This window comes from Phocoena phocoena, chromosome 8, assembly GCF_963924675.1.
Source record: "Phocoena phocoena chromosome 8, mPhoPho1.1, whole genome shotgun sequence".
NCBI classification, from domain to species: domain Eukaryota; kingdom Metazoa; phylum Chordata; class Mammalia; order Artiodactyla; family Phocoenidae; genus Phocoena; species Phocoena phocoena.
Genome location: NC_089226.1, coordinates 4,553,906 through 4,624,109, shown reverse-complemented (window position 1 = coordinate 4,624,109; position 70,204 = coordinate 4,553,906). Strand labels below are relative to the sequence as shown.

General features: G+C 51.7%; 2 protein-coding genes across 2 annotated transcripts in view; one reads left to right on the top strand and one right to left on the bottom strand.

The window, feature by feature from the left end:
- Positions 1 to 2,898, bottom strand: part of ADAMTS8 (ADAM metallopeptidase with thrombospondin type 1 motif 8) — an 18,638-nt gene extending 15,740 nt beyond the window's left edge. Inside the window, exon 1 of the mRNA XM_065881590.1 lies at positions 2,179 to 2,898. Within this exon, the coding sequence (XP_065737662.1) occupies positions 2,179 to 2,898 (720 nt within the window). The remainder of the gene's footprint in view (positions 1 to 2,178) is intronic.
- A 15,691-nt stretch (positions 2,899 to 18,589) lies between these two features.
- Positions 18,590 to 41,823, top strand: ADAMTS15 (ADAM metallopeptidase with thrombospondin type 1 motif 15). The gene is made up of 8 exons (XM_065882925.1): positions 18,590 to 19,546; positions 30,414 to 30,546; positions 31,262 to 31,429; positions 31,607 to 31,890; positions 37,205 to 37,382; positions 39,095 to 39,276; positions 39,377 to 39,552; positions 41,049 to 41,823. Exons 1-8 carry the CDS (start codon positions 18,590 to 18,592, stop codon positions 41,821 to 41,823), a joined length of 2,853 nt encoding a protein of 950 aa, XP_065738997.1.
- The last annotated feature ends 28,381 nt before the right edge of the window (positions 41,824 to 70,204 follow it).

Here is a 70,204-nt window from a genome sequence, read left to right as displayed (position 1 = left end):
AGTGACGTGATGAGACCGAGGCGGAGGCGGCGGGGCTGGCCCCAAGGAGAGAGGGAGCCCCCCGCCCGCCCAGGGAGAGGACCTCAGTCTTCAAGGTGCCCGATGCCTATTGCGACGCGCTCTCCGGGCCCGAGGGAGCCGGCTGCTGCAGAGGTGCCAGTCTGTGAGTGGTCCAGAAACCTGTGTGTGTGCAGGGGGAACAGAGGGGGCAAGCGTGCTCTGCGTCACCCAGCCAGGGGTCATACGAGGGTGGAAGTGCTCCTGGGTGGCTCTGCAAAGAGCAAGTCAACTTGTCTGGTGCAGCAGACCTGGGCAGAACCCAGCCCAGCCCCCGGCTTCCGTGGCTTGGGAGCCCTGGCGGCAGCAATCACGTCTGCTTTCAGATGGCTCTGACCTCCTGGAGCTGCTGCTGGAGGCAAACACACAGCATCTGAAGTGTCTGGGCGCTGAGCTCAGAGTGAGATGGTAGGAAAACGTCAGGGAGGACATTGTGGCTCTGAAGACAGAAAGGCAGATTTCTCTTTCTGCTGCTGCTCCGTGTTCTTGTTGGCTTTTCTACCTCCTGGTTCTCAGGCAGCCGTCAGAAAGGAGTCGTGCGTGGGAGGGGCTGAGCCCCTCAGCTCCGGGTTTGCGGTGAATGTGCTTTCTGATGGAGCCCCTGGTCGCTGGAGTAGCCATCCTCACCCGAGACGGGAGAAGCCCACCGCCCTGCCGCCCTCTGGAGGACTTGCTTGCGGAAAGGAGTCAGGGAAGGCGGCTGGTGCCTCCCCCTGCTCTCATGGAAGGCAGGGAAGCAGATACTCAGTCAGTGCAGACCCACAGTCCCGGGGGCAGACCGCACTGACGGCTCCAAGCCGCCTCCCCGAGCTCAGCGCACACGGAGCCCGCGGGGCCTTAACAGCCCAGCAGCAGCCAGGGGAGCGGCCAGCTCTTCCCACCCTTCCATCTAGAATGCATTTCCCAGTGACTGCAGAGTGAGAAAGCTGGGGCGAGAAGCCGGAGGGCCGGCTGCACCGCGTCTAGACTGTGCTGCATAGGGAATGCCGAAGCACTAGGTGCCCGCAACAGCTGGGCACAGGCTGAGCCTAGGATAGGGTCCCAGCCAAGACTGCCATCACCGAAAAGGCAGCAACTGAGCTGCAGCAGTGGCCAAGGTGCCTTTTTCAGGAAACTGTGACCGCTGGGCAGGTCAGTTCTTCTCCACCGCGCACGTCTCTGGTTCTGCGCTCCCCCAGGGAGGAGAAAGCGCAGCCTCTCCTGGAACCCTTCCACTTCACGAGGTGTTGGGGTGTAGGGTGACACATACACCTCCTGCTGATTCTGCACCATCCTGGAATCTAGTGGGAAATGGCCTGGCTACAGGAGCTGTCCCCTGGAATCAGCTTTCCTGTCCCAGCTCCGTAGAGAGCTGTGTCTGGGCAGAGAGCAGCTCGGGCGGACCAAGGATAGTTCTGGCTCCACCAGGAACATTCACCAGAGGAGTTCAGATCCCCACCCCCTTCTCCTTCCCTTTTCCACTGAAGCTTCGGTTTCCCGGGCTGAGCCCCCAGGCAGAAATTCTGTTCCCCTCCCTTGTTGTGCTGATGCCGGCACTGCCAAGTTCTGCCAGGGCTGAGCGCCAGGTTGGCAAGGTGTCCGTGCCCCTGATCAGAACCAGCTGGGCACACAGAAGTTGGGCAGCCCCTTTCCAGGTTCAACTCCCTGCAAACAATGTCTTTTACTTATGGCAGCCTCAGTTCTGTAGGCAAAGGGAATCTTTCCATCCCAGCTGCCTCTCCCTGGGAGCCTCCCAGGTCTGGAGACAGCAGAGGGCGGAGAGGTGGGGGTGGGGTGGAGGTTCTCCCCAGATGTTCACTTATCATGTCTGTTGGGAGGGGCAGGTGTCTGGGGCGGCGGGGGGGGGGGCTTTAAAACCCACTTTCAGTTCAGGATGTGAGGGAGGGGGGTGAGCAGGGAGGAGGAAGCCCAGGACCCGCCCTCTAAGTTGGAAGGGACGCATGGGAGGAGCTGGAGGTAGCCCAGGTGTCAGGGGTCAGGAAAGGAGTTACTGGGCTTTCTCAGAAAGGAAAGAACCTTGTCTGGGGTGAGGAACGGGAAGGGTTTTCTCAGCGGGACGGAAAGGGAAGAATTTGGAGACTCTGGGAGGTGACCGGCGTCTCCGGGCACAGCGAGTCCTACCTGCAGGTCGGCTCCGTAGAAAGCAGCCATGGACGCATCGGCCACCAGCAGCGTTTCCACGAAGCGAGCCTCAGACACAAACCGCTTGGTCCTACTTGTGGCCCCCAGGGTCGGCGGCGGCTCGCTGGCGCCTTCTGCCTCCTCGTCTTTGCCCTGCTCGTCGTCCTCCTGCCTCCGACCCTCTCCCTTCTCCGCCTCCCACTCGGGCGCTCCCGGCAAGGGCTGGGCTTGGGCGGCGGCTGCGCGCCCGGGCCCCCAGCGCTGCAGGCGGTGCGGCTGGTGCAAGGAGCCCCCCGCGCCCTGAGGCTGGATGGTGAACTCCTCGCCGTCCAGCAGGAAGGAGCCGCTCAGCCCGCGGCACAGGCTGACGGCCGCCAGCGACTCGGGCTCCCCGTTCACCGTGCCCGAGAAGAAGCAGCTGCGCAGCTCCTGCTCGCCCCCGGCCGCCCCGCCGGAGCCCCCGAGGCGCTCGACCTTGAACTCGGGCGCCAGGAAGCTGGCGTCGGGCGCCAGGCGCAGCTCGAAGTCGCGGCCGAAGGCGGACAGGTGGAGCGCGAGCTCGCCCGCGCCGCCCGGCAACCGCGTGGGCACCACCAGCGCCGAGGCCGGCCCCCCGCCTCCAGGCCTGGCCGGGGCGCCGCGGGCGAGCGGCGGCGGCGGCGGCGGCGGCAGCAGCAGCAGCAGCAGGAGCGGCGGCCACCGGGGGGCGGCGCGGGGCATGGGGGCTGCGGCTGCGGCGCGGGCGATGGAGGAAGCGGGCCCGGCGCGGGCAGGTGCTGGCGGCCCGGCCGCTGTCCCCGCGGGCAGGAGCTCGGGCGGCTGGCCGGCCGCGTGGCCCGTGGGCGCCTGGCGGCGGCGGTTCCCGGGCGGCCCCTCCGGCTGGCGGCGCTGCCGCTGCTCCCGCGCCCTCCCGCCCAGCCGATCGCGAGCAACTGGCGCCCCGGCCGCGTGCGCGTCCTCCGCCCCTGCCTTCTCCCCACCCCGGGAAGCACCGAGTGGGCTGCCGAGCCCTTCGTATTTATACTTCCTTCCCGGCTTTGACATAAGAGGTTTATTTTTGATCTCTCACTATTCCCGTTTCCCCTCCCCTGGGATCAGAGAGAGAAACTGAAAAGAGGGAGCGAGAGAGGAGAGAAAAAAAATTTGGATGAAATGTAAAACCAATCAGGAGTCAGCGGGGCTCGCTCCCCCGCCCCCCCCGCCCCCCCCGCCCCCCTTTAAGTGTCAACTCCAACTTTTTCCCCTGCGCTTACGCGCTCCCACATTAACTCCTCCAGTGCTGGACAGGCCCCTCAACCAGCGGCCTTGGGGAGACCCCAGTCGCTCCCTCCTCTGAGGCCAAGTGCCCGGGACATATACCCCAGGAGACCCTCACACCGGTCCCAGCGACAGTGTCACTTCGGGGATCCGACTATGCAGAAGAGAGATCTCCAGAGAAGGTTCCAGAGCTTTTCACTGTAAAGCAAAAGAGGGAGGCGAGAAAGGTCATATTAAAGTCACTCTGCACTTGGTGTTTTCACCCCAAGCTGTGGATCGGGGCAAGCAATACCACCTGGTTAAGGCAGCCAAGGACTTTGTGACTGCCTGGTCTGGGGCTGGGGGCAGAACCCAGCACGGGGGTAAATTACGCCAGGGGAGGTGGCAGAAGGTGGAATCACGCCGGGGCAGGTAAGCACTTGGCGAGGAGGGCACCTGAGCTCCAGGGGCTTCGTGTCTGGCCCTGAAAACTCAACTGGAACAGTGCTCAGCTGCCGGGGGACCTCAAGAAAAGTGGCACCCCAACCCCCATCGCACTGCCCATGGCTGTGGGTACCAGAGTGTATGAGAGTTGATTCATTCTGTCCCACAACGTCACCTCCCTGGGATGAGAGGGGCTGAAACCTGGAGAGGGGCATGGTACGGTCCTCTCTCAAGACCACAAAAAGCAGCACTGGCTGGCACCCCAGTCCTAATGGCACAGGTCTGGGCTGGGCCAAGTGTTCTGTTCTCTAAGGAGTTGTTCTCTGAGTTGTCAGTGTGGGAGATTCCTGGGGCTTAGGGCCTTGGCCGGCTCACCTACCCCAGCTGCCCAGTTCTCCGCCTGGGTTGCGGTGCCGACACAGTCGGGGTCACCCCTTCTTCATTGTAGCCCATTCCGCTCCCTCACCATCTATGCAGGATCAGCATGAATGTGAGACTCTCAGGGCTTCTTACCCCCAAACAGGAGCCCCTCACAGACACAAAAGTTCCTTAGCGACTACAGAATCCCAGGGCAAGTCCTGGCAAATTCCCTCCAAGTGTCCCCTCTCTCTGCTTTCTCAGAAACACAGAAGGCTTTGAGTTAGATGAAAGGAAGGATGAGCTTTCTATCCTATCATGCTCCCGAGAATTCTTTCCTGGATAATTTACGAGACAGGAATAACTGGAGTGTTGGGGAAACACTTGTGGAGGCAGGGGGATGGAAAGAATGGCCTCTTCAATCCTTTTCCAAAAATGAGCAAAACACTTCATCCCAGGACAATGGTATAACAGCCCTGGGGGAGTCTGACCGGGGCAGGCAATGAGTAATCCCATTTGCCTCAGGCCTTTTGTAACACTGTGATCATCCGTCTTTGCTTCCTAGAGCCTAAAGTCCCCTATTCACCGTCCCTCCAACCCCGGCCGCCCAGTAGAACTCCTGATTATCAATAGTAATTGGGTCCTTACGTTTTCTTTCTTTGTCCTTCGCTGGGGAGGCAACGGTCGTGCTCGGTCCCCTTCCTCCCATGTGTACATTAATGGCTGCAGGTGGGAGATTTAACCAAACCAGGGAAAGTCTTGGACATCCTTGGGCCCCCTGCTTTCAGCTGGGAGGGCTCTGGGAGTTGTTTTTAGATAGAATGAAATGCCTCCAAAGACAGCTCTTTGGAAGTTCCTTTGGAGAGAGGTCGGGTCGGGGACTTTGGGCTGAGCGTGCGTGCCTGGCCCCCCTCCGCCCTTCTGGATCCACCCTTCCCGGGAGCTGTACGTACCTTGCTGGTAACTTCAGGGTGGTGCCTGCCACCTGCACGGCATCCTCAAGGTGTCAGGCTTACCTTAGCTATGCTTCCATCTAGTGCCCTTGCCGCTGGGACTGAGAGGGGGTCCCTGGCTTGTGGTGAAAGCCCTCAGAAGAATGGCAGGTGGAAACAGTACAAAACAAAATGCAACAACGGGCCAGTGAAAATCCCAGGGGGGATCTGCCAGTTGCGGATTTCCTACGTTACCACGTTCCTTCCCAAAATGCATGATTACACCAGGGGCTGGCAAACCACGGCCCGTGGGCTAAATCCTGCGTGCTGCCTGCTTTTGTATAGGACACAAACTAAGGATGCTTGCCACTCCCATTTTTGAAATGATTGAAAAAAATGAAAACGAACAGTAAAATTTCACGATGCTTGAAAATGTCCACACACTTCAGTGTCCATAAATAACGTTTTTCTGGAAAGCAGCTGCAGTCATTCATCTACACATTGGCTGTTCTTGTACTATAAGGGCAGGCTTAAGCGCCCCTAAAATATATGTACTATCTGGCCCTCTACAGAAACAGTTTGTTGACCTCTGAATTACAGTAGAGCGACCTTAATTTGGAGCCCTCAAATTTGGAATGTGGGATTATTTAGACTCGGTGTCTGTGATTCATGTGGAATAAGAATTTTAACATAATTTCTTGCTCTGAATATGAAGGGGAAATTATATAAAAAACGAAAATCAAAATATCTGTCTTTAATTCTGTATCTAGCAATTATTTAATTAGTCCTTAAATAATTAAAGGATGTTTATGGTACCTTATATACAGGTTTATTATGAATTTCAAGTTCTTCATGAACTCATACTATTAGTAACTGGTTATCTCTTAGCTTATCACTAGAGATTTATAGAGTATATATTATAAATTTATAATGTATCCTAAGCTCTGCTATCTCTAGAATCTCCTTCCAATCGGAAGATCCATTTGTGGCCCTCTGATCCATTTCCACTCAAATTTTGCAGAGAAAAAACAAATTCAGAGGTTAAAGGACTTACCCAAAGACACATAATTAGTGTTAAAATTTTTCCTAAAATGCTACGGTACCACTGCATGAAGATTAAAAAAATGTATTGCTTTCAAATTTCATTTGCAATTCATACCTTTCTGTTAAAAGCCAGGCAATGTTCTAAAGACTCATTTAAATTTAATTTCCATTAAATCCTCGGTAATAGCATCTATCTTTTGACTGCTTGCTGTGGGCCAGGCACTGTGCTGAACAGCTCACATGATTTCACTTTACCATCAAGACAGTCCTCTGAAAAAGGCATCTTACAGATAAAGAAATAGGTTTAGAGAGGTTAGATAACTTGCTTAGGGTCACTCAGTTAGTAAGTGGTGGAAGCAGCGTTCTTAACTAAGACCGCATTCATAAACTACTAATTAAATATAATATTTTTCTAGTGACGATGCCCTACACTGAATTAGTGTTTCTTTGTTTAGAACCAAAGATTCCACCATGGTATTACAGAGCTGGAAGAGCCTCTAGGATTTCGATTTCAAAGAAGAGAATAAACAGCTTTTCTCAAAAGCCTGTGATGGCATTTAAATATAAACAGAGTTCCTTTATTCTAAACAAAATAATACCGTTGTCTGCGTCAATTCATGTTCATTTTCTATAACTTTGGTTAATTGCTGTGACCCACACATTGCCTATAACAGAGGGAGGATTTCCTGGTCCTTCTCTGTCTCACTAGTGAGCTCAGACCCCCAGCAGTTCGGGTTTGGTTTTTGACATCACTTTTGTGCTGATGTGCCTTTGTATTCCCTTTGGTATGCAGGGTTTTGTGAGCGCCACTTGTACGTACACAAGCATTCCTCTGTGTTTTTGTTTGCTTAATCCTTTCTTAGTCCTAAATATTCTATCTTTTGGAACCTTTGGAACTTCACCCAGTATATGGAAGATCTTTAATTCTTGTTCTTGAGGCCACTTTAAGTTCAATGTCCTAACTCCTGTGCAGCGCTAGCGAGTCTCTGATTACTTTTCCTACCTTCATCTGGCTGTTCTAGTGTTTACAGACAGTCTCGGTGGGCACATTCCCAATCCTGTTATTTACATCACCGAGAACCAGATCTCGCGCAAACTTTAGTCCGATATTGACGTCGACTGGCTTGCTGACCGGACGTTGATTGATTTTAGGATAACGAGCAGAAGCAAACAAACTTCTTTTGTATATTCAGTGACTGCCAAGTATCGGGCTCATTGTGGGGCACCCCAAATATAAGGTCGCCCCAGATCCATGTGGGCTGCATCTGCGATGACAATCTGTGGTTACTACCGTAACTGGCCAGTCACTTGCGCATTTTGAGTCTTACGTGCGGTGACGATGGCCGCAAAGATGAATGACAAGAGGCTTGGGTCATGTTTGCTCTACCACAAAATGGCCAGCAGGTGGCACTGTTCAACATGACATTTAGCCACCGCAGAGCAACTTTTTCCAAAGTTAGAGATTTCTATCACATCATGCAAGTCTGAGGAGGCAGTCCTTCACAACTGTGCACATAAATCTAAGTGTTCATTCTATTTCTCACACCCAGTGCCCAGAGAAGGTTGAAGGAGGTGTCGTGTGGTTGTCCTGCTTGTTATAACCTGTGCTTCTCCCCTTCCCACCATCTTTCCTTCACCTCGATTTCCGGTCTTCATCAGACCAGTGTGTCTCAACTCAAATTACCTGGCGGTCTTGCAGAGCTGACCAAGCCGCGGTGTCTCCGGGGCCCGGGACCACCTTAATCGTGAGGATGGTTTGGCTTTCGTGCATCCTTTAATCGTTAATGAAAACAATCCATTTCCTCTATATCTTCATTATTGATTCTAACCACCAGATGGGAGTCTTGTCCCATTTACTTTTAATAGCCGATGCAAGAGGGTCTGAAGCCTCTCTAAACAATGGGTCTAATTAACCACTTCTGATTATACACACACAGGCACACACATACATATAAATATGTTTTATTGTAGTAACGTGCGACGCTGCATTCATTTCTCCTTGTAACAGATGGAAGAAAAGAGGGTTGAAGGAAAGGAGCTGGGATTTCAGAATGGAGGGTGACTTCTCAGGGCAGATGAAGTGCTTACTCAAGGTCATCAAGGGACTTGATATAAAAACGATCCACTTTTTCTAAACATGTTGCCAGTGAGTTAGGATGGGAAGTGCTCAGAAGAGTGCTTGGCCCACGGTAAGCATATGTAAACGGCCACTGTTTTCCATCACATCCTCATCACGGTCATCATCGTTATCTACCCGCCCTGGCCTGGTAGACTAGTCGTAAAGTCTCTGGAGTTTATCTTGGCCTCATTCCCCTCACCCTCAGCTTCTCTCTTCTTTAGAGTTGTCCAGGGTGCTTCCCTGACCTGCTCTCATCGACAGAAAGGAATCCTAGTCATGTACACTTGGGTTTGATAGCAAGTACCCCTAGGAGTGTTTGAATTTTAAGAGACCGGAGGAAGGGGAACCAAAAGAAATAAACAACTAATGGTGGAATTTCAGACACCATGGCTGTAGCATGAGCGAGAAATCTGGGGGCCAGGGACACACACCAGGGCTCCTAAGTGATAGACGGGAGCACCCGAAAGAGTGTTAAAAGAGGATTTAAAAAAAACTTTTTATTCTATATTGGAGTCTAGTTGACTAACAATGTTGTGTTAGTTTCAGGTGTACAGCAAAGTGATTTAATTATACACACACGTGTCTATTCTTTTTCAAATTGAAAGAGGATTTTTGAACTGGACGGGGGATGATGTTACGGGGACGTGAGGGCCCCATCCATTCTATTTTCCAGGTGTTCTTGGGCAGTGGAGGAAATGAACATTCTCTTGATTCTGGATAAAAAATCTAGATATTTTTCTCTTAGACATCTGGGCCTAGTGCAGACTGTCCACCCATCTCACTTCCTGAGGTGACAGGACTTCTTTCTTTTTTTCAGGACATTCTTCCCTGCAGTCCTCTCTGTCTGCATCAAGCTCACTGGATTTGAGAATTTAAAGAGGACGGTAGACATTAGATGAGGCTGGCAGGGGTCATTTCTCCATCCTCCCGTTTTACAGATGGGGAGGTTGAGACCTGCAAGGCCGTCCTTCTCCCCAAGTCACACAGCTCGTCGACAGACAGGAGATTCAGGGCCTGAATGTGCGTTCTCAGCCTGTCATTCTCTCTGTGTCCCATCTAACGCCACCTTCTCCTGCAGAGCAGGACCTGAGCCCAGAGGGTTCCTCTGACACAACCCAAGTCCCAGTGCTGCCTGGAGACGGGCCTGGTGGCAGAGCCCCAGTCCGTGGGTATAGCGAGGCGTGCTGGTGTATTTCAGCATCCTTCGTCATCCAGCACGTTATCTTCGCTCAGAACTCTTCCCTGGTATGTTTGCTTTTTCTCCAGTAAAAGAACCTTCCATTAAGGAAGAATTCAAAGTATTTAGACTTTAGCCCTATTTAGTGACTTACAGAGGAGTGTTTCACCCAGAGTGATACTATCGGAGAATGTGGAGGTATCTTCCAAATGCCTCAAAAGGTGATGGGGAAACAGGAGAGGCCTGAGGACTTAGGAAGAGAGTGGCATTTGAGCAGCCACTTGGCTGGGGAGGAAGGGGAAGAGGATACAGATGGAGGGGCTGGTGCCCTTGCATGCAAAAGCTTTTTAATTAGCATCGAAGCTTCGAAATATCGAAGGCTTTTTTGCCTCTTCTTGTCGTGTGTGTGTGTGTGTGCGTGTGTGTGTGTGTGCGTGTGTGCGCGCACACACACCACACACACACATGGACATTAAAGGAGATTTTGCACTTGGGAAGGAACGGAGTTCAGTGCGTCTTTCAGGTCTGGAGCGGCGGGAGTGGCGGGCAGTGAAGCAGTCACTGGGGCAGGTGCGAGGGGTGTATTTGTTACCTGCGCACTTGAGTGCGGAAGCAGGGAAGTGACGTGACTGCATCCATCTTTTAGAAGGATGACTCCAGCAATTATGTAGAATGAGGATTGCATTAAGGGAGAGATTGGAGTAACAGGGACCTGTTATGACACGCTTTCCATAAGCGGTGTGCGCCTGAGGGAAGGAAGGGGCAGTGGAGACGCACAGGAACGCACTGGAGTCTTTGAGTTCGTCTGGTGATGGTGCAGGGGGCCGAGGGGAGGGAGGAGGTGGGGCTCACGCACGGCGTGATGAGGTGGACAGAGGTGCCGTTGTCCCAGTTGCGGAAAACGCGCAGGATGCTTTGGGAATGTGCGTGGGAGGGAGTGATACCTTTGGTTTCAGACCTGTTGAGCGCCCTCTGGGACGGCCGGTGGGGATGGATACACATCCACGAGGCTCAGGCAGGGCTGGGGCCGGGCGTGTGGATGTGGAGCTGGCTGCCAAGATGGGTAGTTGAGGCTATGAGTGTGCTCTGGTCTGCAAATGTGTGAGCAGTTAAGGAGCCTCTTTGTTTCCTCCTAAGTTTCTACTCATCTTCCCAGCACCTCCCCATTCCTTCACTCTCCTCTCTTTTCGCACCTCCCAGGGTGCAGGTGAGGCCAGCCTGTCCGATCCCTGTTCTGGGGTCTTTCCCAAAGAGTCAGCACCCTTGGTTCTCCTTGATGAGATGCGGTGATTTTCACCCACCTGGGCTCTGTGATCTGCAGGTGTCTTCCAGTTGGTCTGTTGGCTGATTCGGATGTGAGGCATCCCAGCCCTGGTGAAGGAGGAGATTCCTAGCTGGCCTGGAGAGAGCAGGGGAGAAGTCTTTACTTGGGAGTGACTCGATGTCTGGAGTCTCACCAACCACAGCTGGAAAGTACTGGAGGGGTTTCTGGGCTGACCCTGCCAGGTTGGCTGAGAAGTGACATTACTGGATCCCGTCACCTCTTGACTCTTGACAGTGACCAGGGAGACCGCACAGAGGTGCTGGGAGGAGGATACGAGTGCGGGCAGAGCGCGAGAGCCTTGACGAAGGGGACGGCATCCTGCCTCGCTACAGAGCTTTGGGGTGCCCCGGCTGGGAGCAAGCGGGGATCTGCCGGGCATCTGGGCTCTGCTCTGGGACCCCCGCTCAGGTGGGAGGGGGCCCAGGCCAGGAGACCCAGAGCGGCTGTCCTTTTCCCGATGGACTGGTCAGGGGCTCGTTCTATTTTCTACTTTAGTTTTTTTTAAGTAAATAATTTTATTTATTTATTTGGCTGCGTTGGGTGTTCGTTGCGGTGCACGGGCTTCTCATTGCAGTGGCTTCTCTAGTTGTGGGAGCACGGGCTCTAGGCTCTTGGGCTTCAGTAGTTGTGGCTCGCGGGCTCTAGAGCGCGGGCTCAGTGATTGTGGCACACCGGCTTAGTTGCTCCGCGGCATGTGGGATCTTCCCGGACCAGGGCTCGAGCCCGTGTCCCCTGCATTGGCAGGTGGATTCTTAACAAATGTGCCACCAGGGAAGTCCCGTTCTTTAGTTAAATACCAGAGTTTTCTGCCATTTAATTTCTTTCTTTCTTTCTTCTTTTTTTGGCCAGGCCACGCAGCATGTGGGATCTTAGTTCCCCGACCAGAGATCGAACCCATGCCCCCTGCAGTGGAAGCGCGGAGTCCTAACCACTGGACCACCAGGGAATTCCCGGTCCGCCCTTTCATTTCTGATGTCCTGTAAGCATGTTCGTGAATGCTGGGTCATGGAGGCTCAGGTGGGAATTGTCTCTGCTGCTCTGGCTCCTGCTCTGACCTTGGCCGTCCATGGCACCTGTCCCCTTTGCCCCCTCGCTTCTCTGCTTCCAGGGTGAAGCCGAGAGGCCTAAGTGCATGGACCCCATTAGGGACATACCGGGGGGGGGAGGGGAGGCAGTTCACAAAGCATTTCTAAATGAGATGCCAGAGAAAAAACTCAAGGACAGTAGCTTCCTAAGTGGACACCCTCTAGTCCTGGGAGGTTCGGTAAGAACCCTTCCAGCCTGTTGGGCTCAGGGAACAGAGTGATGGGTGAGAGCAGTGTGGGAACACGAATCAGATGTGGCACAGGTGGTTTATTTCTCGTTGTTTTTGAGACCCACGCCCCCAGAACTGGGCTGTGACCCTGCCTGGGAAGGTCTCTGTGCCACCCTCTCGCCCTCCTACCCTCTTAAAGCACCTCACTTGGTGGCCATTCTCTGAGATGCTACTGTCAGAACTTTGCTTTGGAAAAGGCTTTGATCCTTTTAAGGTGTAAATACACGTGAATGGGAAACATTTTAAAGCTGTTATCAGTTGCTTGCACCTTAGTGCAAATGAAGCCGGAGGCAGCAGCAGATTTTGAGAAAGCGGAGTGAGGATGCAGGAACTGGAGAGAGGACAGAAAGCCTGGCGGGGTGGGGTGTGGGGGGGGGTGGGGGTGGGGGTGGGGGGGGTGGTGGACGGGGAAGCAGAGGGTGGAGGGGGCAGGGTGGGGTGCAGACGGGAAGAGCTGGCCCCCGGGGTTTCCACGGGCCACATCCCCCTCCCCCCCATTTTCCCCACAGGGGCTCGCCTCAGGTTTTCTTGGCAAACTCCTGAAGTGAGAACTGTATCATACTTTCTTTTCTTTTTTTTTTTCTTTGTTGCGGTACGCGGGCCACTCACTGCTGTGGCCTCTCCCGTTGCGGAGCACAGGCTCCGGACGCGCAGGCTCAGCGGCCATGGCTCACGGGCCCAGTCGCTCCGCGGCATGTGGGATCCTCCCGGACGGGGGCACAGAACCCGTGTCCCCTGCATCGGCAGGCGGACTCTCAACCACTGCGCCACCAGGGAAGCCCTGTATCATACTTTCTAATTACAAGAGTCCCAAATGATGCTCTTCACTCTGTGGGCTCCATGGGTCCTTACTAATGGCAGTAAGAATAGTCCTCCTCTTTCGTAGGTAGTTAGGGAACTCAAAGCTGCAGGAGCCGGAGCCATTTAGCTGGAACCCCCAAACAACCCACCGCCAGAGCTGGGGCTGGGCGTCGGCTTGCAGATCAGCCGTTTGGGGCAGTGAGCTACCCTCAGTCACGTAAGGGCTGCCTTTTTTCTGCCCAAGTCCTGCTGTGGCCTATCTGACGTTCAAGTATTTTAACAACAGGTGTGAGAGGAGATTTTTCCTCTTGTTTGGGCGCAGGCAGGACCTGCTAAGCCTCCAGGAGCAGAGGGATGGGCTTCTGAGGGTCTACAAATCTCCCAAAGTTACCAGCAAAGTTTTGAGTGTGTGTCTGCGCCTGGGTGTTTCCAGGGATCAGGTTTCTCAGTGTTTAGGACATCCTCTGTGGTCCCGAAGAGGCTCAGGATCGCTACATCGGAGCAAACGGTGACCTATGCTGAGTTCCATTGGGCTGGGTTCCCTTAGTGACCTAGCTTAGAAGGAAGGAAGTGAAAATGAATAGAACAGAAAATAATGCTCTTTGAATCCAAATTAAATAATACTCCTCTGCTATGTTAGGGTGTTCCCTGTGACTTTTTGTAAAAACTCCAAACACAGTAGCTCAGTCACGTTAGGGCCATCAAGTTGTTTTTCTTACCCATAGCGGAGATGTTACTCACTCCCGTCCCACCACTCCCCCTCCCCCAGTGTTTTGTGAGGATAAAGTGAGATAATATATATCAATATGAACTCCTTTGCAGAACACATGCTATTCTGTACACGTCAAGTATTTTTATGAAGAAGGAGAATGGGTTGATGGAGAAGAACATGGTGCTTGGGAGCAATGGTGAAATTATCTTGGGGCCTTTTCTGACATCCTGACGTTGAGAGGTGGTGCTTCCTCCTGACGGTGCAGGGGGCCTGGGGCTCTGGTCCAAAAGCCCAGTCTTGAAGCTACTATTGTGTATGCTGACGATGGTGGGAAAACATATACTGGAGGAGCAGAGCAGCGAGAAGCTTGCTTGGCAGAAAGAACGCGCTGCTTTCTAAATCCCCAGGCAGGACTGAGGATTCAGCCTCATTTCATCTCCATTCTAGGTATTGCTCCTGCACCAGTTCGAAGGCTAGTGATATCCTGAACAGCCAAGAGCTCCACAGTAATTTACATTGGCGTGTGTGTGTGCGTGTGTGTGTGTAAATCTATGAAATAAGTTACTAAATTGGGGATCCTGAGATATGAGTGTGGCGGCTGTTAATTAAGACTGTTGAAGCGGGGGCTCAGGGTGCAAGAAGGAGGAAGCCTGGGACTATTATCCGGTGAGTGTCCCCAGGCCAAGTCGGGACCCTTTGTTCTAACCTCCTAGCGTCCAAGAGAAGAGGTACAGGACTTAAGTACCAGAGGGACGTCTATTAAATACTGAGCCCCAGAGGAAAAACAGAGTGGGAAAAAATAGAGTTAAATATTTCCTGTGAGCAGAGAAGAATGGACCCAGGCCCAGGGCTATAATTCAAGGGGCCTTAGGTGAATCTCCAGCTGCCTCAGCTGTCTCCACACCTGGGGGAAGACCCAGAGCTCCAGCACTGGTGGGAGCCCGTGGGTGATGCCTTTAACACTTCCTGAGCCTTCCAGAAAGCTTCCCTAATGCCTCTGTGCGTGTTATCTGCTTTGCCCGTCTCTATAGCACAGGTTCCATGAAAAGCAGATTAAACACACCTGGGACTTTCAGGGATCTTTGCCAGAGAATGGTAGAGACACACAGCACACACACAAAAATGGTACGTTCTTAAATCTATTTTCTGATCTAAATGCTAACGTGGTAAACCAATGATTTAATAACACCTGATCTGAGGAGTTGAGAGACATCCCTCCCCACTGAAATCTTGCCTCGACCGTAGGGCTTCTTCCTCCTTTCTCCCCCACTCGCTTTTCTCCTTAGTTCGTATCTCCTGTTTGGGGAGATAGGCCAGGATGCTCGATTTTACAGGAGGCAGAAGTCATCCTCGGTCCTGATGTTGGTGAGTAAGCACATCTGAAAGAAGTGAGTTCTACGTCTCCTGGCGGAACCCTGCGGCTGTATTCTCTGACCTCAGTACATCGCCCTTTGGGGCTGATCTGCGTGGAAACTTCAGCACCCACCTGGGTCAGCCAAGCCACCCACAGCTGCTCTGGGGACTGTCACGGAGACTCATGTGAAAGAAAAGGAAGCCCCGGTTTTGCTGAGTTTCCGGTCCAGTGTGGCTGTAGCCCAGTCCCAGGAAAAGGGTTTAACATTTAATTAGCGAAAGGCAAGGAAGTTCAAATTGAATGTTCATTTGCTAGAAATGGAATACACCTATGCTGAAGGGCCTAAGAAGAAAGGCATAATCAAAGCTGTGAGAGTTAAATGAAGTGGTTTCCTATAGGAGGTGAGAGTTATAGAGACAAGCAGAAGAAGGCAAACTAATTACTTTAGCTAAAGCCAGGTTTTCATGGAAAGCGTAAAGAGAAATGAGTTTATAAGATGAGCAAAGCAGCTCGCTGGCAAGGAACTTTCTCTCTCTGGACCTCAGCGGCCTCAACCATGACACGAGGGTCCTGGGATGGGTGACTAGGGTGCTGGGCTGAGGTTCCGTCCCAGAGGTGTAGGGAATTAATAATTATGGGAGCAGTTGTTAGGTGCTCCCAATTCTCCTAGGAGATAGCCTTACCCCCATTTTGGAGCTGACGTTCCTTGTCCGCTGCGAGTGGCCGAGCTGAGATTAGAATCGGGTGAATCCATTCATTCACTCAGTATTTATGGAGAGCTCCCTATTGGCCAAACGCTGGGCCAGGCCCTGGGGAGGTAACAGTGAAAGAGGCGGAGGAGGTCCCACTCTCATTCTATAGTTGGGGCGGTTCAATAAAGAAGTAAAGACCCAAGTGAACAAAATAGGCTTAGATAGAGGTAAATGCTGTGGAGAAGAAGAAAATACGGACTCATAATCATGACTTGGGGCTTGTTAGGTTGGGTGGCCTAGGAAGGCCTCTCTGAGGGGGTGGCACTTGGGCTGAGGTCAGAAGGCCAGGAAGAGGTCAGCCTAGTAGGTGAAGGGCAGGAAGGCCAAGCTGAGGTATTCAGATCTGACAGCAGGGCCGGGCCCCGATCTTTCTTTGGGGGAAGAGCTGTTTTTTATCTCCGAGAGATCTTAACATCCTGGAGGACAGGGAGAAGTAAGAGGGTGGCACTTGCAGTGTCCTAGTATGGAAGCAGGGCCACCAAAGTGACATTGGGAGGCCCAGCACAGCTGGGAGAAGGTGGTCCCACTAGCTTTCCTCCTTTCCAACTAGAAATACCAGAAACTTCAGAAGGTGATGACGCAATCATCTTGGAAGGTCAAGCAAAGCTTGGTAGTTCCCAAGCAGGGAGAGACCAGCGTTAAATAAGAACGCATATAAAACTCCTGGCGCAGTGCTTGGCGGTAAGGGCTCAGTTCATGGTCGTGCCTCTGAGGACGTCCACGTGGCCTGTTTCTGTGCTCAGGGGTGAGAGCAGCTGGGGTGAGACTGGGGAAGGGGAAGCGAGGCCCACAGGTGGGGAGAGGCTTCTTCTCTTGGGCCTGCCATCGTGAGTGACATGCCATGGCCCCCTACCAAACCCCATGGATCACAGTGAAAGTAACCTTGTAACTCACCATTAAAACTGCTGGGTGTAGGAGAACAATCACTTGCCCTCAACAAGTGACTTACAACTGCCCTCGGTTGTCTGAGTTCCTCTTTACTTATAGGCCCTCTTTAAACACTCAAGCACAGAAGGCCTTTGGAAGCGTGGTGAACTCTCCCTTGCTCCGTCTCCTCCACACGCACACCCTCTCTCCCTCATTTGCGGAGCATAAACACCATCTCCTGCTCACTCACAGAATGCATCTCAGCCCCGTGCATCTCGGTTGAAGAGGGGCCCCAGGAGACTCGCGGGGCATCCGAGCACTCTTCCTGTTCCGAGGCCCCAGGGGGCTCTTGCAGATGGGATCCTTTATGGGGAGGAGATAATGGGCAGAAAGCGCTCTCCGCCATGGACCAGTCCCAGCTTTCTCTTCCTTTCAACAACAGGGTTGTTTACTCGCCAGCAGCCACTTTCCTGAGAAAATTCCAAACTACTTCTGAACACCCCCTTCTCATGCTTCACTGCGTCACATAGTCTCCTGCCCCCTCCTCTTGCAAACTCAACCCAGAGCCCTCTGGTTCTGGGAAGATGTTCTCGGTATCAGGAGAGACTAGGAAAGGCTTCCTTCCTCTACTTGACCTCCTCCCTGGTCAGAAGAAAAGACGTGGATTTTACGGCGAGCTAGGGAGGACCTCGGGGCCCAGAGCCTGACACCGGGCCCCTCGGACCCCCCGCACAGTAAGCGGGAGCTCTCGGACAGACGGACATCCCGCCCACACACCCTCAGCGTGCACTCCAGGGTCCTGTGTCTACTTGGTCAAGGATCAGATGAGAGGAAGTCAGGGAGGAAATACTTTTTCTTGATGATTTTCCCACCGTCCGCCACGGGAAAAGCACCTCTTACGCTGCCTCCCGCCCCTGCGCCGGGGGCTGTCCTGGAGGGTTGGTGGCTTCCGAGGCTCAAGAGCACAGATAACTCTGCACAAATAATTAGGAAGTGATGGGGCTTGTTATTAAACATAATTTATAAGTTCACATAATTAAAATGTTAGGAATGACTGTGTAAGAGCCGACTGGCAAAATTCTTGAAAATTAACCCTCAGTATCATCCCAGCCAGCACACCACCGCCCCCATGGCAGACTGTGGACCTGGGTGGCCCCGGCTTCCAGAAGGTCCCTCCATGTGCCCGCGAATGTGCACATTTACAGGGGACAATTCTTGGTTCTGGGACTTTTAGGGGACACTAGGATGAGGAAACAGCAGGGATGCTGCAACGGTAGGGATGAGGGGGTCAGTGGCAGGTCTTCATGTCCAACTCCTGACCCCGACTGCCTTGAGATAAAGGCTAAGACCCAGAGAGCGGCCGGATGGTGGGTCCGGACTGATGTGTCGGCCATGGGACCTAGCGTGAGGGCAGGACACGAATCCAGACTCCGGCGCTGGTTTCTCTGGCCAGCCCACGCCTCCTGCCTCAGATCAACGCCACTCCCTCCCCGCCAAGTGGCTCTCCGCTCGGGAGGCGGGACCGAGTTCTTCGGTGGCCCCAGGAGGCTGCAAGCTTTGGGAGGGAGGGGAGGGAGGGAGGGCGCTGACTGGGCAGTCCAAAGAGGAGGGGGCCTTTAATAGGCTCGCCCAGCGCCTGGTTTGCGGCGCTGCGAGCGGAGCGGCTGCGGTTCGGAGGAGCGGCCGACACCTCCCTCTAGTTCTCGGCTGCAAATCTTCGTCCTTGCACTTGACAGCGATTGTACTTAAGCTCCCAGGGCGCGCTTTGCTTGGAAAGGCACAGGTAGGAGGCGCGAACTGCCCGGTGCACGCTCGCTGCTCTGCGAGGAGTCTCCCTCCCCGGGGCTCTCCTTTCTGGGAGCTGCGGGCGGTCCCAGGCGTCGGTGGTTCCGGTGTACGGGCTGCGAGGAGACAGTGCCGGCGGCCGGGGAGCCGGCCGAGCCCTTCCCAGAGCGCTGCTGTGCGCTGCCCGGCGCCATGCTTCTGCTGGGCATCTTAACGCTGGCTCTCGCCGGGGCACCCGCTGGAGGCTCAGAGCCAGAGCGAGAGGTGGTGGTCCCCATCCAACTGGACCCGGACATCAACGGCCGCCACTACTACTGGCGGGGTCCCGAGGACTCTGGGGATCAGGGACTCATTTTTCAGATCACAGCATTTCAGGAGGACTTTTACCTACACCTGACGCCGGATGCTCAGTTCCTGGCGCCCGCCTTCGCCACTGAGCATCTGGGCGTCCCCCTCCAGGGACTCATCGGGAGCTCTCCGGACTTGCGACGTTGCTTCTACTCTGGGGACGTGAATGCCGAGCCAGACTCGTTCGCCGCCCTGAGCCTGTGCGGGGGGCTACGCGGAGCCTTTGGCTACCGAGGCGCCGAGTACGTCATTAGCCCACTGCCCAACGCCAGGGCGCCGGCGGCGCAGCGCCACAGCCAGGGCGCACACCTCCTGCAGCGCCGGGGCACCCCCGGCGGGCCTCCCGCAGGTCCCAAGTCTCGCTGCGGGGTAGCCTCAGGCTGGAACCCCTCCATCCTGCAGGCCCTGGACCCTTACAAGCCTCAGCGGATCGGCTTAGGGGAGGGTCGCAGCCCGCGCAGGTCCGGGCGCGCCAAGCGCTTCGTGTCTATCCCGCGGTACGTGGAGACGCTGGTGGTGGCGGACGAGTCGATGGTCAAGTTCCACGGCGCGGACTTGGAGCATTATCTGCTGACGCTGCTGGCCACGGCGGCGCGACTCTACCGCCATCCCAGCATCCTCAACCCCATCAACATCGTCGTGGTCAAGGTGCTGCTTCTCGGAGACCGCGACACGGGGCCCAAGGTCACGGGCAACGCGGCCTTGACGCTGCGCAACTTCTGCGCGTGGCAGAAGAAGTTGAACAAAGTGAGTGACAAGCACCCTGAGTACTGGGACACCGCCATCCTCTTCACCCGGCAGGTGAGTTGATTTGTCACCCCTTTGGACCCAGATAGCCTCCATTTTTTGGGGGGGGGGAGGTCACTGCCCTTAACTCTCTAAATGCCCTCTGTGGCGCGCAGTCACCTCCATCCCCCACCCCCGAGTTGAAATCTCGTTGATCTCTTCCGACTGCCACTCGGGATCTTCCGGGGAGAGCCGGCTCCTAGGCTCGGTGGAGCCCTGGCTCTTGTGCATAGGGATGCACGTGGGCGGTCAGAGGAACGCCTGCTCGTTCGGAAGGTGTAGGCCCGGCGCGGCCAATGAGCGCCTCCTGGATCCAGCGCCGAGGGGCCGGAACCCAGGAAGTTGCCGCCCCGGAGCCGCCGTTTGTCTCCAAGGCAGATAGGAGGCGCTCTGAGGATGGTGTTGGCGAGGTCCGCCCCTACTGTAAGGAGGCGTCTAAGTCCTTTCGGACGTATCCTTACGAGGCTTCCTTTTTTCTGCTTGTGGACCTGGAAGTTGAGCGCCTGGTGCTTTTCTCGTGGGTAACATGCCGTTATCCTCTCTCTGTCCTGGGCCTGGGAAAGCTGGATTGGGATAGAGGGGCTCGTTTGGGATTTTTCGTGGGTTGCAGTGAAAGGATGGAGACCCAGTCAAGTACAGGCAGCATTTCCGCCTTCCTTGCTGCTTCTCTTACATCTGTCTGTGCTGGGCCTGTCTCCTCTTTGAGGAGCTTCTGGTCCATTCGGAGCAGGCAAACCGTTCGAGGCTTGGAGTTTCAAGCGGAGCTTCACTTAGAGCTGAGTTGAGAACGTCTCTTTCACTTTTCCCGTATCCCTGTCGGTGGAGTGTGACCCTGTGTCCTGATGTAGGCTCTGGGCAGAGCAGGCGGGGCTGCTCGTGACCCAGACTCACTGACACTTCCTATGATGGGGCTTGGCTACAAGGCTCCATCTCCTGGCTCCGGCAGTGCGGAAGTGGAGTGAGCTCGGGGCAGAGCATCTGGAGATCCCAGCTGCAGGGTTGGAAAGATACTGAGTCTTGGGATTAGACAGACAGATCAAAAAAGCAAATCAGAAAAGCAGCTCTGCCTTTTGCTATGGATCTATTGAAAATTTAGATTCATAGATGTTGCAGGGACTGAGTGCTGTGTTTTTGAATTCTTGAAATTTCTCAGGTACAGGAGACTGGGAGCAAAGCAAGCATCCACGTGACCTGCTGCTCCCTCTGATGTGGGGGGCTGCGGTTTGAATCTGTGCCGGGCTCTTGTTTTGTTGACATCATAACCGCAGGCTTCTGGGGGTGGCAAGGAATCCTTGGGTACCTATGGGGCCCTGACTCTCCACCGTATCCAGATGGACTGGCGCACACAGGGCTGGAACAGGAGCTGAAGACTTCCCCACTAACCCATTTGGCAGAGCTGGTCCCTTCCTGGAGCTAAGCTTCCTCCTTTCCCAGCCTTCTCCTCCCACCACCTGGTTCCTCTAGGGAGGCCTTTGGCCCGATTCCGTTTCCTTGTGCTCATTCTTCCAACTGAGGTCTGTGGAGCTGTCACTGCCCAGCCCCTACAAGCACTGCCTGAGTCACGGGGAAGCTGCAAAGGAGGTGGCTTCAACCTCTGCACACAGCCCAACTCAGCAGTCAGATGGCTGGGGAAAAAGCAAAGGCCAAGAACAGGATCTCTTAATGGGCAAAGCAGCTGTTGCCCCATCTGCTACCTGGGATGCCCCTGTGGAGGCCATTCACTGGTCTAAAGTAACAGACCTCCGTCTCTACTGCCTGGTGGTGAGGCTGACTTTTGGAACCAGCCGTAGGAAGAGCACTCCTGCTGGGAATACGGGCCATGCCGTCAGAAGGACCCGCCTTTTGAAGAAGAGGCAATCAAACAGCGTGACAGCTTCTGTTTGTCAGTGGTGTGTGCTAGACCTCCCCTAGGGGGCTATGTTGACCACGCATAACGGGTACAAGATGTATGACCACTTGGGTCGGAATGTGCATGGGATGTGCATGGTGTGACTCTTAGAAGCTGTCTTTCCCTTAGGCGTGGAGAGGGCAAAGCCAGAGAGTGGGGAGGCTGTGTCGGCAGGCCCATCATGCAGGTATGCGCTTCACGCTTCAGAGCAAACGTCTCTCCTCCTCCTGGCCGGTACAGACTTCAGGGCCTGCTGCATTCCCAGAGTCTCAGGAACGGCTCATTCCTGAGCTCCCCGGGGAAGGTACAGTATGAGATGAGAACACCAGCGCGCAGCTGCTCTTTCTAGACGGAGGCCGACGTGGTCTCCAGGAACTTGGGGCCTCCTCTCTGCTCCAACGCAAGAGGGACTTTTGTCTTACTTTGTAAGGGTGGGGAGTAATCCTTTAAATCAGATGTGTGAGCTTCTCTGCTTAAACCCTATTTATTGGAAGAGTGGTGTAATCCACGCTTTTTCAAACGAAACTTTGAGAAGAATATATATAATTTGGATAAGACGTTTTTTAGAAAGGTGCTTATTTTGTAAATTACCGTTTGTCTCTAAAGGACCTTGAACTGACGGACACCGGTTTTTTTTTGTTGTTGTTTTTAACATTTATTTATTTATTTGGCTGCACCGGGTCTTAGTTGCAGCGCGTGGAATCTTCGTTGCTGTGTCCGGGATCTTTAGTTGCGGCATGTGGACTCTTAGTTGTGGCATGCAGGATCTAGTTCCCTGACCAGGGATCGAACCCGGGCCGCCTGCATTGGGAGTCTTAACCACTGGACCTCCTGGGAAGTCCCTTTAGAGTCACCTATTTCTTGGTTGCCCCAGAGAAATTGGAAAAATGGCGATTGCCTCTTTCTGATTGCACTCTGGTTGTGTTTCTCACGGGGAGGAAGCAGTTAGGAAGGGGTCGGGCTTGGCCGGACAGTACTTCCTCCCGTGAGGAAGAGGTGAGGGCAGCTCCAGGGAGCTCCCGGTGCCGGGGTGCCCAGCAGAGAGCAGGAGGAGGTCAGGCCCGGCAGGCGTGGAGTTCCCCTCTGACGTCTCAGAGCTGCAGCGGTGGAAACAAGCCCGGGCCAGGCTGTGGGGAGCCTGCTGTCCCCTTGGCAGGCGGATGGAGGGCTGTGGGGTATTGAGATCAAAACACTGGGAAGATGAGACCCAGGGAGGATCCTTTACTGCCCACAAAGGAGAAACAGTGGATCCTACAGCAAGGATTTTGACAATTTGAGGAGTTTCCTTAAAGATTCGGAATAAGTCCATTCCCGTAGCAAGAGTGCACGTTAGATTCGGCGAAGCGATCAGCCTCCAGCTCATAACAGCAGGGTGAGGTCACAGAGGACTGGAACCAGGATGTGTGGAGAATGAGAGCCAGCCGTTCCATGTGCACATTTGTTTCTGAGAGGAGGAGTTTCTGTGACTTCTGCTGTGCTGGGCAGTGGTCCAGTGGGACCGCACTTCTCCGGGTCTTCTCTCTCTTTAGGTCTAGCGCCTCTGCTGTTTGGGCAACTTCGTGGTCCACTGGCTTCCATTCATTTATCCATACATTCTCGTAACACTTACTGAGCATCTATTATTTCTGGTACTATCCTGGGCTGTGGAGCTACAGATACTCCTAAGATGTGGCCTCTGGCCTCCAGGAATTCACTGTGTGTCAGGGACCCCGACAAGGAAACAACCCATTACAATGCTGTGTAAGTGCCCTGGCGAAGGCTCGGACCCTGTCTTCTGGAAGCCCAGAGGGGGGTCATTTTCTTTAACACTGCAGTCTGGAAGCTGAGAACAAGGGACAAACAGACGCTGGACCGAAGGAAAGGCAAGGAGGAAGGAGGTGGTGGTGATGGGACAGGAAGCTTGTTTTCTATCTTGCAGGAGGCCCTTCCTCAGGCCACCTTCTGGTTTGCTATTTGTGACATTTCCTCCATGGGACTGGCTGTTTTTTAGGATTCATAGTTTGTGGGTTTTATTCCTTCATTTACTGGTTTTTCCTGCCGCACTGAGTACCGTGGTTGCTGCTCCCTCGTCCCCTTCTCTCCCCGATTTCTTCCGTGCTGTCTTCTTCCTCTTGTGGGGTCATCAAGGCAGGCTCCCTGTCCTCGTTCTCTTCTCCTCCTCTCCTCACTCATGCTCTCACCTTTCCTCCTCTCACGTCCCAAGGCTGGCGCTCGTCTTCCCATTCTGGCCTTGGGTTTTGTGGGGATGTATATGTATTCTACACTGTGCAGAAAGGATCCACATTGTGGACCCTCATTTGAAACAGAGGCCAGTTCTTTCCATGATCAACTAGTTGCAGCATGGCAGTGAAATTTAGTGTTCTGACAAAAGAAATGCTAATAATAAAATAATAATATGGATTTTACACACATCTCCCAACACAATAAAAAGAATCATAATTTTGTCAGGATCTTTTAATTTTTTAAAAAAATATTTACATATTTTGTGGCATTGGGTCTTAGTTGTGGCAGGCGGCCTCCTTAGTTGCAGCTTGTGGGCTCCTTAGTTGTGGCATGTGAACTCTTAGTTGCAGCATACATGTGGGATCTAGTTCCCTGACCAGGGATCAAACCTGGGCCCCCTGCATTGGGAGCATGGAATCTTAACCACTGTGCCACCAGGGAAGTCACCAGGATCTTTTAATTTTTTTTGATTTACCATGTTGTGTTAGTTTCAGGTGTACAGCAAAGTGATTCATATATATATATATATATTCTTGTTCAGATTATTTTCCTTTATAGGTTATTACAAAATATTGAGTATCATTCCCTATGCTATATAGTAGGACCTTGTTGTTTATTTTATATACGTACATATGTGTTATATGTTTATATATATATATAAAACATATGTAAGTGTATATATGTTAGTTCCAAACACCTCATTTATCCCTCCCCCAACCCCTTCCCCCTCTGGTAACTGTAAGTTTGTTTTCTATGTCTGTGAGTCTATTTCTCTTTTTCTAAATAAGTTCATTTGTATCATTCTGTTACATTCCACATGTAAGTGATATCATATGATATTTGTCTTTCTCTGTCTGGTTTACTTCACTTAGTATGACAATCTCTAGATCCATTCATGTTGCTGCAAATGGTATGATTTCATTTTTTTTATGGCTGAGTAATATTCCATTGTATAAATATACCACATCTTCTTTATCCATTCATCTGTCGATGGACATTTAAGTTGCTTCCAGGTCTTGGCTATTGTAAATCGTGCTGCTATGAACATTGGGGTGCATGTATCTTTTCGAATTAGAGTTTTTGTCTTTTGTGAGAAGCGTTTTTGAAGTCAGGTCTCGGAGGAAGATGTTAGCAGAGAGAGAGAGACAGCTGTAGATCTGTCATTTAATAGTTTGTAAATCTTTGTCATTAATTGGAAACTCAACCCAACTCCTTCTGGGAGCGGGGAGGAGAGATGATTCTCCCTGGACTGTAGGGTGATAGCTCTTCTGCCCCGTTTCTTACTTACAGCAAATAAGCAAGCCGGGAGTGATGGGGGAGGGTGGGGAGGAAGTTTGGAGGGAGGAATGTGCCCTGGAATCTTTTCTTTCTTTTTTTAAACTCTGGTTAGTCAGGAGGGCCAGCGAGGTCGGTCCCTCGGTAGGTCCTGCCCTTCAACGTCTCTGTAGATGTTGGCCTCACGCGGGGCCCTCACGCTCACCTTGCTGTGACACCGTGCCCGGGTCGCAGGGCGCAATGGAAAGAGCACAGGCGCGGAGTCAGGCAGAGCTGAGTTGGGATCCTGGCACTTCCACTTTTAGCAATGACAGTGAGCGAATCAGCTGTTTGAACTGCTCTCCCCTCATCTGAAACACAAATGAAGATGACCAGGGTACCTGACTGGCAGAGCTGTTGAGGGGACGAGCTGCCGAGGGTTCCAGAATTGGTGCCGAGTTATGGCAGCTGATACCATCGCTGCATTAGTGTTGCTCAGTATGTTTGCTGCTGTCCAGTCATTACCGATGGGTCCCTGGCCAGAGCTTAGGTTTGAGACGGCCCTGCTTCAAAGCGTTCTGCCGCATCCCCCTGCAGGTGTGCCCAACCCTTCCTATTTGTGTGGAAACTCTGGGCTCCACAGTTGCCATTCCCACTGATCTTCCGGGCAGGACCTCTCTACACCTTTGTAGCCCCTCCGATGGGCCCACGCACGTCGCCGTTGTTCAGTGTGTTCGCAGGAGGGAGGTGCTGATGCAGTGAAAGGACCACAGCGCTCTGAGTGCTCAGGTAGTTTCACCTCCCTTCCTGGGGACTGTTCATCCAGCTTTTGAGGCTGCAGGGCCGGGAGAGGGAGCCTCGGGTTCTTGGGCATTTCATCTTCGCTCTCCACCATCAGGCCTTGCCCAGGAGGAGCCGGCAGATGGTGCACGGCAGGGCTGGGGTCAGTGTGTCTGTGCAGGTGTGGGGCTGGGACCTGGCGCAGAGCCCGTTCCCAGAGCACTCGTGGCCTTTGATCCTGGATCCTGCCTTCCCCTCTCCCCGGGCCTCTCCGGCCTCTGCCCACCTGTGACCCACCAGCGCTCTGGGGGCAGAGGGTCCGGAATGGATGACTTTGCCCTCTTGAGACCCCCCAGCCCCTTCGTTCTTTGGGACCGCGTGCCCTGGAAGTAGCATGTAAGGGTGAGGAGGGCCCAGCTCTGCTGCTGCACTGCCTGGGTTCAGCCCTCCCTCGGCCCCTCCCTCCCAGTCTAACCTGGGCTTGCCGTTTGACCCTGGGCTGGTTACGCATCTTCTCCGGGTCTCATCTGTAGGACGCGGCCTGGTAATGGCATCTCCTTCATAAAGCTGCTGTGAGGATTCTGTAAGTGAGCAGGTAAAGCGCTCAGAATATCATCTGTGCATGAAGGCCAGCTACTGTTGGACGTGGTACGCACCCTTCCTTGAAGTGACAGCTTCTGGAGAAAGTTGTTTGGTCTTCCCGCGGTGAGGTTGCTCTGCTTCCTCGGTGATGTAATTCGTGTTTGGTTTCGTCCATCTCTTGCTGGGATACCACTTTGTATATCTTGAGGTGTTTATATCCCAGTGGAATCTGCTGATAGAAGCTGCCTGGGTGAGCTAACCTCTTCTTCCAGGCGTCCTGAGTCACACTGCCCAGGCACTGAACTGCTAGATTTTTTTTCTTCTAACAAAGCCGTGCCCTCCCATCCTCGGAGATTACAAACAGAAGTGGATTCTGAGTTGGATGAAGAAATCCAGTGACGCCTGAGAGATTCAGCTGGGTGACAAGCTGTGGGGTAGTGTTAATACAAGTGCAGGGTGGTTTCACCAGTGATTAGGATACCCTAACTCGTGTGGTGCCATCCAGACCAAAGGCCACTGCTGGCCTGGTGTCAAGAGGCATGGATGCGGACCCCATTCTTTACGTCATAGCGGCATGGCCTTGGGGGAGTGATCTTAGCTCACAGAGCCTCAGTTTCCTCACCTGCAGAATGAGAGGGCGGCTCTGAAGTTCTGTGAATAGAATTCTTGGAAGCTGTGACGTGGCCGTGAACGTGAGTGCTGGCTCGCACACGTAGGAGTTCGGTGTGAGCAGGAAGTTGGCTCCATCAGAACAGGTATCTTCTGCCACATTAAAAAGATGAATGTGCTTGATTTTTGTGGGTCTCCCTCTCTTCCTACCGTTGAAAACACGAGCATCTCAGCAGATGGCGGGGGAAGTGAGAGGAGGTGGAAGGAAGGCCGTAAGGAAGGCAGCTGAGAGGTGTTATCCTTATTTATTGATTTGTTTCCAAAATGTGGCTCTAGTCCTAAACTATTTTTATAAAAAGAGACAATTAGAAAAGAATAATCCCGGAGGATTAAGCTGTCGGCCAAGATGATTCTTGGGTCATTTGGAAAGTCAGTTGCAGCTACAAGAAATGGCAAATGACCAGAAATAGTGAGGGGCTAGGCTGGGCGGTGCCTATGCCCTCCAGGTGGAAGGAACCAGAACCGTTTCAGTTTCTGGAGACCAGTGCCTGAGCTGAAGAGGTTAAGGCAGCTTGAGTGCATCTGAGTTCGTTCCAGAAGGGTGGAGACACACAGGGCCACAAGCGAGGCACCATGGGACCCTGCACAGCCACCTGTGGGAGTTCAAAGCGTGGAGGCCCAGGGAGGCTCCATCTGGGTCCTGACTCAGGGCAAAGGGCCAGGCAGAGGGCCGGGCAGCACCTCTGACCCCATGCAGCTGGTCTTCCCACAGCGATGGGCTGGGTACCGTGGAACAGCTGCCGTCAGCTGCGTCCGACCCTCAGGAAGTTTGCCGGTTCTTGCCTTGTTCTTGTTTGATCCAGGGAAACTGGGATTTCTTGATGGAAAGAACAGGTTGCTCCTGGCCAGGAAGGGCCTGCAGCTGCATGTCTGCTTCAGAGAGAATCCACACTCGCTGAGAGGAAGGCGGCTTTTGGCTTTAAGGACCTCCTGACCACAGAGGCAGGCGGCCCCGCGGCCGCCGGACTCCGGCCTGAGCTCTCACTCTGCTCTAGCCTTTTCCGCCGAGCAGGGCAGGGGATGGGCCTCTGAATCTCCATGTGAGTGACTTCACGTTTCTGTGACTCAATTTTATCAACTACACAGCGTGGGTCAGCAGACCAGATCAGCTTTAGGGTTCTTTCCATTCTACAGGCAGAGCGTTCTGGGCGCTCCTTTTATAACCCAGAGGCCAGGGGGTGGGGGTGGGGGTGGGCTGAGCACCCTGGGATCGGGAAGGAGCAGAGGCTTCAGGTGCTGGGACCATCTGGGTTTTAGTTGGGAGCTGGCCCTTCCCCAGAGGAGGAGAACGAGGGGACAGGAGTGACTTGCCCGAAGGGACACACCTGCGGCGTGATGGGCCAGGACCAGACTCTGGGCTTCCTGGTGCTTGTTGCTGTGCCCTCTCGTACACAAGGCCAGTGCTGGGTGCACATGGTGGCCTGGGGACAGTGTGACACGCTCATCCTGCAGGCTCTCCCTACGGGCTGTGACCGCCAGGCTAGAACTTTCAGGGGCGACCACGTCTGTGGGCTCCTGTGCTCTCGTGCCTATCTCCCTCTGGCCCTGCACGAGCCTTCCTGCCTCCCTCCGTCCTCCGCTCCCAGGCCGCTGCACCAGCCCAGCCTGCTCCTGGGCGGCCACGCTCCCTCAACCACCGGTCAGGTGAGCCTCCCCCACGCCAGCCCCCATGCGTCCTGACAGCAGGTGTTTTCTGGGTTTCAGGACTCTGGCGGAGGGAGAACTTTCTGGGGAGTGAGCCTTTGGAGAGGGAAGGGGACTTGGAAGAGACCGGAATTCGAGGTGCCCCCGGGGGCTCCCAGAAGGGACAGAAGAGCCGTGAGCAAGTGCGGGACAGCCTTTTACCCGCCAGTGACCCGGGTGCCCTCGGGTTCAGTCTGATCACCCTGGAAGCTCTCTGGCCAGAATCCCTGTGAACTCGTGAGGAGGTGTGACTGTCACCTGACCGTGAGAAGCCAAGTCTGACTGCTCAGGTGGTAAACAGCTGAGCGCTTGGGATTAAATTTTGCTGATTTTCTGTATTGTGACCACGTTTCCTCCTATGCTCCCTGGTCCCCCTTACACGCCCTGGCTGCCCACCTTTTCCCCACGTCAGCACACATGCACACACACACACGCGCGCACGCGCACACATACACCCTAGGGAGATACACAGCTGAGGACAGCTCTCTGTGCCTGTTGTGTGAGCCCCTGGGCTCCCGGGGGAAACACCTGCAGTGCGTGGACTCAGGAGACGCTGAGTAAACAGCTGCGATGAAGCGGACAGAGGGTGACTGTCCAGTCCTCAGACCCTGACCGGGACTCGAGCTTCTCTAAGCTTCAGGGGAGTCTGAAGAGGTGTCTGTGGAGGGTGATGGTGCCGTCATTACTCTAGCGCTGTGTGTGTCAGGTGCAGGCCCAGTGTCAGCATTTACTCAGTCGCCACCGTGATTAGCTGTGATATGAGTCGCGGTCTGCACCGTTGACAAATGGGTGTAATAATACCTCTGCCTCCTCAGACTGCGGTGGGGATCACACGAGATGCTGCACGTCAGCTTCGTGTAAACTGTCAGATGCCGACCACGTTAAAGGCAGGGATGTGGTGTAGAAAGTACCAGTGTCACCCAGTTAAAGTGTCTTCTCAGGAGGAGCAGAATGTGTACAGGTGTCTCATCCTATCTCTCCGGGCTCCGAAGGCGCCTGGATGCGTTGCTGGCCCATGATGCTCCTGAGTCATGCGAGCTGTGCCCCCAGGAGACCCTTCCACATCCGTGAAGAGTATTCTATCCGGGCTGCCAGAGGCTCTGGCCCCGCTGCAGGCTCTTTCAGTACAGAAAGAGGGACCTTCCTGCTTAGGTCACGACTCATGTAATTGTCTTCTTTGGAGCGGCCGTGGAGCCCGTGGTCCCCCAAGCCTCTGTGGCCAGTGGAGCTGGGTCTGCATCCGGGCTTGTCCCTGCCTCTCTCTGCCTACTCCCAGCCCGCGGAAGCCGGGCTTTGGGCAGGGCGGGCCCTTGGCCAGTGACTCGTTGGCTGAGAATCTGAGCTTAATTCATGGTGGTCCAAAGGCAGTCCCTCATCAAGGATGAGGCTCCCAGAGCCAACCCTGGCTGGGGTGGTGCCAACCTTCCACCCCCTTCTGCCCAGTTAGCCACAACCGGAACCTCACCCAGCTGGGGAGTCGCCGTTTTCGGGGCTGGAAGGCTGTGTCTGTAGAAAGCAACGGTCCTTTCAGTGTAATCCTGTACCTCCTAATTTCCTCCCAGGTCCTCCCTGGGTAGGATCTGGGACGCATCTTCTCAGCAAGCCACCGAGCTTCCCTCCTGAGGCTTTTTCCCTGCGTGCATTCCATGAATGACAGCCCTGGAACCCCTCCTGGGCAAAGGGCCTGGCTGGGAAGTGCCGGGCCTGCACCCCGGAGCGGGGTGAGTGCCCCTCCTTCCCATCTGGTCCTTCTGGTACGTCTCTAACTTCTGGCCGGCTTCTGCTTCTCCCCTACCTGGGCAGGACCTGTGCGGGGCCACCACCTGTGACACGCTGGGCATGGCTGACGTGGGCACCATGTGCGACCCCAAGAGAAGCTGTTCCGTGATCGAGGACGACGGGCTTCCCTCGGCCTTCACCACAGCCCACGAGCTGGGTGAGGCTGGGGGCTCTTGGGGGAGGGAGGAGAGTGCCCTTCTGGGTCTGCACTGGGTGTTCTGGGCAGGGGTGGGCGTCTATCTGTGCTCCCTTGGGCTCCTTCCTTAGGGTCAGAGTCGCCCTTGGTGATGGCTCACTTTCCCGACCGCCCCAGCCCTGGTGGCCGGTGGCACTGTGTCGGTCAGCGGTCAGAGTGTCTCATCAACTAGGGCCCTACCCTGCTGTCCTCACTGAGCCCACAGCCGATGGGCAGGGCAGGACCCGTGAAATCGTGCTCTCTCTCTCTCTGTAGTTTTAATATAACAGCAATAAAACCCCAACGTGATTTTTTCAAAAAAATAGTTATTTATTTATTTGGTTGCACGGGGCCTTCGTTGTGGCAGATGGCTTCCTCAGTCGCGGCTTGTGGGCTCCTTAGTTGTAGCACGCAGGCTCCTTAGGTGCGGCATGCACGTGGGATCTTAGTTCCCTGACCAGCGATTGAACCTGCACCCCCTGCATTGGGACCATGGAGTCTTATCCACTGCGCCACCAGGGAAGTCCCCAGGAACGTGATCTTGAGGACACTTGCGAAGCGATCTACCGTTAGGCAGAAATGACCCGCCTGAAAGCCGTAGACTCAGGTCCTCTAGCTCCCGCCCCCCACCCGCCCCTCAGGCTGCTCCACGCTCACCCGCGTGCCGCCCTCTGAGGCCTCTTGCCTCCCCCCGCAGGCCACGTGTTCAACATGCCCCACGACAACGTGAAGGTGTGCGAGGAGGTGTTCGGGAAGCTCCGGGGCAACCAGATGATGTCCCCGACGCTCATCCAGATCGACCGGGCCAACCCCTGGTCGGCCTGCAGCGCTGCCATCGTCACTGACTTCCTGGACAGCGGGCACGGTAAGCGGGGCCCCGGGGAGGCGGGCTCGGCCCCGTCCCGTCTGTGCCGCGTGACCCACGGCGTCTGACAGGGCCCGTTCCGTTCCCCTGGCTTCATCCCCGCTCCCGTCGAGACCCTGCGCTGGCCACGGCCACTTTTCTGGCTCGCCCCTGATGAGCGCCCTCGGCCCCCTGCAGGCGACTGTCTTCTGGACGAGCCCAGCAAGCCCGTGCCCCTGCCTGAGGACCTGCCGGGTGCCAGCTACCCACTGAGCCAGCAGTGTGAGCTGGCCTTCGGCGTGGGCTCCAAGCCCTGCCCCTACATGCAGCGCTGCAGCAAGCTGTGGTGCACCGGCAAGGCCAAGGGCCAGACGCTGTGCCAGACCCGCCACTTCCCCTGGGCCGACGGCACCAGCTGCGGGGACGGCAGCTTCTGCCTCAAGGGGGCCTGTGTGGAGAGACGCAGCCTCGGCAAGCACAGGGTGAGTGGGCTGGGGGGCGGGGGGTGGACTCCGGGGACCTGCCCTGGGGACCAGCCCCGGCACACATTGCTGTGTGGCCGTAACACAGCTGCTCTGTGCCTTGATTGCCCTGGCTGTGGTCCTGGCCCCTTCTTGACTCCGAAACCGGAGAGAAAAGATGAGGCCGGTCAGAGAAACTGGTGAGGCCGTAGGCAGGTGGGGTGCTTTCCCAGGGGCAGCGGGCCCGGCCCTGAGCTGCAACCCGGGAGGAGCTCTGGAGCCCAACACCTGGAGCTCGGACTGGCCTACTGCCCGCTCCTTCCTTTCCGCCCTCAGCGGGTGTTTCATGGCCAGGGAGCTGTGGGCTCAAGGTGAGCCGGGCTCAGAGCCCTATTTGTTACATCCCGAACCAAGCTTCAGTTTCTGTTGTGATTGGTCGTTTTTGAAGTTGAAACATAAATGAACAAAAGTTATTTTTTCTCAATAAACAGGAATAGCAACCAAACCGGAACAAATTCAGAATCCAAATACTCTCGAATATAATAAAAACTTTATTTTCTCCAGATCTTGGGTTGGGATAGCAAAGGGATTTGCGCTTTTCCACCAAAAGGAATAAGAAAGAGGCCCATCTTCTCCCTTGATCCTGGCGGGAGTTGTCCAGCCCGCTCCTGCCCCTGCCTTGGCCACGGGAGGGCTTGCTTTGGGGTTTTATGTACTCAGAGGCCATGGATCAATAATAAAAAAGCATTCACCAAGCACTTTATCCATTGCCCGGAGATGGGCACGGTACAGAATTATGTAGAATCTTCCGTGTTCTGGGAATATATGTTTAATTAAAGCTTCATTCATTCATTAGGCAACAACCTGCTCTATTCAGGGACCTGGGTAAAGTACTGTGGTGGTCAGAAAAACGAATGAAACATGGGCCATGTCAGAGAGGGCTCACAGTCTAGTGGGGAAGCTAGAAATGTAACTGTGATCCAAGACGCGGAGGGGTGTGTGCTGTGTGTTGAGACAGAGTGCGAGAACGTGTCGTGGAGAGCAGGGATGAGAGATTAATGATGATTAGAAGGGCCTGAAAAAGCCTTGGTGAGGAGGTGGGATTTGAAGAGAGCCTCTAGGGATGAGGAGGGTCTCAACAGGCAGAGCTGGAGCAGAGTCTGTGTGGTGGGCTGAGCTGGAGGCTAGCGTGGATGGGCACTCCATTGGGGGCATCTTTGGGGGGGTGGTTCGCTACTGGAGCAGAGTCTGGGTGGTGGGCTGAGCTGGAGGCTAGCGTGGATGGGCACTCCATTGGGGCCATCTCTGGGGGGGTGGTTCGCTACTAACATGTCGTTGCCTTGACCACCAGCCTGATGCATTGAGGCTGGAAGGTCCTGAGGACAGGCCGGTCACTGCCAGTTCCTCCTCTTGGGAAGATGAGTCAGAGGATAAAGAGGTTGGTTAGGGGGATACTGGATACAGGAAATGTGATGGGGGAAGCTCTCTGGACCTCTCAATCCATCAGGAGCCAAACCCACTCTATCCTCAACCTTCTTTCTGAGCGAACTGTCCCTCCTCCACCCTGGCCCTTTAGGGAGGACCCTGCCTTCATTAGCTAAAGTCAAAGCACAAAACTTGTCCTGTGAGTCACCCCAGAGATCTCATTTCAGGGGTCCCACTCTGTCCACTGAAGCCTGATTTTCCCAGCTCACTCCCTCCAGTTTTGGGACTCCGGCCATTCTTCAATCCCATTTGACCTACAGTCCCTCGACCTGACATCTTTGCATCGTCCCTCAGGCTTCTCAGGCCCTCGCCAGCCTCTTACTGAGTGAGACACCGTGGTCCATTGTTGGAACCACTCCTTCACGTACACTCCTCTACCCCCGTCCCCATTCCTCGTACTCACTGGGCTAAGCCACCACCCTGGTGGCATCCGACTCCCTCACCTTCTCAGTGGTGCCAGCGTAGGTGAACATGGCCGGAGAAGCACACGCAGTCCTGCTCGCTGGCCTCAGCTTGAATCAATGACCTGGACACTGCGGTGGGCCTGCCCAGGGGTCACATCACGTTTTATCTCCTGAGTTCTCACTCTCCCAACCACCTAAGCTGTTACTTCACATCTTCACTTTTCTCTTCTATGACCAGCTCTTTCTTCCTCATTTTTCACTTTTGCCTGTGACCTTTCTTCCTCTTTCCCTAAGAAAAACGAAGCATTTAAGTTATCAGACGTGAACTCCCACCAGCTCCCAGCACCGCATCCACCGTCGGACCTGCTTCTGCGCCCGTGGTGCTGCCTTTCCTCCTGCACAGTGGACGAGCTGCCCACACGCTCACCTGCGGCCAGGCTTTGTGCTTTGCACTCCGATGCTCTCCTCTGCCGTCTCGTCAAGGAAAGCACCCTGTCAATCTCCTCTCTTTCCTGCAGCATCAGATTGTCCCCTGTGTTGAGTCAGATCGTCCCTATCAGGATGCATGCTTGCTGTAGTTTCTTCCACCTCAAACTAAACTTCTCACGATCCTTCCTCTTCTCATGTATCACAGTCTCTCTCCTTGACTCCCTTTTTTTTTTTGCGGTACGCGGGCCTCTCACTGTTGCGGCCTCTCCCGTTGCGGAGCACAGGCTGCGGACGCGCAGGCTCAGCGGCCGTGGCTCACGGGCACAGCCGCTCTGCGGCATGTGGGATCTTCCCGGACCGGGGCACAAACCCGTCTCCCCTGCATCGGCAGGCGGGCTCTCAACCACTGCGCCACCAGGGAAGCCCCTACTTGACTCCCTTTTACAGCAAAGTTCCTTGAAAGAGTTGTATGAACCGGCTCTCGCCAACGCCTGTCTTGCCACTTTTCTCTGGAGCGCATTCCAAACAGGCTTTCAGTCCTCCTGTTTCTCTGAAATAACTCTTCTTAAGGTCACCAACGACCTGCACGTTGCTGCTCGGTGATTCCTGCCTGACCTGCGAGTAGCATTTGACCCGGCTATGGCTCTCTGCCCTGAGGACACAGACTCACCTGCCTTGGTTTCCCTCCTCCCCGCCAGCTGCCCCTTCCTCACACTCCTGTTTTCCAGTGTTGGGGTGGGTGCTGCAGAGCTCGGTCCTCGCCCCTGTCAAGATCCACGCCACCTTCCTAGGTGGAGCATCTAGATCGCTGGCCGTAGACACCCTTTACGTCTACATGTTGAAGACTCCCAAGTTTGCTGCCCAGACCTCTCTCCTGGACACTGCCTGTCTCCCTGGATCTCCATCGCCCCATCTGGATAACCGATGACCGTCCTAAATACGACATCTGTAAAATGCAGGCCCTCGTCACCACCCGACACCTGCTCTGGCGTCTTCCATGCGCTCAGGCCAACGCCTCTTTGCCCCGGACTCGCGTCCAGCAATCCCTGTGGACTGTCTTCAGAATCGATGCAGAGCCTAACCATTCCTCACCACCTCCTCTGCTGTCACCCCCTCCACGCCACCGCCCCCTGCCCCGTGGATTATCACCCCTGCTTCCTCACCGGTCCGCCTGCTTCTGACCTTACTCCTTACAGACAGTTCCCTCCAGAGCAGACAGAGCGATCCTTTGAAATGCAAGCCAGGTCCTCTCGCGCAGACCCAGCGAGGAGCCCCGTCTCTGTCTTCAGCTCTTCCTGCTGCCTCCTCAGGGTCTTTGCGCTGGATCGCTCTTTCCCTAGTATCGACATGCTTCACTCCCACACTTCCTTCAGGCCTCTGTGCAAATGTCACCTCAGCGGTGAGGCCTCCATGCCCCCTGTAACACAGGGCAGCCCCCTCTCCAGGGCCCTCCCCATCTCCCGCTCCAAACACCTGCTTTAACCCCATCTGACACTATGTGCGCAGGCTTATTTTTATGGTCTGTCTTCCCCGCTGGGATGCAGTTGCTTCAAAGGCAGGGGTTTGCTGTACATGGTGCCAGGCTTGTGGTAGGAATTCAACAAATGTTTGGCAAATGAGTGACTGAATGGCACATGGCAGGAGTGTTTCTTGTAGGAATGGGTAGGAAGAAGTGATGCCAGGTAAAAAAAAAGCATAGCATCGTCTCAGAAGCCAAAGGAGCAAAGTTAAATATTGAAGGTTGGGGACCACGGGCCTGGGCACGGACTCTTTCATTCTTTAGGGGGGGTCACTGCTGACCTTTGAGAGGGGACACTGCTGACCTTCGAGAGGGGTCACTGCTGACCTTTGAGAGAGCAGTTCCCGTGGTGCAATGGGGACAGAGCCCGTACTGCAAGGCACGGAGGAGGGAGCAGGTAGAAAGAGCAGGTGTGGCTGATTCTCTGAGGAAGGGAAGGCATGAATGAGGTGGGCTATGGTTCGTGGAGAAAGCAGGGTTAAGGGAAAGTGTCCTTCCTCAGGACGAAACTCTGAGTATCTACCTAAGTTAAGGTATCTGCCTTACCTGCAGCCAGTTCCTGACGGGCTCCGTGCAGGTTCGCGGCTTTGGGTGACCTGTGACAGCCTCTCCACCAGCCTCGTACACCTGGGCCCTGTTGCCCAACTCGTGTGTATTCAGGGCTGAGAACTGGCTTTACTGTCATCCTAAGAAAAACATAATGAAGACTGTAAATTTTCTCTCCCTTCTCCACCCTCTTGAAATTAAAACAACACTGCATAATTCACCCCAAAGCCAAACAGTTTCAGGATTGCTCAATAGCCTCCTGTCTTTATCTCCTCTCAGCACAAACATTACATCTGCTTGTAGTGAAACTTTCTCAAGTTTAACCCCGGATTGAGGTGAAGACCAGTCTGGTTTGGTGAAAAGTCTGAATTATGGAAACCTTCCAAATAAAAATATTCAGATATCTATGGCGACACGGTTTACTGGCCATCCTTTAGACTCAGAGACTTTTGTAAGGTCACTAACGACACAGAAAGAGAAACCCTGAGCTCCCTCGCCGTGGTAAGCACGGAGCTAGGACATTTCACACACGCTGCATCATTTAAATCTTCCGTCTGACCTCACACCCGAGGTCGATGTGCTGGCCCCATTTTTGCACACGAAGCACCTGAAACTTAAGGAAGTTCCTCTGCCTGCTCAAGGCCACCCATGTGGCGAGGGCAGAGGCCCGGGTGGAGCTTGCCTGCCTGACTCCGCAGCCAGGAGCCCTGTCCTGCGCGCGGCCTCCTGTGTAAGTGGGGGCAGTGGGCATTCGCTAATCGACGGGCTGAAGTGTCGTGTGCGCCCCAGGCGCAGGATCATTTGCTGCTCATTTTCTCCCTCGTGGCACGAAGTGGGTTTCGTGCCGGTGGCATGGCACGGTGGAGGCTGTCCCCGAGGGGCTCCTGTGCGGGCTCAGCGTGTGGGTGCCGTGCCCCGACCCCGCAGGGACGTAACAGACCCTTCCTCGCAGGTGGACGGCTCCTGGTCCAAGTGGGAGCCATACGGGCCCTGCTCGCGCACCTGCGGCGGGGGCGTGCAGCTGGCGCGGAGGCAGTGCAGCAGCCCCGCCCCCGCCAACGGCGGCAAGTACTGCGAGGGAGTGAGGGTGAAATACCGCTCCTGCAGCCTGGAGTCCTGCCCCAGCTCAGGTGAGCGGGGGCGGCCGCGGCCGGGCTGGGGAGGTGGGCGGGAGGCCACAGAGCTCCTGCAGTCGAGATTCTTACTCCCAGGGCACAGTCCGGACGTGCAGCTGTGCAGAAACCTTGGGATCATTTCTTGGCCTAGCCACCTTTGCCAGGGCTGTCTTCCTCTGATGCTGAGGCTGGGAGTCTAGATGGCCCAAGGGGACAGGATACTAGAACCCTCTTAGTTAAGCACAGACAAGCCCATCTTCATAAGCAGAAGTTTTTTTTTTTTTTAAATAGGTTAGCTTTTTAAATTTTTTTTATTTTTTATTTTTTTAAATAGGTTAGCTTTTAATTTGTTTTCTGAGAATAATCCTTTGCAATAACAATAGCAGAATGGAAATAATATGGTTTAGAAAGAAAGGAATTGTTACATATCCCTTGTTTGACTTTCCTGTAGACCACGATCAGCTGTCTGTAATTTGCTGGGATAAAAGTAAATTACATCTTTTCCACATTCTCAGTTTCTTGCTATTTTTAATGAGATTGGGATAGGTACAGCCCAGTTTCAAACTCAGACACCATTCTTACTTGTATACAAGCAGGAATTCTTTCTTTCCTTCTTTCCTTCCTTCCTACCTCCCTTCCTCCCTCCCTCCCTTCTTCTTTTTCTCTTTCTGGCTGCATTGGGTCTTCATTGCTGCGTGCGGGCTTTCTTTAGTTGCATTGAGTGGGGGCTGCTCTTTCTTCCAGCGTGCGGGCTTCTCACTGCAGTGGCTTCTCTTGTTGCAGACTCTAGGCCCGCGGGCTTCAGTAGTTGTGGCGCACAGGCTCAGCAGTTGTGGCTCGCAGGCTCTAGAGCGCAGGCTCAGTAGTTGTGGTACACGGGCTTGGTTGCTCCGTGGCATGTGGGATCTTCCCGGACCAGGGCTCGAACCTGTTTCCCCTGCATCAGCAGGCGGACTCTCAACCACTGCGCCACCAGGGAAGCCCCCCAAGCAGGAATTCTTTATCCAAGCCTCATGAACTTGGGTGGGAGGAAAATAACATCTCTATATTTACTAACCTTTTAATCTAAAATTTAGTATTTCCTTCGGTTAGAAATTTAGTAGTTTTTACTAACCTTTCCACCCCAAATTTAGTATTTCTCTTAATTAGGCAACAAACTACAATGCTAGTCACAGTACCTGTGGCTCTGCCACTAGAAATCATGGGTATTTTCATGTGTTGCATGTTTTCAGTTGTTGCAGATTCCTTAAAATGGCATTTGTGCTCATCACTAGCTCACAGTTACAGTGGGTTTTAGACTCATTGTTGGATCTTGTTATTTAACGGGTTAACAAGGAAGCACATAAATCACAAATATGTTTCAAAATATATTGATAGTTGCATATAAATATAATTGGTGTTCTTTGTAATCTATGTATTTTATGCATTTAAGAACGTTCTGAACGCAGTTTCAGTAGACTGCTGGGGGGTTCTATTTAGGACTCCTGTTCGAGGGAACTTAAGGCCAGACCACTGGGGGAGGCGCCACACTGCCCGCGGGATGTGTTACCATCTGTCTCCCGCATCCTTTGGTCCCCGCCTGCCTTGGTCCTCTGAGGTGGGGTGGTTTCAGTGATGAGGACGCCCCGGCTGAGGGTGAGGTGGAGCACCCCTGGGGGGCTTCTCTCCTCTGCCCTCTCCCCAGCTGGCCCTCCCTTTAGCTTCCTGCATGTGTTCCCCCTCCCCAGCCTCTGGCAAGAGTTTCCGGGAGGAGCAGTGCGAGGCCTTCAACGGCTACAACCGTAGCACGAACCGGCTCAGCCTGGCCGTGGCCTGGGTGCCCAAGTACTCGGGCATCTCCCCACGGGACAAGTGCAAACTCATCTGCCGAGCCAACGGCACTGGTTACTTCTACGCGCTGGCGCCGAAGGTGGGTGAGCCTGGGCAGGAGAGCGGGCAGGGGCAGCGTCCTGGGAAGCGTCAGGCTGAGCTGCCCCCACTCCTCTTCTCCCCACCCTGGGCCACTGCAGGTGGTGGACGGCACACTGTGTACCCCTGACTCCACCTCGGTCTGCGTCCAAGGCAAGTGCATCAAGGCTGGCTGCGACGGGAACCTGGGCTCCAAGAAGAAGTTCGACAAATGTGGGGTGTGCGGGGGAGACAATAAGAGCTGTAAGAAGGTGTCAGGACTCTTCACCAAGCCCATGTGAGTTCTGAGCCCTGGGGGGCGGAGGGAGGGAAGGAGTTGCCCCCAGGCGTCGGAAGCTTGGGTGAGATGGAGTAAATGTCAAATCCTGGTCGGCACCCTTGCTTCAGAGGCCACTCATGCTCGGCTACAAGTATGCCATTCATTCGTTCATTCATTCCTCCAACAAAGACAAAGGCTTGACTAGGATGTCACTTAGCTGGAGATGATACTCAGGCATTTGGCAGAGTCGTTAGGGTCTGTCTAGAACTCTAGAGTGAGACTGACCTGTGTTCAAGTCCCAGTTCCCCATTTTCTGGATGAAGCTGGGCAAGTGACGCAATCTCAAGAATTCTAGATTTCCCCACGTGTAAAGTGAGTACGATGCTAATATATTTCATGTCCCGCTATTGTGAGGATTAGGGAGTTAATTCAAGTGACATGCTTAGCATAGTACCTGCTGCGTAATAAATGCTCACTAAACGTTCACAATGATGATAACAAAGCATACCTGGGGACAGATGTGACAGCCTCCCCTTTTTCTGAGCCCGAGGCCCTGGCCTTGGGGACAGGATTAAGCCGAGAATGGCACTAAACTGCAGGGAGACGGAGGAGCGAACGGCTGGGACTGAGGGAGCCCCCTCGTGGGAGATGGGTGCCCAGATCAGCCGAAGAAATGTCTCTGCTGAGCCTGGGCTCCTGCCTTTCCAAGGTCCAGCACGTTCCCTTTATTTTCAGGGGGATGTGCTCCTTGCAAAGTCCGGACCCAAGCTCTGGAAGAAGCAGGGGCAAGCAGAGTCCCTAATGTCTCAGTCGAGGGGTGTGCTTGGCTCTGAGGACTTGGGGGTCCAGGTGCTGGTGGCAGGAAGGCCTCGATGGCTGTCCAGGAGCCTCGCCCACCCCCTGGACACAGTGCCCTCTGCCGAGCCCTGGGTGCAACCTCTCGGGCACTCGGGTGCTGCAGGCGGATGGTGTTGCAGGCTGTCCCTCAGGGGCCCGCAGGGGAGACCGGGCTGGGAATTAAAGGTAGATCCCCGGACTCTCTTCGCAGGCTAAATGGCAGGTGTCCCTTTCATAGACTAGTGGAGTGGGAAGGAGCTGAGACATCATCCTTTTAACCTGCTCATTGCGTAGATGAGGCCCCTGGAGCCCAGAGAGGCTGATTTGCTTGAAGCCACCAGGGAGCTGGTGCCCGAGCCAAGGCTTGGTATAGGTCCCTGACCCCAGGGTGTGCACCTCCCTGCATCAGCCCCAGCCCCGGCCCCTCCCGTCCTCCTCCCCCTTCCTCTCCGCTCCCTCTGGAGGCAGTAGGTGCAGCCACCGTATCCGGGGGCGGCCGATGTGCCCACAGCCTCCCCACCTCTCGGTCTGTGTGACCCATGGGCTGGGCCAGGCCCGGTACTCTGCCACCTGCGTGACCTGCCCGGGGTTTGGGAAGGGGAACCCGTCTCAGCGTTGGAGGGCAGCGAGGTCCTGCTGCAGGCATCGGTCTAACGCTTACTCTTATGCCGCCGCAGGCACGGCTACAATTTCGTGGTCGCCATCCCGGCGGGCGCCTCCAGCATCGACATCCGCCAGCGCGGCTACAAAGGGCTGATCGGAGATGACAACTACCTGGCCCTGAAGAACAGCCAAGGCAAGTACCTGCTCAACGGGCACTTCGTGGTGTCGGCCGTGGAGCGGGACCTGGTGGTGAAGGGCAGCCTGCTGCGCTACAGTGGCACGGGGACCGCAGTGGAGAGCCTGCAGGCCTCGCGGCCCATCCTGGAGCCCCTGACCGTGGAGGTGCTCTCCGTGGGGAAGATGACGCCGCCCCGGGTCCGCTACTCCTTCTACCTGCCCAAGGAGCCCCGGGAGGACCGGGCCTCGCCGCCCACGGACCCCCGGGCCCCCTCCGTGCTCCACAACAGTGTCCTCAGCCTCTCCAATCAGGTGGAGCAGCCGGACGCCCGGGCCCCCGCGCGCTGGGTGGCGGGCAGCTGGGGGCCGTGCTCGGCCAGCTGCGGGGGCGGCCTGCAGCGGCGGCCCGTGGACTGTCGCGGGCCCCCCGGGCAGCGCGGGGCATCCGCCTGCGACGCTGCCCACCGGCCGGCGGACACGCGCGCCTGTGGGGAGCCCTGCCCGGCCTGGGAGCTGGGCGCCTGGTCCCCCTGCTCCAAGAGCTGCGGCCGGGGCTTCAAGAGGCGTCCGCTCAAGTGCGTGGGCCACGGAGGGCGGCTGCTGGCCCGGGACCGGTGCAACCTGCGCCGGAAGCCCCAGGAGCTGGACTTCTGCGTCCTGAGGCCGTGCTGAGCGGAGCGCTCCGCCGCTTAACTCTGCAGCCCCTCGCGCTGCTGCCTCCGGGGCGGCCACGGGCAGAGGGCACTGGGCGGGGCCCAAGCCGCGAGGCCACCCACATCCAGGGACAAGGACCTGGGCCGGGAAGCTAAGTCACAGTCTACCTCACGCCCGGCTCCTCCAGCCTCGGGGTGAGGCTGCGAGGTGCTTGGAGCTGGGCAGGAGGCACGGGGCCCAGTCTCCCAGGGACCCGGAGGATGGGCGCCTCCCAGCGGAACTTCAGGGACCTTGGCCCCCGTCAGGGAGGCCGCAGGCTGCTGGAAGAGCCAAGGCCCGGCAGCTTGGCGACTTCAGGGGGCCCCAGGGCTCTGAGCCGTCTCTGAACAAGGCAGGATTTTATGGTGCTTTCAGCCACTTTCTTTTCTGACTGATGTGGACTGAACAGTGAAAACCGGCTGGGGGTGGGCAGAGCTGAGGGGCAGGGGGCAGGTATAGCTGGAGCCTGGGCCGCTCCATTTGGGGTGAGGTGTGTGGGGGACAGTCCCAAGTTCCTCATCTTCTTTCCACTCTCGGCCATCCCTTAAAGGGCCACCTCCTCTCCCTGTGTCGTAGTCTTCAGACTAGTGGGAGGGCTTCTGCGTAGGTGTCCTCTGGGTCTTTGCAGGTGGAGGTAGGCGGTCAGTAAGGAGACTGTTGTCTTCTTCAAGAGGGATCCGACCATCAAAAAAAAAAAAAAAGATGCTGGGGTGATGGATTCTGTGCCCGAAGCAGGGAGTTTGAGGAGAGACCTAGAGGGTTCTGCTGTCACTGGGGCTGGGTCTGAGCTTTGCAGGAATGTCTCCCTAGGATGGGGAGGAGGGGGCCCCAGTTCTGATGGCTTCTTCCTCCAGGGAGCCAGATAGAAGTCAGGCTGTTACCTTAACCCAGCATTGTCACAGTCCTGATCCCACTAGGGGGACGTGGGACGTGCCCAGAAGGGCCAGGGGCTGAACAAACAAGTAGGCACCGTCCAGACAGCTACATGCGGTCTTGCCTGGGGCCTGTCACGTTGCATCACAGGCTGTAGTTTCTGCAGTTGGATAACGGGGTTCACTGTTTGCTACCTCAGGCTCTGCTCTCTGGGAACCCACCCTTGTCCCTCCCCGGGGCAGTGGGGACCCTGGTGCTTCCAGCAGCCCTGCTGTCCTCCCCTGTAGACTGAGCTGCCCAGACACAGAGATGAGCTTGGGTGCATGCTTCCTGCTCCCCTCAGCCCGCCACCCCCCGGGCCTCCGAATGCGATGACAGGGTCTCTCTCTTCAGGTGCCATGGAGACAGGTTTCAGGAGATACCAGGAATCACTTAGCTGACCCAGGGGCCCTTGGCAGCCACCAGTAGGAACTGCTGGAGACTTGTCTATCTCGGAGACACGGTAGCAGAGTGGAAACCAGATGTTTCCTACAGCTCCAAGGGGGACGATGTTTTGGAGTTAGGGATTCTTTGGCCAAGCAGGGTATTTCTTGAGGGTGCAGCTGCCCCAGCACGAAGACGGGAGATTCTGTTTCTGAGAGTAGGTAGTGAGTCCTGGACCTCGGTGAGGTGACAGCACAGCATTGCCTCCCCTGGGAAAGGCAGTCAGCCCTTTGATTTGGCTTCCCCTGATAGAATCCACAAACCAGCCGACCAGCCAGGTGAGCCTGGGATGGTGTTCCAATCCCAGTCTGACCCTGGCTGAGCCCTGAACACGTTCCCGCAGGGGACGAAGGGCAGGAGGAGGTCGGAGGCTGGGCTGCAGCCACCCTTGAAGAAGGGAGCGAGGAGGAACCCCCCTCCCTGCCCGAGCGAACACTGGGGCTGCAGGGCAGAGGTGGACCCCCGCTAGCTGACGTCAGCACCGCACCCTGTGCTTGGTGCAGCCCTCCTCGTCGAGGAGAGGGTGGCGCGGGGGCGTGCGGAAGGGGCGGGGACCGGGTGGGTGGGAAGGGAGGTGCCGTCACTGGGGGCGCCTGGCCCCCAGGAGAGCGGCTTGATGGATCATTTCCAGGAGGGACAACTAACCTTGCTCCTGACGTAAGCTGGGTCTCGGCGCTCTTTCCTGTCGTGATGTTTTCCTTTTACCTTTTTTTTTTCCTTTTTAAAAGAAGTACAAGCAAGACAACTTGGGAGGTGTGTCTTGTCTGGGACCATTTCACTAATCCAACCATACTCTCCAAGGCTGAGCAGAGACAAGCCTCGAGGCACAGTTTTCTGGTGATGGAGACAAAGTTAAGGTGGTCTCTCATGTCTGTGGAAGAAGAGGAACATTCTGCGGCTGCAGCAACCTCTTCCGAGGGGTGTGGACCAGTAAGGGTGTGGGCTCAGGAGCCCCTGCCTCCTCTGCTCGTTGTGTGCACTGATTGCAGGATCTCAACCTCGTGGGCCTCGCCATGCTGGAGCGGGGGCAGGTGAGCCGAGGACGGGAGGAGGGGCCCGAGTGCCCCCAGCCTGGGCACTGGCTCCCGAAGGCACTAGACACTGTCGTTTACCGAGACCCCCTTGTGTTTGGTTCTTTTTCATTCCGTGTGTGTACTGCAGAAGGATGGAAGGACCTGGGTTCTGGCTGGGCTCTGTATACTGTGTATACGTGGGAGCTGGCCGCTGCGGGGACAACGGCCTACTCCCAATAAAGTTGTATTTAAGACCCGTGTCCTGCCTCTGTGACTTCATCTCATCCACACACACCTTCCCCAGATCTACTGAGCACCCACCATCAGCCAGCCTGTGGGTCCCTGTGTCGCACAGCGCCCAGGCTGGCAAAGACACAGATGGTGACAGGTGTGGTGAGTGTGAAGAGGGGTCGGACTGGGGCCGAGAAGGAGCACTTGGGTCTGGGGGTGTGGGGAGAGGGGCCGGGGGGCACACCCTGCTGAGTGGCGGAGGGGATCCAGAGGAGCGGGTGTGCAGGTGGCCTGAGGGGCGGCCTCTGGGGCTGGACCGAGGTCAGGGGGCCCAGCATGCTCCCGGGCACCTGCCTTAGGAGGGATCCCAAGTTTTCAGAGGGAAGTTTCATTCTGTTTGGAGAATATTCCCTTCTTCCTTTTTTTGTTTTGGTCGGACCACGTTAGCAGACCACGTTAGCAGACGTGTGGGCATGGCAGGGGCGTGACACATTTTAAAGAACATCCAACTAAGAGTCCAGAAACTTGCCTTGGTCTCAGATCTGAGATTGTCTCTGGAATCCCATTTCCTAATCTGCAAAGTGAGGAAGGTAGATTTCCTGTTCCCTTAGGGCGTTTCCAACATTCACAGTCTGGGTTTCCAGGGACAGTTACGGTTTACACTTTGGTGGATGATTATTTGGTTTCAATTTGGGATTCAGAGATGAGTGACGGGTCTAAAGCGGGGGCTGGGACAAAGCTTTGGCACTTGACAGAAAGTCGTCGTGGAAGGAGTGGGGAGCCAGAAGGGGTTGCATGACTCTCCGAGCTAGTTGGAGGCCTGGACGGGATGTGGAGGGGCTGAGGGTTGATGTCTAAGCTGGCAGTCAGCAACGGTAAGATCTCTGTAAAATTACCCAAAACCTTGTCCCGTTTCTGGGGTTGTTATTTTTGGTATCCCTTCTGTTTTCCATTGTGGCAATCGCCAGCAAAAGCTTTGTGAGAAAAAGTTCCCATGGCTTGGTTTGGGGGTAAAGGAAAAACCGTTTCTCTGCCTACAACACTTTTGACACCAAATGCATGTGTTTTTTTTTTTTTTTTTTTTTTTTTCCTCTCGCCAACCAATTTTGCAACTCTCCGGGCACCAACTGGGTGTCGTATAGTTTAATTAGTTTCTGGAATTAGCATCAGTCTTCACAGGTTAAGAGCTCAGTCCCACAAGAGTGCCTGCACTTCAGACACAACACAAGTAATGCGTCCCCAGGATCCGCACACTTCTGACCTACTTGGCTACAAAGTTGAGGGTTCCCACAGTTCCCTCTCAGGCTTGATAATTTGCTGGAACGGCTCACAGAACTCAGGGAAACATTCGCTGGTGTTTACTCGTTTATCATAAGGGACATGATCAAGGACACAGATGAAGAGTCAGACGAGGAGGTACGTAGGGCGAGGTCCAGGAGGGTCCCGACGCAGGAACTTCTGTCCCTGTGGACTTGGTGTGTGTCACCCTCAGCATGTGGATGTGTTGACCAATCCAGAAGCTTCCCAACCACATAGTGTAGGGATTTTTATGGAGGTTGCCTCACATTGGAAACTGCAAGGGATTGAAAAGGAGCTCTGTACCAGGAACCAGCATCAAATGTCAAAACAAAAAGATACTCCTAGCACCTCTATCACTAAGGAAATTACACGTGCTTTAGGAGTTGTGTGTCAGGAACCAGGGGGAAAGACCGATACATATTTCTTATCGTGTTGCAGCAAATAACAGAGGAAGGGGAGAAGGCTGGGTCCCACCCCGCAGTGGGTCTGGGGGCTCAGGAGCACCCCAGGCAAGGTAATAGGGGCAGCGACTTACACTGAAACGTCGAAAGCAGACAAACCTGCCTGTGTTTTCAAGCTTTCTGGAGAAGGAAGGAGCAGTTTCCTAACCTCACTGGCCTTTAAAGAGAGGCAGGAACAATTTGCTTTGTAATTCCTCCTCGGGAGAGGAATGTCTTCTTGCCCCAGTAGAGAAAAAGCCTCTATGATTGCATAAAGGTCTCGACTCCCTGGGCCATGCTCCCTGTGCCCGGCGAGCCCTGGCTCTTCCCCAGCAGGCTGCGCTGGCACAGCCCACGGCCGCGTGTGTAACCCCACAGTCTTTCCATGGCCCTTGGCTTGTGCCCAGCCCTACCGGGTGAGTCAGGCCTGAAGCTGGCAGTCCTAGCAGCAAGTCCTAGAAGAGGCCAAAGTCTCCTTCAAGCTCCCCAGATGCCACCCTCACTTGCCAGCCCACGTGGCCCGGAGGGGATTGCGGTGGCATCCTCACTGCCCAAGTGGGAGGAGACCCCTTACCGCCTCCGTCGTAGGGCCCTGGAAGGGGAGGCTCCTCCCTGCCTGCATCACGGGGGCTCCGGCGGGAGGAGACCCCAAGCTGCGTGGGAAGCTCATCTCCCCTTCACCTCCCACCTGGCAGCACCGCTCAGCCCCTGCGTGCAGCTGGGAGGGCCTCGCATTGTTTTCTTCTGCGCTTAGTGGTCAGTAATGTAAATCACATTCCAAGCACTGGCCGGGATGTTGTTTAGGGAGATAACAGTCCCTGGCTTCCAGAGGCATTCCAAGGACGAAGCAGAGCTATTGGTTTCCCAAGGAGAGTGATCTTGGCAGAAAGGGCAAGACAGAGGGAGAGGATGAGAGAAGGGAACCTCCTCCTGAAAAGTGGGATTTGGGAAAATGGTGAAAGTATTGTGACGGCAAGTGCTTGGAGGTTGACGAGGTTTCAGCTGCATCCCTGAGCTGTCCCAAACAGTCCCCTTCTACCCACACCTATCCCCTGTCCCCACCAGGGCCACAGTCCTAGGCAGTATATGCAGGGGTTTAGGCCACCGCTCCCTGGAACTTCAGACCCCACGGGACTGGGATTCTAGACTCATCAGAGAGGACCTGTCACCACCACAGCTCATCAAGCAGAGACTCCTGATGTGGTGCTGCTGGTGGGGAGCATTCTGAGGAAAGAGTCTTTGGGAGGCCTAAGGACACGTATCTGGGGGATGCCATGACCCCGTCAAGGACCCTCCTGGGCCTGGGTCTGCAGAGCGTGGGGATCTGGCCCAGGCAGCAGGTACACACACACGGAGAGCAGGGAGTGATTCCCAGACGGAGGCTTCCCCGGGAACGTGCGTCAGACCAGGAGGAGGGGTGATGGAGCTTGTCTTCTCTGGAACTATGAGGACCCTGCTCCGTGCAGGCAGCATTTAACCTACAAACACGGTCCCACTTGGTCTTCACAGCCACCCTCTGTGGGTTGATCAATCCAGCCTTCTAGATGCTGAAACTGGTCTTTCAGAATATGAGGTGACTTGTACAGTTACCCTGGCAAGTGGTGGAGCCAGGATTCAAGCCCAAGTTTGCTTCCTTCCAGAACTAGGCTCTTCCCTACTCCACTGTGCTTTAGGAGGCCTTGTCAGCCTCTTGGTACGGCAGGGAGACAATGACCTTTCTTCAGTGACCAGTGTCCCGTTCTTCTGCCCTCAAAGATTCTTGGGATGACTGAGAGCATGTTCTTGAGGCAATGTTTTGTGGTTTCTAAAGGACTTCATAACACAACCCAAACATGCCCTGATTCCTATACAGGCAGACCTGGGAGATATTGCAGGTTCTGTTCCAGATCACCGCAATAAAGTGAATATCGCAAGGAATCGAGTTGCACGGAGTTTTTGGTGTCCTGGTGCATATAAAAGTTATGTTTACACTATTCTGCAGTCTATTAAGGGTACAATAGTATTATCACTAAAAAATGTACATGCTTAGATTACAAAATACTTTATTGCTAAAAAATGCAAGCCATTGGGACCTCCCTGGTGGTCTAGTGGGTAAGACTCTGCGCTCCTAGTGGGGGGCAGTGGGGCCCGGGTTCGATCCCTGGTCGGGGAACTAGATCCCACGTGCCACAACTAAGGAGTCCATATGCCGCAACAAGGAGTCTGCATGCTGCAACTGAAAAGACCCTGCATGCTGCAATGAAGATCCCGTGTGCCACGACTAAGACCTGGCACAGTGAAAGAAAGAGAGAGAGAGAGAGAGAGAGAGAGGAAGAAAGAAAAAAACTAAAAAAAATTTACTAAAAAACAAAATGCTAACCATTATCTGTGCGAGTCGTAATTTTTGCAATACTAAGATCAAAGATTACTGTCACAGACCACCATACCAAATATCAAAATAGTAATGAAAAAATTGGATACACTGTGAGAATTACTGAAATGTGACACAGAGACACGAAGTGAGCAAATGCTGTCGGAAAAATTGTGCTGATAGACTTGCTCGACACAGGATTACCACAAACCTTCAATTTACAAAAATGCGATATCTGCGAAGCATAATAAAGAGAGGGGCGCTGAAAGGAGGTCTGCCTGTAACCTCTCCTAACAGGAAACCCATGCACTTGACTGCCTTCTTGGTATGTTTCCCAGGGGAGTGTTTTCTGAGGTTTTTTAGGGCTGGCATTTGGCTCTTGGAAACATTCTGCCACCAAATGAACCTAGAGTTCAGAGAAGCCCCAGAAGTCTCGGCTGGTTTGAGCTACTTTGAGTCAAAGGAGCAGAAAAGAACGATGAGATGTGAGTAAAACTGGCAAGGGAGTCCGGCAACCCCCACGACTCTTTATTTTCCCTGAAAACCTGGCAGGGAAAAAAAAAACAAACCCAGAATTTTTTTTTCATTTTTTTCCCTTAAAATAATTATTAAATATTTAAGTCATACACAAGGAAAAAAGAATATAAAATAAAGCGTAGGTGCTAATCACCCGGTGTAAGAAATAACACATCACCAGCAGAGTCGAGGCCCCCTGGGGATGGCTGCCCTTTCGTGCCCCTCCCCACCTCTGCCCAGGATAGAGGTGGAACAACCATTACCTTGAATTTGGTGTTTATCATCCCCAGCCATTCCTTCATTGTCTCACTACATGTGTCTGTATCGCCAAACAATGCCTAGTTTGCTTGGTGTGCTTTTCAACGGTCCATGCCGGGTAGCATGTGCATTTACCTGCAGGGACCTGTGTTCTTCAGCCTCTTACCTTCTTTGCTTAATGTTCTGCCTGTAGGCGTCATTCCCGTGGGTACGTGCAGTTCTAGTTCGCTTGCTTTTCAGTTTGGTATATTATTTAGATAGGAATGATGGACATTTAGGTAGTTTCCAGAATCCTGCTAATGCAAACAGTTCTGCTGTGAAGATTCCTGTACATGTTTTCCAGAGCATGTATTATGTGAGAGATTTTAGGGGTGGAATTTCTGGGCCGTAGAGTATTTGCAACTTCAACCTTATTATGAGCTATTTCCAAATTGTTCTCCAATGTGATTTTACCAGGCCCAGCTTTCCCAATTTGCCTTACTATTTTTTAGGGGCTGCCTTACCCACCAACCAGGGTTTCTTCTTGACCCACTAACCTGTTGGGTAATGATTCACCTGTCTCCAATTTCTTTCTCTTTTTCTCACCCTCTGGTTCCAAGGATTCCAGCAGGAAATAGGCACACTCAACTCAGGATAATTTGAGGAGAGAGTTAAATAAAGAGCAGGTTACAAAGGTGTGGGCCAGGGTGGGGAAAACCCAAGGGCTTGTGCAGCAACCCAGGTAGTAACTGTTGGGCTTAGTTTCCACACCCCCTGAAAGGTGAGGGGAGAAATGTGGTGAGGACCAGAGTTAGGCAGCTCTTTGTAGACACGGCAGCCAGATACGTGCTGAGACTTTTGATTGGGGGACACAGCTTCAATTGCTTTAACTATAAAAGAGGGAATAACGGTACTTACCTCTGTGTGAATCAGTGGACTGACGTGTCCAGCGCGGTGCCTGGGCTGTAGCAAGCACTCAGTAAATGCCATTAACTATTACTCTAAACCTGGAGTAAGTTGCACTGCCTCCAGAATTCTCAAAGAATTTTCATAGCTGTTATTTCCCAATCTGTGTTGAAATATGAGTGGCTTAAGGTTGTTCCTTTCATAGCTGTGTCCCTGACATTTTAAAAAATAGGAAATGTGTCATCTCCACTTTCTGTACTTTGCTGGGACTCTGCCTACTGCCTTTTTTCTAGCACCTTAGGAGTCAGCATGGTCCCAGCTTCCTAGACATTGCAGAGCTATTTCTGGGGGATGACTCTCCAAGGTTCTGAAGAATGAGTTTCTCAATCTTTCCCCCAATTTTTATAATGAAACATATCAGACATACAAAACTGGAAAGAGTAGAGTTATCCTTTGCTTAGAATCTGTGATTATTATTTTACTGTATTTTCTTCATCTCTTTCATCGAGAGACCTTTTTTGTCAAACCATGTGGGAGTTGCATCCTGACCCTTCACCCCTAAATACTTCAGCTGCATTTCCTGAGAATAAAGATTGTCTTCTACAGTCTACTATAAACACGATACCATTATCATACCTAAGAAAACGAACAGTTCCGTGTCAGCATCTGATATCCAGTCCATATTCGCATTTCCCCAGTTGTTCCAAGAATGTCATTTATAGGATTCAGCCAAGCTTCTCACCTGGAATTTCATTCTCTGGTTGTTTCCTCACGGTGCCCTGTGACCTGTCCCATTTCCCCCTGTATTCCCCACGTGGCTCTCATGCTGTCCCTGGCGTCCAGGGGCTCGCAGTTCCTGGTGTTCCACTGTTGGTGAAGCTGCTGGGTTACTTGGTCTCCTTGACTCTGTTTTAGATGCCTTGAGGACATTCACGCTCTCTGTCATCCGTGGAGTGGAGTTCAGCCAGCCATCTCCCCTTCAGTTCCCCTGCTCTTCACTGAAGTCCAAGGTCCCTCTCTCCTTTTCACATGTGCATTTTTTTTTTTTTTTTTTTTGCCCCACCGAGTGGCTTGTGGCATCTTAGTTCCCCGACCAGGGATCGAAGCCGTGCCCCCTGCGGTGGAAGCGTGGAGTCCTAACCACCGGACCGCCAGGGAAGTGCCATCTCCTCGAACGTCAATACCCCAAGACGCTGTCAGGGTGAAATAATAGGCGTGCACCTACTCCTATGAAAGGCCTTTCATATGTCCTCAGTTTTAAGCGGGTCATTTCAATTCAGTGATTCACTCATTTACTCCACAAATATCTATATATCTGCCAGGTATCGGGCACCAGGCACTGAGAATATCTAGAATATTCTTTGCTTCCTTTCGCTGCTTCTGTGCTGGGTTCCTCTGCTCTGTCTGGCTGTTGCCCTCATGAGTTCGTCTTCCTCCTTTGGCCCTTAAATGCGGCTCCAGTGCAGCCCTCTGCGCAGCTCATTTCACACGCTCCCTCCCTCCCCCCGCATCACGCGCTCTCCGGTTGCTTCAGTTAAAACCGGCACAGGGATGGCTCCTGAGTCGGCATTCTAAACCTCCCCCGGGCCGGTGCTCGCCAGACTCTCCCTGGCAGGGACCCCACATCTCATCACTCACTAGTCACATGACTTAATTCCACCTCCCAGATGTCTTTAAATCTGTCCCCTCCGTTCCCGTCCACGGCTGCTGCCTTAGTGCAGGGCAGCATCACGTCTCATCCGGGAAATGTTAGGAGGCTGTCCCCCATCCTCTGTGGTTTCAGATTCATCCCCTTTCAGTCCTTCCTCCAGGAATGACTTTCAGCCTCGATAGTAGATGGCCCACTTTGCGCTCTCCCGGCAACTCCGTGTCCTTCTGACACTGCACTAGTGGTTTGTCTGTCTCTTCAGTTATACTCTGAGGACCTCGAGGGTGGGCCCTAATTGACCTTGCACTTGTGCTTGGCACACAGCCATAATATGACAGTAATAGCCATCCCTCAGCATTAACCACATACGAGGGTTCTGTTAGGGGCTTCGCTTGTATTATTGTATTTATTCATCATACGAACATCACGCGTGATGTTAAATAACTGTGCCCGTTTGCATATGAAGAAGCTGACGGCCTAAGACGTAAAGGACCCAGTATGTGTTCTCCCAACTTCTAAGTGGCAGTCAGGTCTCCATGCTCCATATTTACTGAATGAGTTATAGAATGAAACCTCTTGTGCTGGCTCTCAGGAGGCTCACATTTCACCGGGGGGCCAGGCGGATGACTGTGATGTAGAGTGGGAAGGGCTATACTCGAGGTATGTGTTAGGTCTACGGGATTGTAGAAGAGGAAGTTGCAGTGATAACTTTCAGAGGATCTGGGAAGACCTCACAGAGGAAATGATGCCGGAGCTGGGTCTCGAAGAGTGAATAGAATTTGCTAGTAGCTAAGGAGGGAAGGCGTTCCTCACAGTGGGGTCAGCATGGGCAATGGCACGAGAGTGTCAGGAATGGAAGTACTTGCTATGGTTGGACTCCAGGGTGCTTGGGGTGGAGTGGTGGGAGATGAGGCTTGAAGGTTGGGCTGGGGTCTCATCATGAAGGCCCTTCATGCCACCTTAAGGAGTTTGTGCTTTGTTTGGTGGGCAGTGGAGAGCCATGGAAAGATTTAAAATCAGATGTTGAACTCAGATCAGATTTTAATCAGCTCACAACTCCGGTGAACTTGAGCAAGCATGGATTAGGATAGGAAAAGACTGTTGGCAAAACACCAAGTAAGAGGCTCCGGCAATCTTCCAGATTCAAGACCACGAAACCTAGACTAGGGCAGTGTAAGAGGATTGGAGAAGATGACATAAATTCTAGAAATGTATACGGTTAAGGGTGAGCTGGTCTTGAAAGCTAACTGTGTACAGAGTATGACAAGGAAAGAAGTGTCAGAGGAAAGTGCAGGTTGATGTTTTCCCTGTCAGTGACTTCCGTGCTCCACACAGGAAGTGTACAATGAGGTCATTCTCTGACACATGGATATGACCATGGAACAAGGGGAGTGGAAAGTGGAAATTCTTGATCTCCTGTCTGGATTAAGTTTTGAAAATATAGTACTGCCAGGATTCAGAGGGATGGGATGACTGACGGTTTTCTTTTCTCCTGTTCCCCCTTACTCCCAGCCACACCTTCTTACTAACTGCCTTAGTTCCTGCAATCACATCCCCCTCCCTCTAATCTTACTATTCTGTGGTTAGCTTGGCACTGAGAAAACATACAAGGAGACATGGGAGGATGAAAGGAAAAGGAAAGAGTAATCAGAGGAAAAGACAGTGAGATAGTTGACTATCTTTTCCCCCACATACAGTTGAAAGCAACTGTATGGTATTTCAAATGTATTTCAGCATAGGTCACATAAACAGATTTATTTTTTAATATACCCCCTGTATCTTTCCATTAACCATACACCGTGCATAATATATTTCAATACACATCTCTCAGGATGGGAATAGCGGGAACATATGTTAACAGAGTTATATTAACTCTAGGGACAACACCACTGGGTTACGAGATGTCTCCATATGGTACCCATAAATGATCCCGTGGCTTTAATGTGTAACACACTCTGCTTTGGATTGGCAAATAGATTGGAGGCAGGCTGAGAAAAATGAGAATCTTCCGGATGAGAAGGTTTATGTACTGTTCTGGGCAAGAAAACCTTCTTAAAAGCAAACTGGGTAAATAAATCTCCTTGCTGCCCAAACTCTATCTAAATGAAGATCCCAATGGTTAGGCCACTGCTATTTTCTCCCCACCATGCTGGGAAAGTCTGACACATGCCTATTGCCTTTGAGATAATTAGATAAATACCTAACTGCTCAATGGGAAAGTCTCTCCATCAGTCTAGGGCACTATGTCTGAGCCACTTTGCTCTTATTTCTTCAAAAGTCACCTATCTACGCATGGCTCTGGTAGCCTGGACAGTCATGGCCTGAGAGTCAAGAGACCCAATCTTCTTTCTAGGCTATGCTACCACCAGGTGACTTTCTGCAGGTGACTTGTATCTTCTCAGTGTCCATTTCCTTTTTGGATGAGGCATTCAACTTAATCAGTAATTTCATGGTCCCTTTCAAGCTTTAAGACTCATCAATTCCATAAATTGGAAATCTCAGCTCCAAGGGGATTTTCAAAAGCTTTTGTCTGTCACTTTTTCTGAAACAAAAAAGATGTATTTTTCGGCTTTATACTTTGGAAATTTCCATGCTTCCCCACTTTTTTGGTAAGTGTCCCATCCGAAGCATGCCTACCTACTCTTCCATCTGCAGGTAGCCCTTGGAAGGAGAATAAATATTTAAGAAATCTCACTGCAACATAGGTTTGCTGCTGCCTCTGGGGTTTTCTTAGTCTTTTTTTTTTTTTTTTTTTTTTGCTGTACGCGGGCCTCTCACTGCTGTGGCCTCTACCGTTGCGGAGCACAGGCTCCGGACGCGCAGGCCCAGCGGCCACGGCTCACGGGCCCAGCTGCTCCGCGGCATGTGGGATCTTCCTGGACCGGGGCACGAACCCGTGTCCCCTGCGTCGGCAGGTGGACTCTCAACCACTGCGCCACCAGGGAAACCCCTCCTTAGTCCTTCTTGGCTTCTAAAGTAGTTTTGGATGTCATGGACTAGGAACGTGATATTAAATATTTCCATTTCTTCCCTCTACTTATCAAACCCATACCTAGACACAAAAATCTGTTTTAAACTCTGCACTGCTGCCTAGTGGGTAGCTCTCATCACAGCATTCTCTTTATACTGGGCCTTGGGGAGAGAAACCTGGACACCTTTTGGAAAGTGGGATAATAATAAAGCTGCTACTGCTAATAACGGGGTTTTTTCTACATCCCACCCAGGCACTGTTATGTCTTTAAATGTTGTATACGTTGTGTGTGTTTATAGCTTATAATTATTTATATGTTACATGCGGTCTACCCTCACAGCAGCTTGATGGATAATAGAACAATAAAGTTAACTATTATTCCCCTTCTGCAGATTAGAAAACTGACATTGATTAAGTGACAACTAGGTTGGTAGGATTTAGGGCTAGAAACAGTGAGAATCGTTCCTCCTGGGTCTCTGATCTCACAGAAGTTCTCAACAGCCAAGTTTCTGTCTCAACTGTTGTCTCAGGCATCAGAAGAGAAGGGGTTTATTCTTGGACAGTGCCTTCAGTTTAGTCTGATAACTGTCTATTGTAGTGTGTGCTTGAAGCTTTACAAGAAAGAAGCCCAAGAAACGGTCCTTGCCCTCAAAGGGCCTATAGTCCAGTTCAGAGAGTTCTACATAGTCTTAGGAAATAAATAAATAGTGCAGAGTAGTCCAGAAAGTTTCCTAGAGGAGAGGAGGAGTTGGAGTGGGTGAGGACAGCCCAGCTTGAGTCTGGAGGCTGGAGAGGGATGGGAGGGGACAGAGTGTGCATGGAGTGGAAGGTCATCATCTCCTCGAGGCAGGCACTGCGTCCTTCCTTATTCTTTTTTCTCCTCTTTCCCCCTTTTCCGTATTTATCATTTTCTCACCAGAATCCAGGAATGTGGAGTATGAGACATAGACTCTGCACTCAGAGGGCTCACAGTCGAAGGGAGCGACTGTGTGATTAGCCTGAGTAAGGGCAGCAGCAGGGGTAGTGAGGCCTCTGCAGAGGCAGAGGTGCTGTGCCGGAGAGGGGCGGTGGGAGAGGGTGGATAAGAACCGGACCTTGAGCCCTCACCCGGAAAGCTGGGGCTTTATTCTGAGCCACAGACATGGCGAGTCTGGTTTCTGTACAGGGACCAGCATTCTGAAATCACATGGCATGGACTGTTTTTAAGAAAGAGAAATGAGGAGAGGAGAGAAGAGTATAGACTTATATGCTTTGTGCCAGAAATGAGTCTCTGTTGTTAACACGTTGAACTCTTTGAAGCCAACTACAGGGAATTCTCCAACATGGCTCTGCCGCTGCCTCTCTCCACCGGCAGCTGCTTCTCGCGGGATTTGGCAACGACAACTGAATTGACCTCTAGTGTCACATGGCTTCCTAGGTCTTCGTGTGGCCTCTGTGAGTTTAAGAAATTGCATAGGAACTCAAGGGACGAAGAGCTGGAGCTGGAGACAGAGCAGCCTCCTTGACTTTGGTGAGGCTGAGGGCTTCTGTTGTCCTCCTGGAGTTAAGCCTGTGCCTGACTCTTGTTCTTTTTAGCTCCTTCTCTATGAAAAAGGTCCAATACAATCCGAAAAATGAAACGGGCAACATAAAAGGGGGAGCGGGAAGCCAAGTGAGTGCAGAAAAAGAACAGTAATGAATTCCTTAACAAACTACATGCATGCAAAACTCAAAGCTCCCGGGCGATAGGTACTGACTTACAAAACGTGCTTCTTAGTTGACATGAGAACTCTTCCTTGATGAATTTAACCTATGGAAACACTCAATCATAAACGTGCAAGAATATTCCTAGGGACATCCAGTATAGCACTCTGTGTAATTGAAAAGAAAGAAAGAAGAAAGAAAGAAAGAAAGAAAGAAAGAAAGAAAGAAAGAAAGAAAGAAAGAAAGAAAGGGGAAGGAAGAAAGAGAGAGGGGAAGGAAGGAAGGAAGGAAGAAAACAAGGGAGGGAGGCCTTAGATTCCTACAAAAAGAGAACTATTTAAATCAATTGTGGTACATTTGTCAAGAAGAATTCCATGTGGCAGATGAAAAGAACTGTGATAAAGCTGTGTATTAGTTTTCTGGGGCTACCATAGCAAGTACCACAGACTGGGTGCCTTAAGCAATCTTTTTGTTTTTAACATCTTTATTGGAGTATAATTGCTTTACAGTGGTGTGTTAGTTTCTGCTTTATAACAAAGTGAATCACTTATACATATACATATGTTCCCATATCTCTTCCCTCTTGCGTCTCCCTCCCTCCCACCCTCCCTATCCCACCCCTCCAGGCGGTCACAAAGCACGGAGCTGATCTCCCTGTGCTATGCGGCTGCTTCCCACTAGCTATCTATTTAACGTTTGGTAGTGTATATATGTCCATGCCTCTCTCTCGCTTTCTCACAGCTTACCCTTCCCCCTCCCCATATCCTCAAGTCCATTCTCCAGTAAGTCTGTGTTTTTATTCCTGTTTTACCCCTAGGTTCTTCATGACATTTTTTTTTCTTAAATTCCATATATATGTGTTAGCTGATCCAATATGACTGGTGTCCTTATAAGAAGAGTAAAGGACACAGACAGGTACAGAGGGAAGACCCTGTGAGGACACAAGGAGAAGGTAGCTGCAAGCCAAGGAGAGAAGCCTGAGAAGAAAGCAACCCTGTTGACACCTTGATCTTAGACTTCCAGCCTCCGGAACTATGACAAAATTGCTTAAGGCTGAGTAATATAACATATCTTCCCTCTGTACCTGTCTGTGTCCTTTACTCTTCTTATAAGGACACCAGTCATATTGGATTAGGGACCCTAATGACCTCATTTTACCTTAATTACATCTTTAAATGTCCCATCTCCAAATACAGTCATATTTTGACGTACTGGGGGTTGGGACCCCACCCTATGAATTTTGGGGGAACACAATGTAGCCCATAACAAGATACACATACTCATATGGAAAGGTGTCTAGAATTGTTAAAAATAAATAAATTGAATATCAGTATAATAAGTATGATACCATTGTGAAAAAACTAGTATGTATGTAACAAATATGAATGTATGGGGACTTCCCTGAGAGTCCAGTGGTTAAGACTCCGCGCTTCCAATGCAGGGGGCGCGGGTTCCATCCCTGGTTAGGGAACTAAGATCCCACGTTCCACGCGAGGCGCGGCCAAAAACAATTGAAAAATATATGCATGTATGTACACCAAAAAACATTTGGAAGGATGTGTGTCAAACATTTAGCAGTGGAAATCTGTGTGAAAGAGGTGGGCATTGTGGTGAAGGGGAGATGGCTGTGTAACAATGGATTATGGGGATTTTTTCCCCACTTATTTACTGTATGAACTTCATTTTTAATATGTTTACTTTGGGGATTAGCTTAGTGATAAAGAGCACAAATCCCTAGACTGGGATTGTTTGACTCGCGATTTGAGCACAGACTCAAATCCTAGCTTTGCCTCTTTGTAACTGCTTCTCTAAACCTCTGGGGATTTCTTTGTAATGGGGAAAATAATAATAAGATTTTTATGACAGTCACATTAGATAATGAATGTGAAACATTAGGCACAGTACTTGGCACCTACTAAGACGAATGAATGTTAGCTATTTCTATTACCGTGTTAATAAAGAAAAAAAGCTCTCACTTGCAACTTGGGGTACAGAGGTGTGTCCTTGACCCCGGAGTGCTGTTAATTGAATCTGGTTCAGTGGAACACGTAATTGAAAGTCTGCCGTGTATGCAAGGCGCTGCGATAAAATCTGCAGAGGAAGAACTCAGGTCAATGCCTGCCTGTGAATAGCTAACAAAAGGCAGACACAGCTTCGTCTACCAAATAACCTTAACTCACAGGAGTCTTGTGACTGTCTGAGGGAGAAACACCTATAAAGCACTTAGTAAGAATTCAGTGTAAGACAACCATGGCTATTGTTATTACTGTCCTCTCTTTTGTAGTAAAATCTACTTGGAAAATTAAATTTAGAAGGCAGCTCAGGAAGGACAGATTCAGGGAGATTACTTAAGGGAAGTGAAATCAAGCCATGCACATTCTGGCCTGTTCCAGCCATCTCTAGAAGCAGATAGGAATACCTGTGATGGCTGGTCACTGTGTGTGGTCTACTCGGGTGAGGGGGATGGCGGTGGGGTGGGGGTTGCTGACAGACCTCCTTTTTCTCTTTTTCTTTATCTCTTTTTTAACCTTTTATTTTATATTGGAGTAGAGCCAATTAACAACGTTGTGATAGTTTCAGGTGCACGGCAAAGCGACTCAGCCATGTGTATACATGTGTCCATTCTCCTCCAGACTCCCCTCCCATCCAGGCTGCCGCAGAACACTGAGCAGAGTTCCCTGTGCTGTACAGCAGGTGGTCGTTGGTTATCCTTTTTAAATATAGCAGTGTGGACATGTCAATCCCAGACTCCCAATATTCCTCTTTGGTCACCAAGAGCGTCTTTGTATATAGCTGCAAGTTAGAGCTACTTAGACCACTGTCCCACCCTGAGAGACTGGCACTTCCTCCACGCGAATGGACGCGTTCCTGCAGATTCTCGTTCCTCGCCCTGTGCCTTGGAGCACACTTTTTTCCGTGGCCTCCTGTTAGCCAGTCCTTGCTCAGGTGCACTGTGCTGGTCACCGCTCAGAAGCGACAGTGACGTCCCGGCACTGGGGCTCTTCCCTCTTGGGCTCATTAACAGTCCCGGGCTCGTCATCTCCGAGTGGGGCGCGTGCCCTTCCTAACCGCTCTGCTCCCTGTGTGCCCCCTCCTCCTCCGCATCTGCGCCTTCGGACTCCTCCGTGTAACCCTACGGGGCTGGCTTATCAAGACCCACTTGACTGAAAAATAAAAAGGATATTTGGGTTAGAAAAGGGGAGCAGTTCATTCCTCCTTTCCTTTGAAGGAAGTCTTGTGGAATTGGCCTTTGAGTGAAAGAGAACGTATATATATATGTAGCCGTATGCGTAACTTTGCGTGAAAGAGAACGTATACGTACCCGTATGCGCAAACGCGTATATACGCATAGGCTTTGGGCCCGACGCCGGAAGTTGGGAGGGGTCCGGCCAACGGGCCGCAGGAAGAGGCCCAGGGAGCCAGCGGAGGGAGAGGGACGGAAGGCGGCGCATGCAGGTGGAACCCTGGTCTCCAAGGCAACAAGCGACGGGGAAGCTCAGGTGAGTGGCCGGCGGTTGGGCTCACACGCACACCTGGAGCAGGTGCGGGGCCTTGGGGAAGCCGGGCCGCGGAGCCGGCTTTTCGCTCAGACTCCAGAGCCAAGCGGCAGGTTCAAGGCGGGTCTGCTACGAACATGTGTGACCTTGGCTCCTTATCTGTACCTGGAGGTGATAGCGGTACCTGCCTGGCAGGTTCGCCGAGTGGACTAGGTGAGATAACCTGTGAGAAGCACTCGGAATACTGAGTGCCTGGCGCTCTTCGTGTCGCCCGGTGCGCGCGGAGCGTGAGTGACGCAGGGCGCAGATAGCGGCGCGCGGCCGGCGGGGAGGGGAGGCGGCGACGGGTCACCCCCGCGGCTCCCGAGCCCCGCCGTGGCTTCCGGTCTCTCACAGCGGGTGTGACTCAGGCAGATTCTTAGGGGAAACGTCCCCCTCCCCACAAGGTCACTTTTCCAAGCCCCCAGGGTCGAGAGGGGCACCTCCTGAGCTTCAGGCATCAAGGGCCCTCTTTCTTTGTTGGATCCTGGGGGCCCGGCCGGCAGAGAAAACTCCCTCGGCTGCTGGTGTCGCCGGATCAGAGCAGAGCCCCCCCTCGCCAGACAGGCGTTTCCCGAGAGGAGAAGGGGCCACGGCTGGCTCCCCGGGGCCTGCGTGGTGGAAATATGAAGTGAGACTTCCCTTGCACAGGGGAGCCTGAGCCAACCCCGGCCCGGCTTATCTCTTTGCTCAGGACAGTGTTTGTTTTAAGAAAATCAAAGCACGTTCCTCTTCTGCATTCTTCGAAGGGAGCGAGCTGGCTGCTGCCTGGGGAGGAGGGCTGCCAGGTGCCGAGGGGTCAGCTCACAGCTTCCCTCTTCTCGGTCCCCCTCGGGTCGTCCCCGTGCCCCTTCCTTGCGCAGCTAAGCGGTGTGGCGTCATACTGCGTCAGAGGCCCCAGACTTACGGCTATGCATCCTGCAGTCTCTCTGAATTTGGCTCTGGGAGGCGAGGCTGCCTGGAGTTCACCCACCTCTGAGGACCTCCTGGCTCCGCGGTCGCAGCCCTTCCCCTCCGCGCAGCTGTAGCCCCTCCTCCGCTCCAGGCTCTGCAACCCCAGGCTCCTCCTTGCTGGACCATCCCCCGTGACTCTAGCCTCTAGCTTCTAACTCACGAGTCTGCAGGCAGAGAGGCCTTGGCTGGACAGGAAAGTTATCCCTGCCGCCCTCCGATTTCTGCTTCTTCTCCTTTCTCCCATCCCAGACCCACTAGTGGTGGAGCGAAGGCCATGTTCTCCCTCCCCCGCTCCTGGGAGGGTCAGAGCCCCTGGTTTACCCCCCACCCCCACCTCCACTGAGGATCAGAGTTTCTTATTGGCAGCCATTGAAGGGGCTGAGACCAGCTCTCCGAGGCCCACCACTGGATTGGGAACAAACAGCTCATTGTTTGAGGTGCTTTTAGGACCACTCAGAGTCCACTGGGTCACCGGGTGCCCTGGGCCAGGACTCAGACGGTGCCTGCGTGTGAACTCTGGAAGGCCACTTGGGGCTTCGGGGAGCCGAGTCACAGCAGCAGCAGTGAATAGTGGGTAACCCGGGGAGTGCTTTACAGGGTTCAGATCGCTTTTCATGGCCAGAATCTTGCAGTATAAATTGCAGTGCGCCTAGGTTTAAACTTTTTTTTTTTTTCGTTTTAAATATGGGTATTTTCAAACACATAAAAGCAGAGAGAATAGGACAGTGAAAGCCCAGGTACCTGGTCACCCAGATTCAGAAAGCCCTGACTTTCTGCTGCTGCTGTTTCCTCAGCGCTGCCACCCCCATGCCCAGTCCTCGCCTCTCTCTTTGCAGCACTCTCTTCTTTAACTTGCAAACAGTTGATGACTTTTAAGATGAATCTGTCACATGGCCTTCTGCCACAGTCATTATGGTTTATTATCGTGGCTTTTCTTTTCTACTCAGGAGACATGATCTGTTTTAATAGAGAGCTGAATCCAATGGCAATTTATTGTCAGAAAGAGCAGCCCAACCTCATGCCAAATGGAAAATAGTTTGAGGCAGGCATTTTCCGACACCCAGTCAGACAGCATTAAATAATGATGTGACTGGCCGATTTCGCAGCTGCGTGGGGCTGGTGGGTCGGCGGGGGGCTGGCTCCTACTGGAGCCCTTTCTGATCCTCCCCCAGAAGCAGGGCCTCCCTGGGTTAGAGGCCTGTCCGCAGCCTTGCTGGTTTGGGGAGGGGGCAGCTGAGAATGCTGCCCACAATGTTATTCATCAGCCTTTTAAAAGGACTGACACCCTAATTCCTGCAAAAGGCAGCTCCTAGAAAGGGTTTATCTTTCCCAATGTCGGTATGATCTTTTTTTCTGACAATGAGAGCTAAGAACGTTATCACATTTTGCTTTTTGCCTTGGCTACCAGGAAGCTTAGCACTCAATTGAGAGCCCACATGCAGTGACTGTTTCACCTATGGTTCTAGTTAACTTATCTCCCCCAATTCTTCTCTCCATTTCCGATTTCTCAATTTTGTCTTTATGTGCCTGGGGCTTAGGGGTTTTATTGTACCCACGCTTCAGTTTCACTCCTTTGAAATTAGGAGTGGTAGAAATTAAAAGCAAAAGCAAACAATGCAACCTCACCTTCCCTGTGATCCTTGCCCACAGAGCCTTGTTTGTGAGAAGCCAAAGAAGTTAAAGTACTAGGCCCAGTTCACGTAGCAGGTGGTGCATACACACACACACACACACATATATAAAATGCCTTTATACACAAACACACACACACACATACATACACACATACACATGTATATACAATGCCTTTACACTTTGTAATTTATGGTTTATACTTTTTTTTTTTTTTTTTTTTTCCCGGTATGCGGGCCTCTCACTGTTGTGGCCTCTCCCGTTACAGAGCACAGGCTCTGGACGCGCAGGCTCAGCGGCCATGGCTCATAGGCCCAGCTGCTCCGCGGCATTTGGGATCCTCCCAGACCGGGGCACGAACCCATGTCCCCTGCATCGGCAGGCGGACTCTCAACCACTGCGCCACCAGGGAACCATAGGGAAGCCCTATGGTTTATACTTTTAAAAGGGCTTCCTCATCGGGAGCAAGTTGTCTCAGTTTGTCCTTGATTTATTCTTTCAACAAAGAACTCACTGCCCACTTTATCTGTGTCCTACTAGGCAGTATGGGGGGACAAATAAACGTAAAACAAACACGTGTCCTCAGGGAATTTACACTTTAATAGGGAATATTAGACATGTTCATCTAATTATAACACAAGATAAGAAGTGTGGGAGTGTTTTAAATAAAGTTTTTAGGGGTTGAGAGGAGGGAGAAGTTATTTGAAGATGAACGAGGGCAGACTGTGTAGATGGTTGGCATTTAAGTTGATTTTTTTTTTGATGTGGACCATTTTTAAAGTCTTTATGGAATTTGTTACAATATTGCTTCTGTTTTATGTTTTGGTTTTTTGGCCCCGAGGCAAGTGGGATCTTACTTAGTTCCCTGACCAGGGATGGGACCCACACCCCCTGCACTGGGAGGTGAAGCCTTAATCACTGGACCACCCCAGAAGTCCCTAAGTTGATTTTTGAAGGCGAGGGAAGGCATAGATATAGACCCTCCTATCTTGCTATGACCTCCATGTTACAGAGGATGAAATCAGTGCAGAGAGGAAGGAAGTTTTCCCACATCACCCAGTTAGAAGTTATTACTGTTGTAACCACCCCATCTGCCCCTCCGTGTTGAAGCTGGTCCTGTGGCTTTAGGGCAGCTGTAGGCTGGATTGAATTTGTTCGTAGGTGACAGTTATTTAATTCATGATATTTAAATTGTCAGAGCCCAAGCCTTGGTTTTTGGGGCAGTGCGTTTTTTTATTTGCAAGGGACAAAACATTATCTTGAGCTAACTTAGGCTAAAAAGTGGGAAGGCATGGAGGCCACCAAAGTATCTCAGATCATTTAAGGAAGTGTTGAAGAACCAACTGGGGATCAGGGACAGCTGGGACTGGGCAGGACATGTCACAAGGAGCCACTCTTTGTATCTGTGGTTCTATCAGAGTGTCAGCCTACCTCCCCCCAACCTTCCTGCCCTCCCCAGCCTGTGCCCAACCTTCAGGGCTGAGCTTGAATTAGGAACTTGGGACATGGATGTCTTTTTCCCACGGATGTCTGCCCTTGCTCTGGTCTGATATAGAACTTATTCTTTGTCTGGCTCCTTTGAAAGCAATTGTATGTACCCCCTTCCTTCTGCCTGACCTCCAATACCCCTCACAGTCCTGAAGGAGAACTGGCTTCACGTGGTTCTTAGGACAGGGCACGGCAAGGCGGCCCTGACAGCTGGCGTTTTGCATCCCCTGCTGCTATGACTTTAGGATCTGCCGTGTTCCATTTCTGGATCTCTTCAGCTCTCCTTTTGTCATTTTTTTAAATAAAATTTTTTATTTTGAGATAGCTGCAGATTTCAGGCAGTTATAAGAAATCAGAGAGAACCCACGTGCCCTTTACCCAGTTTCCCCAATGATAACATCTTGCAAAACTGTACTGTAATATCACAACCAGGATACTGATGGTGATACAGAGCATTTGCAGCATCACTGGGAATCTTCATGCTGCCCTTTTATAGTGATTCCCCTCTCACTCTCATCCCCTCCTTAGCCCCTGGCGACTGCTGATCAATAGTTTGTTCCTCTTTGTTGTGAGTCGTATTCCATGGTATGGCCGTACTGCAGTGGGTTTCAGCATCTGGGCTGTTTTAAGTTCTTGACTAACACGAAAAACCCTGCTGTAAACATTTGTGTACAGGTTTTTGTGTGAAATGTCTTTATTTCTCTGGGATAAATGCTAAGAAGTTCAGCTGTTAGATTTATGGTAGCGGCATTTAAAAAAAATTAGACATACGTAAAGAACTAGACATTTTAAAGTGCAGTATTAGGTTCACAGCAAAATTGAGCAGACAGTGCAGAGATTTCCCGTATATTCCTGGCCCTCTCGCACATGCATCCTCCCCCCTATCAATGAGCCTACTTGACACAGCATTATTGCCCAAAGTCCACAGTTTATATTAGAGTTTACTCGTGATTTTGTACATTCTATGAGTTTTGACAAATGTATATGGATCCACCATTAAAGTGTCACACAGAGTATTTTCAGTGCCCTAAAAATCCTCTGTGCTCTACCTATTCATCCTTCCTTCCCTCCCCGCCAGGCCCTGGCAACCATTGATCTTTTCATTACCTCCATAGTTTTGCCTTTTGAGAATGTCATATACAGTAGTTGGAGTCGTACAATATGTAGACTTTTCAGATTGACTTTTCTCACTTAGTAATATGCATTTAAGTTCCCTCCATGCATTTTCATGGCTTGATAGCTCATTTATTTTCAGTGCTGAATAATATTCCAGTGTCTGGTTGTACCACAGTTTGTGTGGCCATTCACCTACTAAACGATATCTTAGTTGCTTCCAAGTTTTAGCAATTATGAATAAAGCTGCTATAAACAATCATATGCAGGTTTTTGTGTGTATACAAGTTTTCAACTTATTTGGTAAATACCAGGGAGTGGAATTGCTAGATAATATGGTAAAGTATATTTAGTTCTGTAAGAAACTGCCAAAGTGTCTTCTGAAGTGACCGGCTGCACCATTTTGCATTCCTACCAGCAGTGAATTAGAGATTCTGTTGCTCTACATCCTCACCAGAATTCGCTGTTGTCAGTGCTTTGGATTTTGGTCATTCTAATAGGTGTGTAGTAATATGTTGCTGTTTTAATGTGCAACTTCTTAATGACATGTGATGTTGAGCATCTTTTAATATGCTAATTTTCCGTCTGTATATCTTCTTTGGTGAGGTGTCTGTTCAGGTCTTTTGTCCATTTAAAATCAGGTTGTTCAGTTTCTTGTTGAGTTTTAAGAGCTCTTTGCATATGTTGGATATTAGTCTTTTATCAGATATATCTGTTGATATGATGAATTATATTAATTGATTTTCAAATGTTGAACCAGCCTTGCATATCAGGGATAAATTCCACTTAATCGTGGTGTATAATTCTTTTTATACGTTGTTGGATTATATTTGCTAATATTTTGTTCCACATGAGCTTGAGAAGCATCTGTGTTCTTCTGTTGTTGAGTGACATAGTCTATAGATGTCAATTATATCTGGTTTATTGATGCTTTTGAGTTCAACATAGAGTTCAACTATGTCCCTACGATTTTCTGTCCTCTGGATCTGTTTCTGATAGAAGGGTATTGAGTCTCCAACTATAATGGGGGGTTTATCTATTTCTCTTTGAAGTTTTATCACTTTTTTATCACACGTTTTTGATGCTCTGTTGTGAGATTCATTCACATTAAGGATTGTTATGTCTTCTAGGAAAATGGATCCCTATGTCACTATGTAATGCTCCTCTTTATCCCTGATTACTCTCTTTGCTCTGAAGTCTAGTCTGTCTGATATTAGTATAGCTATGCCCTTTCTTTTGATCAGTATTAGCATGATGTATCTTTTTTTTTTAACATCTTTATTGGAGTGTAATTGCTTTACAGTGGTGTGTTAGTTACTGCTTTATAACAAAGTAAATCAGCTATACATATACATATATCCCCATATCTCCTCCCTCTTGCATCTCCCTCCCACCCTCCCTATCCCACCCTTCTAGGTGGTCACAAAGCACCGAGCTGATCTCCCTGTGCTCTGTGGCTGCTTCCCACTAGCTAACTATTTTACGTTTGGTAGTGTATGTATGTCCATGCCACTCCCTCACTTCATCCCAGCTTACCCTTCCCCCTCCCCGTGTGCTCAAGTCCATTCTCTGTGTCTTTATTCCTGTCCTTCCCCTAGGTTCTTCAGAACCATTAAAATTTTTTTTTAGATTCCATATATATGTGTTAGCATATGGTATTTGTTTTTCTCTTTCTGACTTACTTCATTCTGTATGACAGACTCTAGGTCCATCCACCTCACTATAAATAACTCAATTTCGTTTCTTTTATGGCTGAGTAATATTCCATTGTATATATGTGCCACATCTTTATCCATTCATCTGTCAGTGGACGCTTAGGTTGCTTCCATGTCCTGACTATTGTAAACAGAGCTGCAATGAACATTGTGGTCCATGACTGTTTTTGAATTTTGGTTTTCTCAGGGTATATGCCCAGTAGTGGGATTGCTGGGTCATATGGTAGTTCTACTTTTAGTTTTTTAAGGAACCTCCATACTGTTCTCCATAGTGGCTGTATCAATTTACATTCCCACCAACAGTGCAAGAGGGCTCCCTTTTCTCCACACCCTCTCCAGCATTTATTGTTCATAGATTTTTTGATGATGGCCATTCTGACAAGTGTGAGATGATACCTCATTGTAGTTTTGATTTGCATTTCTCTCATGATTAGTGATGTTGAGCATCCTTTCATGTGTTTGTTGGCAATCTGTGTATCTTCTTTGGAGAAATGTCTATTTAGGTCTTCTGCCCATTTTGGGATTGGGTTGTTTGTTTTTTTGATATTGAGCTGCATGAGCTGCTTGTAACTTTTGGAGATTAATCCTTTGTCAGTTGCTTTGTTTGAAAATATTTTCTCCCATTCTGAGGGTGGTCTTTTGGTGTTGTTTATGTTTTCCTTTGCTGTGCAAAAGTTTTTAAGTTTCATTAGGTCCCATTTGTTTATTTTTATTTCCATTTCTCTAGGAGGTGGGTCAAAAAGGATCTTGCTGTGATTTATGTCATAGTGTTCTGCCTGTGTTTTCCTCTAAGAGTTTTATAGTGTCTGACCTTACATTTAGGTCTTTAATCCATTTTGAGTTTATTTTTGTGTATGGTGTTAGGGAGTGTGCTAATTTCATTCTTTTACATGTAGCTGTCCAGTTTTCCCAGCACCACTATTGAAGAAGCTGTCTTTTCTCCATTGTATATTCTTGCATCCTTTATCAAAAATAAGGTGACCATATGTGCGTGGGTTTACCTCTGGGCTTTCTGTGCTGTTCCATTGATCTATATTTCTGTTTTTGTGCCAGTACCATACTGTCTTGCTTACTGTAGCTTTGTAGTATAGTCTGAAGCCCAGGAGCTTGATTCCTCCAGCTCCGTCTTTCTTTCTCAAGATTGCTCTGGCTATTCAGGGTCTTTTGTGTTTCCATACAAATTGTGAACTTTTTTATTCTAGTTCTGTGAAAAATGCCATTGGTAGTTTGATAGGGATTGCATTGAATCTGTAGATTGCTTTGAGTAGTATAGTCATTTTCACAATGTTGATTCTTCCAATCTAAGAACATGGTATATCTCTCCATCTGTTTGTATCGTCTCAAATTTCTTTCATTGGTGTCTTAAGAGTTTTCTGCATACAGGTCTTTTGTCTCCTTAGGTAGGTTTATTCCTAGGTATTTTATTCTTTTTGTTGAAATGGTAAATGGGATTGTTTCCTTAATTTCTCTTTCAGATTTTTCATCATTAGTGTATAGGAATGCAAGAGATTTCTGTGCGTTAATTTTGTATCCTGCTACTTTACCAAATTCATTGATTAGCTCTAGTAGTTTTCTGGTAGCATCTTTAGGATTCTCTATGTATAATATCATGTCAAGCATGATGTATCTTTATTCATTTACTTTTAACCTATATGTGTCTTTATACTGAAAGTGGGTTTCTTTTTTTTTTTTTTTTTTTTTTTTTTTTTTATGGTACGCAGGCCTCTCACTGTTGTGGCCTCTCCCCTTGCAGAGCACAGGCTCCGGACACGCAGGCCCTGTGGCCATGGCTCACGGGCCCAGCCGCTCCGCGGCATGTGGGATCTTCCCGGACCGGGGCACGAACCCGTGTCCCCTGCATCGGCAGGCGGACTCTCAACCACTGCACCACCAGGGAAGCCCGTGAAAGTGGGTTTCTTATAGACAATGTATAGCTGGGTCCTTTTTTTTTTTTTTTAAATCCACTGTGACAATCTCTGTCTTTTAATTGATATATTTAAACCATTGACATTTAGTGTGATTACTGACATAGTTGGGTTACCCTCTGCCATATTTGTTACTGTTTTCTATTTGTTGCCCTTGTCTTTGTTCCTGGTTTTGTCTTCCACTCCTTTCTTGTCTTTTGTGGTTCTAATTGAGTATTTTATGATTCCATTTTCTCTCCTTTCTTAGCATATCAGTTATACTTTTTTTTAAACTTCTTTTAGTGCTTGCCTTAAATTTTGAAATATACATTTACAACTAATCCAAGGCCACTTCCAAATAACATTTTACTGATTCACAGGTACTGCATGTACCTTATAATAACAAAGTTATCCTAGTTCTTTCCTTTCATCCCTTGTATCTTTGTTGCCATTCATTTCACTTATACATATGCATAAATAATACACACACACAGAAGCATACACAATTGAATACATTGTTGCTATTATTATTTTGAACCAACTGTTATCTGATCAATTAAGAATAAGAAAAATAAAAGTTTTATTTTACCTTTACTAATTTTTTCTCTAATGTGCTTCCTTTCTTTATGTAGGTCCAAGTTTCTGACCTATATCACTTTCCTTTTCTCTGAAGAACTTCTTTTAACATCTATTTCAAGGCAGGTCTAGCAACAAATTCCCTCAACTTCTGTTTGTCTGAGGAAGACTTTATTCCTCTTTACTTTTGAAGGATAATTTCACAGAGTACAGAATTTTAGGTTGGTCATTTTTTCTTTTCAATACTTTAAACATTTTACTTCATTTTCTTCTTGCTTGTATGGTTTCTACTGAGGAGAATTCAGATGTAATTCTTATCTTTGCTGCTCTAAAGGTAAGGTGTTTTTTTTGGTTTCTTTTTCCCCTGGCCTCACTGTACCACATGGGGGATCTTAGTTCCCCGAAGAGGGATAGAACTGCGCCCTCCGCAGTGGAAGCGCAGATTCTTAACCACTGGACCACCAGGGCAGTCCCTAAAGGTAAGGTATTTTTAAACCTTACCTCTGTCTTCTTGAGACGTATTTTATTTTAATCTTTGATTTTCTGCACTTTGACTGTGACATGCCTAGGTGTCTTTGTTTGTTTGCTTGTTTTTGCATTTATCCTGCTTGGTGTTCTCTGAGATTTTTGGTATTGTGGTTTAGTGTCATTAATTTTGGGGCCAAAAAATATCTCAGTCATTATTGCTTCAAGTATTTCTTCTGTTTATTTATCTTTTTCTTTTCCTTTTGGTATTTTCATTACATGTATGTTATACTTTTTGTAGTTGTCCCAAAGTTCTTGGATATTCTG

Coding starts and splice junctions, on each gene's coding strand:
- ADAMTS15 (XM_065882925.1), top strand. CDS start 18,590: ATGCTTCTGCTGGGCATCTTAACGCTGGCTCTCGCCGGGGCACCCGCT. Junction 31,430..31,606: donor CTTCCTGGACAGCGGGCACG/GTAAGCGGGGCC, acceptor GGCCCCCTGCAG/GCGACTGTCTTCTGGACGAG. Junction 39,553..41,048: donor GGACTCTTCACCAAGCCCAT/GTGAGTTCTGAG, acceptor ATGCCGCCGCAG/GCACGGCTACAATTTCGTGG.